The sequence below is a fragment of the Dermacentor variabilis genome, chromosome 3 (assembly GCF_050947875.1).
Source record: "Dermacentor variabilis isolate Ectoservices chromosome 3, ASM5094787v1, whole genome shotgun sequence".
NCBI classification, from domain to species: domain Eukaryota; kingdom Metazoa; phylum Arthropoda; class Arachnida; order Ixodida; family Ixodidae; genus Dermacentor; species Dermacentor variabilis.
Window position 1 is genome coordinate 167,657,381 of NC_134570.1, and position 72,089 is coordinate 167,729,469.

Consider the following 72,089-nt stretch of genomic DNA (forward strand, 5'->3'; position numbering starts at 1 on the left):
CGCTCCGGCCGCTGGAGCCCTTACGATCAGGTACGAGGATTCCATGCTTGTTTTGACCTTGTTCTTTATTGAAACGTATGCTTCTATTTATGTTGTATGCGCGATTCCAAGGATTGTACGCAGGGGTCGCTTCACTTTATTAGGTGCCTGTAGGCTCTGCGTTACGGGGGTATGAGCCATTGCATATTGAAATTAAAATTGACTTATTCCTTATAGAGAACAAGTTATAAAAACAATAATATACAGAAGGAGGTCCCATAGTCAATGACTTTATCGGGAACTCCTGTTATTTATAAATATGCTTTTTATAAAGTAATGAGGAGCACCACATTAATATCATATATAAGGAAACATGAAAGAAAGTAAGTAATGGAGAATACAAAACAAGATATACTTGTTCAGTTAGGAGTGGCATCAATCTAACGAAGAAACTATACAATAGCAAGGAGAAAATGCTGTAAAACTAAAGGAACTAAACGAAATTGACAGTGATGGACAAAAAAATTTCATCCAAACATGAACAATACAAACAACCACACAAAATATGGAGGTATGAGCCATAGATGATATATTTTGTCGACGTTACGTCACAAAGAAATATCGGGATCGTAGCCACAGACAGCTTCGCTGTAAGAAAGAAGCTTATTGCATCTGTGTCTTATTTTTTCCGTAAGCAATATACCTCTTTTACCTAGCGAGTCGTTTTTTTTTAAATGCCATGCGGCCTGTACTGTAAGGTAGCAAACGGCATGCTGGTTCTTACCGTGATATTGCCTTATTGGGAGCAAAATAGTGACTGCGTAGTTTTCAACAAAGAATAGCAAGCTGACAGAAGATGCATGGTTATTCTTTTGGGACAAGTTATGCCCGCAGGGTTTAACGTTTTTGTTAAGAACACTTCTATATGGCTTTCCGACCCGCTGAGGACGCGCACAGCCTCAGGCTAGCTTTGGTCTCCGCATAAGATGAGCCTGTGTTGCGCGCGAGGTGCTTGCAAAAAAGGGGCCCTGAAACAATTTTGAAGATATTGTACAAACGTACCGACTGGTTACAGTAGGTCCTTCTGATCCTTAATCGACGCATCTAAGTGCTCCGCGTAAAGCGTGTAATTTATTATAAGGTTTTAAAAATGTGCATCTCTGCGGATCGCAGAACATCGCTCGGCTGAATTTTAAGCCGCCCCTTCCTATTTGACGTCATTTGCCCCAATGACATTAGTACGGTGAGCTATCCGATTGGCTGCCCAGGGCCCGTGATAAATTATCGTACCAACTATATGGTGAACAAATGTTGTTCGAAATAGTAGGAAGGTTGGTTCATTTGTTTGTACAAGAAGGAACTAACAAAAAGAGGATGCACAAGGACAATTTCTCACTACACTTAAGCAATTCCGGCACACAGAAGCATCGTCTGCTTGTGTTACAACATGCTCCATTTTGCCGAGAGCTCTGCGGCCAGAGTCGGTCTCAGTCTTTTCACGAGAGCCATGATTCGACTTTGTTGCGTTGTGGGCGGCAAACGTGGGGACTGGTAATATGTCAAGCTGCGATATCGTGTCCCTCTGCAAGTCAGCAGACGAGCGGACTGGCTGCAGCGCATTGGACTGCCGCTATCCGATCGGCGCCCAGATTTGCGCGTTTGCGGCCGTCACTTTACACCGCAGGATTACTATCGCAATAGCGTTTCGCGAATTCTGTATTCGGGTAAACGCAAGCGCAAGGGGACAGGGCCTCGCCGCTTGATCGTGCTGTTTCACGGCACGAACAGAAGCGCAAATGTGAATGGTCCGCATGGTGCAGCCACGTTGTGGCACAGAGCTCAACCACATAGGAGCAGTAATGAAATGCATTCTTCTTTGTGGCTGGCGTAATTTGTTTCCCAGGACGTTGTTGTTTAAATGTCTAAAATGTTTTACATTCGGTTAGAACAATATTAGCGCTTTGTCTGGCTGGTTAAGCTCTGCGCCAACAGGTTGCTGAATCGTGCAGACCGATCAGGCCGCTCCCGTACGTACGCTAAGGTTACTTCATCAGCTTGAGTTTATGCCTCGAACCAGCCGTCGAAACGCCCAGCTCGCGTGTGGTTACGGTAATACTAGTCAGGTTCGGCGCTGCGACGGAATGCTCGCAACGCACTCTCCTTGGGTAGCGACTGCCGAGCTGCTGGCGGAGAGTTTGGAGCGGCTTCGCGCGCTCGCTCCTCAAGAACCGCAAGTCGACGACACGAAGTACCGCCATGACGTAGAGCCAGTGAACGCGGAGCTTTGCCACGAACACTCGGCGAACGAGTTCAAGAGAAAATGCACGACTATATGGAGGAGGGCAACTTGTACTCGTCCGTTGCTCTCTTAATATGAGAGGATTTACACAAATTGTGGCGCGAATCATTAACTTTAGTTGCACCCTACGCGTCTACAAAATTTCTGCGAACCGTTTCAGGCGCCCTTTAACAGAAAACTCGCAGCTTGCGTTCTGTGAAACCGATAAGTGAGTCTGATCGCGTGGAACCATCTCTTGACAATGCCATACTCGGGGGCAACTTCTATGACAGTAAAGCAAGAGATAAAGATGCGTAGCATCTGCTCATGTCTTAGTGCACCAACCTGACCGGCAGAATTTGACAGGTATTTCAACCTGGAGATGACAGCCTGCCACCAATTAAACCCATGCTTGGTCCATTTTTGTCCTGTTAGAGCGCTAGCGGAAAGTGCCGGTGACGCTTCTAGATCCTCTACGTTTTTGGGATGCGCTTGTGAGGCATCCATACAGATTTCTAATAATTCACTAAAACCTGTACGTAGAGTAAATGACATAGATAAAGAGCCGTTATCTTGCTCTGATACGCGGCACAGTTCAACATAGTTGCTCGCTACCGCTAGTATGCGAGAAATTCTGCTTCGTTTCGTACTGCTCGTTGAGTTACTACTGACCTCGGCACAAGGAAGCCGCAGCTGTATAGCGTCGACCTGACGCGCAGTTAAAAAGATAAACGCCATTGGGCCAACGTTTGCGCCGCCGTCATGAACTGCCAGTGCGAGCTACACTTGATTCCCGTGCGAGCTCCCTATGCTGCGTGGAGGAAAAAGCATTCGTTGTGAGTTTGCTTCCTGCCCGTGCACCTGCCGTTGCTGTGCAGCGGCCGTGTCCATCGCGCTTTTTCGTACGGCCTGCTTTGAAACTTGTGAGTACTGCCTGCAAGTAATGTGCTGCTCTGCGGCGAACTTATAGAGGTGGCTGAAGTCTGCGTAGTAATTACTGAACCAAGAAGAGAGCTTGTCACGTGCAGACGTAATTGTATTTTGCAGCTTGTCTATATCCGGAAACGAAATGTACATGCAAGAAGACGCACTGTTATGCGTAGGCTACCTAGCAGCCGAGAAACGGGGTGTATAGTTTGTGTTGATCAGATCTTGACGCCCACCTGAATGCAAACCAAATTCTACACTTTTGGTTCGTCTCACGATCTCGTGAACATGAACTTGGATAATCTAGCCCAACTCGCGGCCTTGCTCGGTTTTTGGGGCCCTGTAGCGTAGAACTATTCCAATATGTTTTTATTCCCATCTCCTGTCACGTGACAGGCATGTGAAGAGAATGCAGCCGGAAGAAATTTGACCAATAGCCGAGGGTTAATGGATAAAAGACGTCGAATCAGAAATAACAATTTTTTTGTTCAGTTCAATGATGCATAATAAGTGCGTACGCGTCATATAAGATGTAAGAGCTGTCGAAGTTTTCGTGACGTCGCGTGACAGGCGATGTGGGGGTGGCTAAGTTGAGGTGGTTTAAAAAAGTTTTTGACTAATTGTGGTGGGCTGATTGCCGAAATGGAATAGAAAAGTTTGGAATAGTTTTACATGATAGCGCCCTTTATTTAATTTTGATGTTCAAATCTGGACGGTAGTAATAGCAATACCGTAGCAATCGCCAACTAATTACAAGGCTCTTGATAATGCCGGTACACGCTGATGGTAGAGGTGTTAACCTATAGAATCTATAGAACCTCGAAACTTCCCACATTGTTCATTCACAAAACTATTGAAATGAGCCTTTCTATTATGTACACCATGAGGGCACGGTCTTCGGATGCCTGGTTCTGAAAAAGTGCAACGTTTCGAAGAACACGTTATTGCGAGAACTATTTAGAATGCTTAATTATTCTAAAAACAGCAGCACTCCATTTCACGCCGATGTGTTGACACGCGCTCTATAGCAGTATTCGCTAAAAACAAAAATTTAGCATGCACGTTATCGAGTTAGGTGGCGTTATTTACATTCGACATTCTCAAATAAAGCTAGCAGTATCAAGCAGAAATAGAAACTGCTACATCTCCGCTAATTGATGCTTTGCCTTCAACAGTTGCGGAACGGTCACTAGAGCCCATAAGAAAGTTGCAGTTTCCTCCAATAGGCGAAGCATCTGTTCCGCTAGTGAATTAGTAGACTGCTGTACGAAGTAAGGATTGCAGCTTTATAGGCTGTATAAACTTGTAAGCACTCACTTAACAGCTGAATTAACAGAGATCGTGTCAATGCGCACAGAGAAACACAAACACACCATACTCGATGACCACGGACGGTCGCTGCTGTCAAAGCGCCGCAGCTGGAGCGAGCGAAGTGACCTTCGCGCTGTCTATCGCTTCAACGCAAACTAGCGTCGAGAACCCAGCACACGCAAAGCTACGAGCCGTCGGTGCACCTAGACTGTGTCCCCAAAGCAGATCACTTCCAAAATAACAGCCGCGCGACTACGCGCGGCCCCAGCATTCGCCCAGCAATTACAACGTCCACCCCCCCCCCCCCCCCCTGTCTATCTTCATCCCGGTTCCTTGCGCGCGACGGAAGAAGGCCCCTTCCTCCACGTTTTCCTCCCTTGCGCCGGCGCAATTGAGCCGCGATCGTCGGCTCACCCTCTCGAGCTTTCACTCGCACATACAGCATACGGTGCGCAGCAACTGTGTTGTTTCACTTGAAGTTGGTACGGAAGATCACGGCGACGGCAAGAATACGACTGGAGTGGCCATATGTTTGCTATCGCAATAAAAAAACAGACATACAACTAAAAAAACTTGGAACACCACAGCGAGTGGCCAGTTTTTAATTGAAAAACCTCAAGAGGGATTTTATCATCGTGATCTTGTCGTAGTGTTTCAGATAACACATAGTATTCCGGCATTGAACCCATGATGTGGCCGAATATTTTGGCAGAAGCAAAATAGAGTCAGTAAGGAGAGTGTTTTTAGGCGTATTAGCATGTGAATGCTCGTATAGCTTTTCTTTTTTTACATGTAGAAGCAACTTCATAAAACTGAATGCAATCGTGGTTTAAGGAGGCATCCCCAAAGCAAATTGTGCGATTGATTGGCGGCTAAGACGCAATGATTCACTCATTTTCATGGCAATTACCTGCTTGGCGGGAAAATGTTTTAGGTTCCCTTGGCACAGGTACACTGCGAAGGCTTCTGTGTTAAATGGTGGATTACATATGTATGCTGCCTAGTCATATTTACACAGTAACCGAGAGGTTGCTTGAACACAACGGCCCTATTCAAAGAAATGTTAAGAGTGCTCATGGGCACAAAACGGACCTGCAGTATTATTTTCTGCCATCATTTGCGTTATGTAATTGGTGTCGCCTCATGTATCTCTGCAGCATGATGTCTACGCGCCTGGTTGCTTCCGAATCTCGTGCCCACTCCGCACCTTGCTTAAAAGACCGTTGCTGGATGGTGCCCTTACTGGCAGCTTGCTTGAGTTGTCTGTACGCGCTGCCACAGACAAATGTCGGTGTTTTCTATGTACTGTTCATGGGAAAATTTGGCATCAACCATGAGGCGGCTTCCTGGGCTAAGACTATCTCCTCTGTGACATCGTACCTCATGGGTAAGTCAATTTTAGTGGGTGAGCCTTTTGTGCCCATGAATAACTTTTATGTGATTTCACCGCGCTTGTCTCATTGTTGATCTCTGGTTTGTTTTGACACGACGGAGGCATGAAAATTATCTCTCACATGTGCATGTAGTGACTGCGATAGTCAAAGCAATTATGAGATGCTTAGCCATCTCGGGCAAAAGATTTTGCACCTCTTCACAATTACCGCCCCGAAACCTCTCTGCAAAATCCTAAAATGTTTTCAAGGTTGCATTGCACTGCCTTGCTATGTCTATGATCATACTGCGGTGAAGGTTGAGCCATTCAGGCTCAATATCTTGCCTGTACAACTAATTATTTCCGGAAGTATTTGCAAGAAAAATGTTCATCTCACAATAGTGCCACTGGTCTCAGCAAATACCTTTTCCACAGACGCGTCATACAGAAGCCATTCGTATGCATGTTTCCAAGTTGGCTGGTAATGTAGGCCGTTTCTTGCTTTAAAATTAGGAACTGTATACTCCCAACAATTCGCACGCGTGCCGAGGCAATGATTATAGTGGCAGATGTCGAGCCTGTACCGGCAAGACAAAGTTCGGTAGTTTCAGAAGCGGACGTTGAAGGTCCCATGCCGGGTGGATAGGGTATCCTTTCGTCATCCTCTTTGCAATGTATCTCCTCCTTGATGAGATATGTGTCCGTTGCTTTAGAGCGAAGGCTCTACTACGCATGTCTGGCAACGTCATTCATCGCTTCGCTATGACATTGAGCCGCCGGAGTGCAAGTGCGGCAGTGGTGATGTAACTCCACGTGATCAGCTGCGGAGAGGCGTCGCAACTGCCCTCAATCGGAGCCTAGCCGCCCAGGCACCATGTGACTAGGCGAGAATCAAAGGGCTAAATATAGTCAGACGTAACGTAAGAGTGCGCACACGTTATGTTAAGTGGGTGAGAACAACAGCGTTTATAGATCCCCGGACGGTTAGATGCACTGGCGCCGCCAACGTAACCGTACGCGGCCAACGCGCTTCGACGCAGCCGGCGTCGAGCGGCGCTCGCCCGCGTGCCGATAATGTTTCACTGGAAACGCGCCTTAACCAGCTGCTTTGCCGGCGCTTGATTGCTCAATCTCGCTATGAATGGCGTGCAGGCCGGCACGTCTATACCTTCGCTACAGCGCCAGCGACCGGCTGAATCCAGTTATCCAGTAGATATTCATACGCAGCAAGACGCAAACGAAAAGCTATATACAAGTATATTTGCAAGGGAATACGCCGCACTTGGCTAAGAGGCAACAGCCCGCGCTAGCCTCTAATTGTCGTTGTCTTCTCACTGCTCGCCTCTTCGTCATTGTAAACACTGTTCCGTAGCGCTACCCTCGGCGGCAAAAGCGCCCTCCCGGAGCGAATAAAGGCCGGACTCGCAAGCAGTGTACTCGGCCTTGAGCCTACTGACGTGCACGACATCACTAGATGCCAGAGTAGAGGACGAGGTTGAACTCATAGGAGCAACGTCGAACGTCACAGGCGTCACCTGGCGCATCACGCGGTAGGGCGCTGTGTATCGGGAAAGGAGCTTTTCTGAAAGTCCGACGTGTTGAGAGGGCGACCAAAGGAGCACGAGCGCACCGGGCGAAAATTGTACGCCAGGGTGGCGGGCGTTGTACTGACGCTGCTGAGTGGTTTGCGAGGCCGTCAGCCGAGCATGGGCAAGCTGGCGTGCATGGTCGGCGAGGGCGATGGCATCACGCGCATAGTCGCTTGTTGAGATCGCAGCAGGACGAAGTGCAATGTCAAGAGGCAAGGTTGGTTAGCGACAGTGCAGTAGACAAAATGGAGAAAATCCGGCGGTGTCGTGCCGGGATGAATTATACCGAAATGTGACTAAGGAAGGGCAATGTCCCAGTCGTGGTGGTCCTTGGAAACGTACTTGGACAGCACATCGGTAAGAGTACGGTTTAACCGCTCTGTCAGGCCATTTGTTTGAGGAGGTATGAGGTAGTCAGCTTTGTGTTGAGGGGAGCAGGAACGCACAACGTCGGGGATAACTTTCGAGAGGAAGTTACGACCACGGTCAGTAATCAGCTGTCGCGGGGCGCAGTGAAGTAAGATAATGTCACGCAAGAGAAAGTCCGCGACGTCAGTGGCGCAACTGGTAGGGAGAGCCCGCGTGATAAAGCATCGGATGTCGTAATTAGTTACGATGGCTACCCATTTGTTCCCAGAGGATGTTGTGGGAAAGGGACCGAGGAGTTCTAATCCAACACGAAAGAACGGATCCACAGGGACGGTGATCGGCTGGAGATGACCGGCAGGTAGAACCTGAGGTGTTTTCCGACGCTGGCACAGATCACAGGCAGCAACGTAGCGTCGGAGAGAGCCGGCGAGCCCAGGTCAATAGAAGTGGTCGCGAACGCGATCGTACGTGCGGGTTACCCCAAGAGGTCCTGCAGTGGGTGCGTCATGCACCTCAAAGAGCACAGTCTGTCGTAGATGTTTTGTCACGACAAGAAGATCAGATCCGCCAGGGAGGAAGTTCCTTCGGTACAGAATGCCACCCTCGAGCACATATAGGCGAACGGATGCGTCGGTAGGTGTAGAGCGCAGATCCTCGATGAGTGCTCGCTGCGATAGGTCTCGGTACTGCTCATCGCTGATGTTAGCGAAGGCAGACACAGAGAAAATGCCGTTGGTGGTACTACTGTCGGCGTCGTCAGGCTTGTCTACAGAGTAGCGATTCAGGCAGTCAGCGTCCTTTGTAGATTTGTAGGTGGCAGTATACAAATATTGTTGGAGGCGTAAGGCCCAGCGACCAAGTCTTCCTGTAGGATCTTTCAGTGAGCATAACCAGCACAGCGCGCGATGGTCTGTGACAACGGAAAAGGTTCGGCCATATAAGTATGGACGAAATTTCGCAATCGCCAAAACTAAGGCCAGGCACTCACGCTCAGTGGTGGAATAGTTGCGCTCCGTGGATGAGAGGAGCCTGCTGGCGTAGGCGATAACAGGTTCTTTGCCGCCCTGGCATTGTGCCAGTAATGCGCCAATTCGGTGACCGCTGGCATCAGAACGGACTTCGGTAGGCGCAGAAGGATCGAAATAGGCCGGAACGGGAGGCGTTTGTGAGAAGGTCGATTAGATGCGGGAATGCAGAGGCCTCGTTAACGCCCCACTGGAAAGGGACGTCCTTTTTCCAAAAGCTCGGTTAGTGGTCGTGCTATGGCCGCGCAATTTTTCCAGAAACGGCAGAAGTACGAACAAAGGCCGATGAAGCTGCGCACATCCTTGACAAACTTCGGAACAGGGATGTGAGTAACAGTATGGATCTTGCCTTGGTCCAGTTGCACTCAGTTTGCGTCAACGAGATGACCAAGGATGGTAATCTGGCGACGGCCGAATTGGCACTTCAATGCGTTGAGTTGCAGACCGGCTCGACGAAAGACGTCCAGGACTGCTGACAGGAGCTCGAGGTGCGTAGCGAACGTTGGGGAGAATACTGTAACGTCGTACAAGTAGCACAGGCACGTGGACAATTTGAAACCGTGAAGAAGGGAGTCCATGATGCGTTGAAAATTGGCAGGAGGGTTACATAGACCGAACTGCATCACTTTGACTTGATAAAGACGGTCGGGTTTTAAAAAAGCAGTGTTCTCGCGGTCGAGATCGTTCACGGCAATCTGCCAGTATCTGGAGCGAAAGTCAATAGAGGAGAAGTAGCGAGCACTATGGAGGCAGTCAAGGGCGTCATGAATCCGAGGTAGGGGATACATGTCCTTGTTGGTAACCGGGTTAAGGTGCCGGTAATCAACGCGAAAGCGCCATGAGCCATCCTTCTTTTTACCAGTACAACAGCTGACGCCCATTGACTACATGACGGTTCAATAATGTTCTTGGCAAGCATTTTGCGAACTTCTGCGTGAAGAACTTCACGCTCAACCGGTGACACTCGATACGGGCGGCAATGAATAGGAAGGGCATCGCTGGTATTAATGCGATGTTTAACAGCTGTAGTTTGGGCCAAAGGACGATCAATAAAGAAAAAAATATCGTGGTAGGAAAACGGAACGCGGTAGAGCTCATGACCATACTCGGACGCATTTCGGCTGCAATCATCTGTAATTCGGCAATGGTACAAGTTGCCGACTGCGGTGGTAGAGGTGGATCGGCTGAATTGTCGTCTACTGCAATAGATGCTACTGAGTGATCATCGAATGAGCAAATCAGGGCCAGAGACATCCCGCGTGGTAGCACTTGTGTCGTCAAGCCAAAATTGACCACTGGCAGGCAGACGCAATTCGCCGTAATAGATAAAACTTTATGAGGTACTGCGATCCAGTGTGTAAGGAGGACGTCTTGCATAGGAGCCGCCATGTAGTGACCGTCGGGCACTGGTGGGGATGACACTAAGTCAACGTACGTCAGTGCCGAAGGTGGCAAGCGAACGAAATCGGCGGAACTGAGGCGACTGGGGTGTGGTTCAGCGGGATCCGGAACAGGAAGGTCAAGGCGGAGAGTACTCGCGGAACAATGGATGAGAGCAGAATGTGCAGAGAGGAAGTCTAAGCCGAGGATGATGTGGGGACAGTGGGCGATGATTGTCCATAGCACGATAGTGGAACGGCAGGCGAACGAGACGCGGGCGGCACACATACCAATTACGGGGGCTGTTCCGCCATCGGCGACACGGACAACAGGCGTCGTGGCGGGCGTGATTATTTTCTTCAGGCGGTTATGAAGGTGAGCGCTCATTACCGACAAATACGCCCCAATTTCTATAACAGCAGATACAGAAACACCGTCGACTTGCATGTCAAGAAGGTTCAGATGAGAGGGCAACGTCAGTAGAGGATTGGGCGGCGTAGGGAGCAATGCAGCGTAACCTCCAGGAGCTGTATCGTCTAGTTTTCCGGCTGGGAGCGGCGTCCGAAGGGAATAGGCGAAAAGGAGCGACGGGGCTGGGGAGAGCGCGATTGTCGTCGTTGGAGCGAAGGCAAACGAGAATAAGGGCGGTTCGGCGCGGGAGAATCAGTAAGGGCATTATCGGAGCGTGCGGCATGGGGACGAGAAGGGCCACCTGAGGGGCGAGAGTAGGCCGTATAAGTAGACCAGGTCGGGGAACACCAGTGACTGCGACAGTGCCGAGAAATGTGCCCTATTCGACGGTAGTGAAAACAAATGGGCTTGTCGTCAGCAGTGCGCCATTCAGATGGGTCGCGGAAACGTGGTTGGCAATAAGACGCGGGACGGGGCGGAGTCGAAGAAGCCGGGTGGGTATCAGGGCGATGGGCCGAGCAGGTGGTGTGAAGACCCATGTTTGCAAATTCCTGGCGGACAACTGCCTGGATCAGGCAAACCGTGACTGCAGGTGTGTTGGAGGAGCTGGAGTCGAAGGCAGCCGGATAGGCGGCCTCAATCTCACGCCGGACGACCATGGTAACATTGCCAGTGTTGTTGGGACGAGGAGCGTCGGCGCAGGAATATGTCGCTGGGGTGTTGGGCAGACGGGCAAACTGCTGGTCGATACGTCGGCTTTTAGCGAGTTCTAGGCGGCACTCTCTTATAAGTGCATCTAGCGTCGCCAAGTTGTTGAAAACGAGCAAGTTGAAGGCTTCATCGGCAATGCCTTTGAGGATGTGGAAAACCTTGTCGGACGCAGTCATATGTGCGCCAACTTTGCGGCACAGAGCCAAGACGTCCTGAATGTACGTGACGTAGGGCTCTGTTGACATCTGCACACGGCCGGAAAGCGAATATAACCAACCCTTATATATAGCTTTCATTGATTACGAGAAAGCGTTTGATTCAGTCGAAACCTCAGCAGTCATGGAGGCATTACGGAATCAGGGTGTATGTAAAAATACTGGAAGATATCTATAGCGGCTCCACAGCCACCGTAGTCCTCCATAAAGCAAGCAACAAAAATCCCAATAAAGAAAGGCGTCAGGCAGGGAGATACGATATCTCCAATGCTATTCACAGCGTGTTTACAGGAGGTAATCAGAGACCTGGATTGGGAAGAATTGGGCATAAAAGTTAATGGAGAATACCTTAGTAACTTGCGATTCGCTGATGATATTGCCTTGCTTAGTAACTCAGGGGACCAATTGCAATGCATGCTCACTGACCTGGAGAGGCAAAGCAGAAGAGTGGGTCTAAAAATTAATCTGCAGAAAACTAAAGTAATGCTTAACAGTCTCGGCAGAGAACAGCAATTTACAATAGGCAGCGAGGCACTGGAAGTCGTAAGGGAATACATCTACTTAGGGCAGGTAGTGACGGCGGATCCGGATCTTGAGACGGAAATAATCAGAAGAATAAGAATGGGCTGGGGTGCGTTTGGCAGGCATTCCCAAATCATGAACAGCAGGTTGCCATTATCCCTCAAGAGAAAAGTATACAATAGCTGTGTCTTACCAGTACTCACCTACGGGGCAGAAACCTGGAGGCTTACTGAAAGGGTTCTACTCAAATTGAGGACGACACAACGAGCTATGGAAAGACGAATGATAGGTGTAACGTTAAGGGATAAGAAAAGAGCAGATTGGGTGAGGGAACAAACGCGAGTTAATTACATCCTAGTTGAAATCAAGAAAAAGAAATGGGCATGGGCAGGACATGTAATGAGGAGGGAAGATAACCGATGGTCATTAAGGGTTACGGACTGGATCCCAAGGGAAGGGAAGCGTAGCAGGAGGCGGCAGAAAGTTAGGTGGGCGGATGAGATTAAGAAGTTTGCAGGGACGGCATGGCCAAATTAGTACATGACCGGGGTTGTTGGAGAAGTATGGGAGAGGCCTTTGCCCTGCAGTGGGCGTAACCAGGCTGATGATGATGATGACATGTAAGCAGCTTTTTGACTCGCACACTCACAGACATGTACACGTTCAGCGCGAACAAAGGTGATTGAGCTCTTTTGAAGATAACGAAATGGAAGGTTCACTGACCCATGCGTCGCCGAATGTTGATATGTGTCTAGCTTTGATTATCAAGTGCGTCATCACCTCACACTGCTTCTACTCATAATGACTGCTTCTTTAAATCTAGGTTTGCATTTGCATCTCTGGCAATGGATGGCAAGAAAGCCGTCAGCGGCCAAGTTGTTTACTTTGTTATTGTGTTCTCGTAGCCCGTCATTTATGCATCTGCCTGTTTCATGAATGTAGGATCGTCCACAACCGAGAGGAATGCGGTATACCACACGCGCGATGCAATCAATGAATGTGTTTTTATGTTTTTTTTTTCGAATGCGCCAAGTGCGATTCTTTCTGGCATTGTGCTTCTACACAGGCTGATCAATCTATTAGGCACCAAAAATACAATGTTGATACCGCTCCTTCTAGCAATCTTCTGCAATCTACGGGAGAACCTGTGTATGTAAGGGATGACAACCTTTCTTTTGTTCATGTCAGTGCTTGAATCATGCACCTGCTCCAAAGTACTTTGATGTGCCTGCTTAAGCAGTCCTTTTGCGACTGACACAAGCACGTGGCCCGGGTAACCAGCGCAGCTTAAACGCGAGGCTTGCCGTCCGAAGCATTAGGTGCATTAGGTGTCATTTTTTCAGTCCTTCGCTGAAACACATCTTCGCGATTCCCCTCTTCACAAGCTTTGTATGCGCGGAATTAAATGGTAAAAGTCGCTTACTTGCCTTACTTACGTGCCTAGAACTTGCCTAGTGCGAGTAAGATACCTTTATCATTTATTTCTGCGCATACAAAGCTTGTGAAGAGGGGAATCCCGAACACGTGTTTCAGCAAAGGACTTAAGAAATTATGCCAACAGCTAATGCACGATAGTTTCGGACAGTAAGCCCCGCGTTTAAGCTGCTGGTTACCCGAGCCACGTGCTCGTATGAGTTGCAGAAGGACTGCTTAAAAAGGCACAGCAAAGCACTTTGGAGCAGGTGCATGGTTCAAGCACTGACATGAACAAAAGAAATGTTGCTGTCATCCTCTACATACACGGGCTCTCCCATATATTAAAGCAAATTGCTATAAGGAGCGGCATCAACCTTGTAGTTTCGGTGCCAATACATTGGTCAGCCTGTGTAGAAGCACAAGGCCAGAAAGAATCGCACGTACCGTATGTGAAAAAAAAACAAGAAACGAATTCATTGATTGCATTGCGCGTGTGGTATACCGCATTCCCCTCGGGTGTGGACGATCATACGTTCATCAAACAGGCAGATGCATGAATGACAGGCTACGATAACACAATAACAAAGTAAACAACTTGGTCGCTGACGGCTTTGTTGCCATCTATTGCCAGAGATGCAAATGCAAACCTAGATTTAAAGAAGCAGTCATAATGAGTAGAAGTAGGTGTGAGATTATGACGCACTTGACAATAGAAGCTAGACACAACATTTGGCGACGCATGGGTCAGTGAACCTTCCATTTCGTTATCCTCAAAAGAGCTCAATTACCTCTGTTCGCACACAACGTGTACATGTCTGAATGTGCGAGTCAAAAAGCTGCTTACATGTGCTTCCCAGTAAATTTATTTGTTCTTATTTACCGAAATTTTACACGTGCTGTATGACGTTTCGAGGGTGTATATATAGCGGCGAGAGCGGGAAATAAATGTGTTGTGGAAAGTTATAGCTGTATGCGTCAGATGTGCTTTTCTGTGGTCCTTGGTCAGCTTGCGCCAGAACAACATAAGATTTGTTCGACAGCACTGCCACAGTCACAACTGTTCATTGCAGCTCCTAAAGCTTCAACCACATCGACAAAATAAATTAGGACAGTTCCTTCAGTGTAGTGGCAGATGAGCAGCTGCAAGCTTTTTAGAACTATGCATTATCAGCAGACAGTGCCAGTACTGCCTGTAGCACATATTTCAAGCACTCCAGACAATTACACCGACTACATTGCACACAGAGCATCTGGTGTCCATTTACCTATAGAGGCAAGATAGCCCCTAGAACACGTTTTGTGAAAGGCATGCTGGACACTTTGTCCCCTGAAATGGAAGTGCCATTTGGTACTTCAGTGCTTGTGGTGTCCTTTACATCTAAATAAATTTTGAATACATAGTAGTAGCTTGAAGACGACAAAAAAGTCACCATCCATCAACTGTGTGGCAAATCTGGGTGCCAGCTATTCTTATCAAATATACCTGTTGGCATTGCGACCAATGTGCTCCCAAGATTTATGAGGCATTAGTCATTGCAGCGCTGTAAGCACATGACAATCCTAGGATGATTATGTTCTTGAGGCTTTCTTCCCCACTTTCAATCTTTTGAAACGTGTATACTGCAGTCATGAAAAAAAATGCTACAACTGGCGTGTGGTAAGTTTTGCGTCTTATTTCCTAGCAGCTCACTCAAACGGGCCCCGATGACAAGCTCAAATTCTATTACATCGTCAGACATTCAAATTTCTTAAACACTAACAAAACCAGATAGGTATTAGAGTGAGCATTACTTAAATACATTACATTGGTATAAAAGGTATTGCACCGCTTTGTGCCAGGTAAAAATGTCAGAAACATCAAAAAAGTTCAGATTCTACGGCCAACCATGACATGTAAATAAAAAATTGTTAAGCTCTCTTAAATGGGTTCAGAAGCTTTACAAATGGCAGTCTTTGTGATGGACATGCAGTCCTGTGAGTGGGAAGTGCACGGTTCAAGAAAATCAAATTAAAACTGGCGCACCGATCCTGAAAAAATATAATTAATTATTTAATTGCTAGGTTTTAATAGCACAAGGGCATCTTTGGGCAAAGAGCGCCAAGTCTATATTGCAAAAGATAAACTTAGCGCATCTTTACAAAGCAAATATATAAATATGACTGATGCCTCTCTGCACTACAGTTGCTTTGCTCTAGCATGAAGTCATCTTAATGCATGCACACGTACATACACACGCTAAACCCAAGTGTAACAGCTGCAGAAAATTGGACAGCAACGAAGTCGCAACCTTTAACCCTTTAACCCTTGATCCTGAGCTGTGCTAGTGAGTGGAGGTAGTACCAACATCACGACTCACAAGTCGCACTCTTTCTGCCCAATGTTATGCTGCTCTGACTGTCAAAGATGAGTTACAGTCGGCATTGACGGCAAGCTGCCCTCTAGAGTAGCTTTCGTTTTTGCTATTTCTAACCAGAGACCAATGATGTAATACATTTTTAGAATGATAAACACACCGAAAGAAATGAGTACTTAAAAAATTTGGAAAACTTGGTACATCTTTCCGGAATTAACTTGGGGCTTAACGGGTAAAGCGGCAATCCCGAAACTAGAACAAGTTCTGACATGTTTGCTACCAATGAATGCTGCAAAATATGTTGGAATTCTGTAGTTTTGTCCAACCAATGCAAAATGGATTCTTAATAACTGAAGACATAAATGGAAAGGTACCATGAAGTACATTTCGTGAATCTAATGCAGAATCACTGAACTTCTGTTGCTATATAATCTCCACTCGATTCACCTGCACTTTCTGAACTAGTTCAGGAGGTGCGGCATTTCACTACTCGTTCCACCAGTTCAACATGGCAGCAAGTGCACGTTGTGGTTCGTTTTAGTTAGTGCAGGCTTTGTGCAGGGCGAGTTCGAGTTCACAGCATTCCCTGCACTTGACCGAGAGGTAGTGCATGTTTACGCAGCAGGTGTGCTGCTGCTTCTGCACAAGCGAGGTGCCCAAATCATAGTTTCTTACAGTAATTACTAGAGGGAACTCTTGCGCTAGTGTCTACAGGAGCTGAAACAAGAACGGTTGTACCAGCATGAGAATTATGGGAAGTACATGGATTTGCCTAAAATTCGTCTGTTTCGCTTCAAACGGCTTTGTGACTTTGTAAACTAGTCATTTTCGACGATATACTGCGCAATAATTAAATAAACATCATTCAAATCGTCTGATGACAGGATTCGAACACAGGATCTCTAGAACAGAAGTCTGATATTGAAACCATTAAGCCACGGACGCATGTAACGACAAGTTAGTGCAAGGCCCTGATGAATTTATTGCAGGCATACCAGTGCTTTGAGAAGCTTGGTGCATTTCGATTTGGCCGCTTGGACAAGCTCAATCGTTGAAATTAATAGCAATTATGCGTGTTGGCGGCGTCTTCTGCACTTCGAAGAGTATAGAGTGCGCTAAAATTTACGGCAAGATTTGTATAGCGTATAATATAGCCACAAGAACGTCTGAATTCACAAGCTCGAAGATCAGGCAAATCCATGTACTTCCTATCATTCCCATTGTGGTAGAATGACTGCAGCGCCAGAGTTCTCTCGAGTAATGACTGTAAGAAACTATATGGCAGAAATAACCGAAGTGCCTCGCATTTTTATCTGGAGTAATAAACTAACTTTTCTGTCATCCCATAAATCTTACTGGTCATTTATTCCAAGTTTTAGTGCAGACACATGTCTAGCAGGCAACTGTGGTATTTTGCATAAACGTTGCAAAGCCAATTGTGATGAAAATTCACTCTGGTAAATTGGTTATGATCGAGCAGCATAGACTACTGAAGCAATCTCAGCCATCTCTGGAAGGCTAGTGAATAATTTTCTTATTAGCAGCCGTTAAACAGCTTTCGAGCATATGACACATGCACCTCAGATATGCAGATATTTCCTGAACTCAGCAAGAAGCGATGCTTCATGTTCCACGAGGCTACTTCAATCAAAGCAGCATTGGTGCTCTCTGAAAGCAATGGCAATGCAGATGATCCAAATATTTTTCAGGGGCAACAGCTATGCCTGAAGTCATGTTAGAGTAGTTTTTTTAACACATGATCAGACTATGTTAGAAGCGCTTATTAAAATCCTCCTGTTTATTAGACTAGTCATATCTCTGTACACAAAGGCTGCTAATTAGGTACCATGCTAGATGATCATCTTAACAAAAACTTCACTTAGTAATACACATGCTTTGATAAGATTTCTTTGGACCACATTGAGATGCTGTACCAGGTGAATTCATTACTTTTAAAATCAAGCTCGTGTTCTTCCAAACGAAAAAAAAAGAACTGAGGGTCAAAATTTTTCTTAACCACAGCTGGAAGATGCCGGGGAAGGCACGTGGAAATTTATTTGTGATTTTCTACTGAAATGTAGAAGTAATAATGGGAAATGAAAATGGTATAAGAAACCATCCATGGGGGGAGAACGAAACTACAATCTTTGCATTAGGCATGCGATGCACTAACCACTGCGCTACCAAGGCACAATTCAACCGTCCACAATGGCCCCTCTGATTGTCGATGCTCGAACGCGGCCGTACTACCACAGTGGTTAGTATACCACATGCATAGTGTGAATGTTACGGGACTGTTCCCCGCCCACAGGTGGATGTCTTTTCATCCACTTTCACTTCCCTTGAATTTATCATTTCTATACTTTATATAAAGAACTTAAAACATGTTCCTGTATGCTTTCCTTTGCCTCATTATTTGCTGGCTTCTTCCAGTTCTGTTACTTCCAACACATATACATATTCTCATCTGGTAAGTAAACAGCTTTTGCATGATTCTGGAATGCAATATAAAACATCATTGCAGGGCCGTGTTATGTAGAAGGCCTTACATTGCCCAGGCAACGTGTGTTAATTTCAATCTGAAAAACAATACCCATTGTAGAAAGCACTGCTGCGTACTGCTGTGTGCAACATGGTTTAAAGAAAACTTATTCAGAAATAAAGCCATCAAACAACGAGGAAATACGAAAACTAGATGAACATTTGTGCTGTTGCATTTGAAAAATTTAGCATAGCAACAGAGGAAGACATAATGAAGGAAGTGCGAGGATGGCGTATTTTGTAAAGACGAGGCAACATAATTTAAAAATGCATATGAGCGTACATGTGGAGAAATACTGTTTATGTAGCAGCTAAACTACGAACAGGTCTAGAACAGACTGATACGAGTTGTCGAGCATGTAAATCTCACCGTGTCTTTAAGTCAAAGAAACATGGCTCTTTCTTATGATTCGCTACACATGGCTGGCTCACAAAACTTAGCCACTTCTATATATGCCTTGTAAGTAACAGGTGGTCTGCGTGACCTGCGCAAGCTTTAAATATGTACAAGCGCTACGTAGCTGGACAGAACCAAGGTAACGTCGTTTGCCATCGTTTTGAGCAAGGGAAACCAACTTTTGCATTCTTCATAAATAGCTAATTAGTTATTAACGATTATATAGCTGCTCAAATATTATATTCAAAGCAAAAGTGTCAGTGCGAAAATTGTAGAGCATCCTGAAAAATTCCCGAACCAGCTTTCTACTGCTGAATAGGTGCAATACAATTTTTTTCAAAGCTTGAAAGAAGCCTGTGAATACATGCAAGTTCCGCGCAACTAACCCCTTTTGCACATGAATACCATTTGGCTCCTTCTTTCAGGCTTGAAAAAAGGAACACTTTTTGAGAAGAATATTTTAGAAATTGATTATTTATTAATGACTATGTTTTCAGCAAAATGCATAAATAGTGTGTCTGCTACCTCCACTTTCGGCGACATGAATTGATTCCATTTTTATGTCCAAATCCAGCTATACATGGTGCGTATTATGAGCTGGTTCTGTAATTTAGGCTGGTTTTGACTAATTGATGCTTCGCACTCTAGTAATGGAATCGACAGCGTAAAAAGGAATTGGTACATAAACGGTCGCTGTCAGTACTCCATACTCCTTTAACCTAGTGCAAAATGCTTGTGAGCCAAGAAGTTGGTAGTTCTAAGCGGTATTTCTCATCCTGACCTGGTGTTAAAGCCCAGTTACTATGATGGAATGCTGCTCAGTCATACTGGTCACAGATTCAATCTAGGCCATGGCAGCTGCCCTCCAATGGGGGTGAAATGCAATAACGCTTAAGCACTTAGATTCAGGTGCTCATTAAAGAAGGCCAGTTGCCCAAAACTTCGGGTTTTGACTTTGGCATGTAAAAGCCCAGAATTTAATTTTAAAATCTAAAGGTGCTTTATTGAGAGCAGGACATCATCTTGAGCTTTTACTGCATTGCCATGGCACCAAGAAGCTCCGAGTAAACGAAAACAATTTCTTAGACAATGTCCATATCTCGCAAACATTTACTAACACTTCTCAGCATGCACCTCTGTTGCTGTTATATTTAGTTCCGTATGCCAAGGCGGGTTAGGATGCTAGAACATCTTCTAAACCTGTTCTTTTACCGCTTTAAAGTTGTTGGTTATTTTGCATCTCTGTGTGTGCCGAATGCACTTTTTAGTGCATCAATTTCTTCAGAAAGCGCACTCCTCTTTATTAATTTGTGCATGCAAAAAGGGTTCAGAAGAACTGCTTTCTGAAGATCTGTATAACAAGCAAAAAAATTCTGTGTAGGCTGCACAAAGAGACAGGATTGTTTTGTAAATACGTTATTTAGTTCTTTAAAAAAGGCATATGTCAGTATTCCGTTCCAACATGAAAATTGCCCCTGCCTGCCTCTGCGTTATTTTCCGATGTTGATGGTCCATTCGGGAAAACTCAACTGACAGGCTGCACTTTGGCCATGTCGGGTGTGCTGTCACCAGGCCCAAGGACGATCGATATCCTCACCAAAAGTCCAGTCCAAACGCTATAAAAGAAACATCTCATCATTTTACTATCAGTTTTGTCATCTTGTGTGTTTCATGTTTCACACACGGCCGTCAGTGAAATATTCCGTCACTTGGATGCTGAAAAAAATTCAAGCATTTTCTGGCAGCCAAGCTGACTACACAATAAATGCAGAAAATTAAAGAGTAACTACAGTTGTCACATTAAACTGATCAAGTAGAGCAGAAATGGAAATACATCAGTGATACTGTGTTATTCGCTTTGAATGCAAGAAACGTAAAAGCGGGAACTTGCAGCAACGGCACTCTGAATTTCCCGCGTTTGCTACACCTCGCAAAAAGTTTGGGATCGTCCAATGCTCGGGGATAGTAATCGCTTAAAATTAAGATGGACGAGCGCCGGCGTAACCTAACTGGATACTTAACCGGGCAATATTTACGCAGAAAACAACTCACGTAGCGTAGCTACTGTCAAATACCCGATGACGAATCTGCGGGCGGTGCGGTTTGGGCGAACAATTCAAAAAGGAATGAGAGTGTCACTTTCCCGCCTAATAAGCTAAGATAGGATGTTAGTTTCCTACTAAACTATGCTGGATATTTACGGTCCGAATAAAACGCCGGAAATTTTGTTACATCACATTCCATACGTATGAAAGTGAGCAAATTGCTTTTATTGTATTCTGCCCAGGTGGCATGTAGTAGCTACCACCCTCATACAACAAAAGCATGAAATTGGTACTCGCGGCACCGAAAACAAACACATACAGGGCCAACGTTACGACGCCCCTTGGAGTTGGAACTAAGCATGATTAAGCGAATTAGTTTTCTAGCCTTCATAACGCCATCAACACGACCAAACATCGAGCGAAACAACTGTCTGCTCTCGAAGATTATTACCGCTTCCATTTACATACTTATCGCTGCCACAAGCAAACGTAAATGGGCTGGCTGTCCACAAGCCGCAAGTTAGAGTGACAGCAATATATTACGGTAACCTAAAACAAGTGCGCTAAGTGTCGCAGTTCTGATTTGCCGCTCGAAATTCACAGCATGATGACGGGCACTGTATCTTTCACATGAAATATTGCAGGCTTTGCTCCGGGGCTCAATAGGAGGGCGAAAGGCATTTGCACGTACCTGAAATGCGCATGCCGGAAACACGTCAACGCCTCCGAGAGCGAGGCACACCGCCATGAACCCGTACGGCCACTTCACTTGGACGCGAGGCACTTCTACCAAAATTTGACATACGACATGTCTCACACTGATTCTGCGAAAGCGAGAAAATGACGCAGGTCGCATTGCGACGCCGTGGAGCCGTGCATCCACCGATGAGCTGCGTGCGCGGACTTGCAGAATAACAAAACGTTCGGCGCGAGAAGATGGCGGCTCTCGTTGCAGAGACAAAGCAGCGGTGTAGTGGAACAGCGCGAATGAATGTTGCCAACTCTTGGTTCCGACATTATGCCGGCGATGCTGGCTTTAGTGGCGTGTGTTTCGGCTGTCTAATTTTTATCTGTTTTCCCTGAACAGTATGGTTAAGATCAATTCTTTGTTAACCTTTTTTTTACTGTGTCCCTTGGCATTACTTTTGTCTTTTTATGCGATTAAGCGGTCAATTATGGCCTCCCAGATTCGTGCGCTTCAGCTTCGCATGCAAATCTCGGAGGCCATGGGACAACACATTAGGAAAGGTCGTTCTTGTCGTTGTTAACGTTTCATCAGCGTTTCTTCAACTCAGCTAGATGCGTAGTGTTCCTTTTCCCGGGGGTGGGGAGGGAGCGACCAAGATGGCATAGCTCAGCTGGGGGCGGGGGAGTAGGTTGGTGTTGGTTGTTATCGCGAAATTCGCGAACCCTGCGATCTTTTTTATAACGCAAGCATTTATATACTTAGACAACAAGAAAAACCATCCGTCCGTCAGTCCGTACCGCACAATATCTTTCAAAATAGAATCCGCAGCAGCGATTCACCTTCGTGGTAGCTCTCGCTTCAACGCGACCGAAGCGGCGAGAACACAGCGCTCACGGAGCTCTCAGCGCATGCCGCATTATGCGCTTTTCGCAGATCACTTTCAAGATAGACGTGCGCGAGTCTGTTTTCAAAGCGAACTAAGCGGCGAGAAAACAGCGCGTGGAGTTTTCAGCAGAGGGCACACTCTGTCCGCATTGCAGTTCGCTTTCAAGATACGGTTCGCGCTGCCGTGCTACAAGCAGCCGCCGCCGGAGAACGGTTGATAATCGTTCGACGCGGATGAGTGAAGCGCTAAACAGCGATAATGGCTCAAAATGAACGGAACGTCAACAGCGCACCTGTCCCTGCCATCTGCAGTACTTTGCTTGCGCCATTCAGGTGTCGCCGCCGACTACAGCCGCTGGTGTCGCATCAGCGCTGTCGCTTATACTCGTCGGATCAAGTCTCATAACATTGATAACGACATGGACTGCATGTAGATGAGGAAGTCACAATGCTTACGCATACTTATACAAATCCCAGAGGAGTTTCTGTGTGAATTTTTTTCCTCGGAAAGGTGCAGTCGGCGGTGACCCAGAGCTGACAATGCATGTAAGAGGGCTGCGAAGCTTTTCTTTTTATGAGAGTCTTGCCCAGCTCCCAAAGATCTGCTCAAGCTAAGACTTGCTGATGGCTGTGTGTGTGTGTTTTTTTTGTGGTCGCACTCCTTCGAACCGCCCTGAATCCTATTGTGTAATGACATTACAGCCGTATTCACGTCCAACAGGAAATGCAGCTGGTAATTGGGCTGTCTAAGGTTCGCGGCCCGGCTGCAGCTCCCCTCCCTTCCCCCGTTTCCGTTCACAAGTTAGGAGGAGGGGTCAAGAACAATCTTACACGCCCCTCCCCACAGTGGCGTAGCCAGAAAATTTTTGTGTGAGGGGGCGGGGCGGGTCCCAATTGACCGTGGAGGGGTAAGGAGCTGGGCCATTGCAATAGTAGCAAAAAATTTACTGTTAGTGAGCGTTACAAGTGCCTGGCGTGCCCCCTTGGCTACGCCGCTAGTCGCCCCTCCCTCCGCAATTGACGCAAATCGAGCTTTCAGAACGGGCATGACACTCATGCATCACCTAACATGAATGATATGTCACGAAGCTGGCAAGGATGTCGTGACACCATCATCATCATCATCATCAGCCTATTTTGAAGTCTATCTTAGGACGAAAACTTCTCCAGCGATCTCCAATACCCCCGTATTGTACTAACTGTTTCACGTGTCTTCAAGTTTCCTAATTCAATCACGCCCACCGTATTCTCTGCCGTCCTCGACTGTGCTTCCCTGCCCTTAGCACCCATTCTGCAACTCCAATAGACCAGCAGTTCTCTCCCTTACGCATTGCAATGTCGGGCCGGCACGACTTCTGCCTCTTAATGTCAACAAGTATATCAGCTATCCCCGTTCGGTCTCTAATCCACATCGCTGTCTTCCAGTAAATTATCGTCATGCCTAGTATTTTTCATTCCATCGCTCGTTGCGCGGACCTCATGCGCGGTCTTTCCAAGCTTCTTTCGTAACTTCCAAGTTTTGGCCCCATACGTTAGTAACGGTAGAAAGCAACGATTAGCAGTAAGCTCCATGGTCATGATTTAGTAATGCCTGCCGTAAGTTCTCCAACTAATGTTTTGTTTTTGTTAATTTCCTTGATCAGAGGCCCCTGCGAGTAATTAACCTCAATAAACGTATTTCTGCGCAGGTTCTAGAGGCTGACTGCCGATCATCACATTTCGTTCTCTCGCCAGGCTGTGGAACATTATTTTTCTCTTCTGTGTGACACCTTTCAATCAGACGCTTACACTTTCTTCGCTAAGGTTCTCAAGCGCTTGGTGCAAATAGTCTGCAGCGTTGCTGAGTGTGCCGATGTCATCTACAAACCGTAACTTTGTGAGCTATTTACCGTTAGCCCTCACTCCTAACCATTCCCAGTCTAAGTGGTTGCACACCTTTAAGTATGCAGTGATAGCATTGTAAATATTTTGCCATTGATCATGCGAACCCTTTTGTAGATATCTGGCTATGCAAAGTGGACGCGTTAGTGTCATCCGTTCGATATCAACATTCGTGAGAAACTTCATTTTTGACCGCTGTTCGGAGTCAGTGCGCTGCTGCCTAGATGCCCGATCTAATCATTCCAGCTACCTGATTGAAGCGCAGGCAGCGCGCGTTTCATGTATCGCCAATATCAACGCGTTAACTGCCAATGTTCATTTAGCACATACTGTAAACTTGTTCACTTACTCCCTTAAAATTAGGGTTAAATTAGAAATAGAGCTGTTCCAAGGGTGTTGTCTTATTGAACACCCTTTTACGTTAAAAAAGGGTGTTCCAAGGGTGTTTAAAAGGGTGATAAGATAAAAACACCCGCATCACAGCCAAAATGGTGTGGAAATCTTAATAGTGTAGAGAGAAAGGGAGTAACACAAGCTAGCTCATTCATTGTCAAGTTGCAACTCTCTACGCCTGGTCTCCATAAAGAGCGGAGCCATGAACCGTCTAACCGCGAAAGCGCTATAATATATAATATACATATTATAATATATATATTACATAATATATAATACACATATTATATATACATGATTGCTACGATGAACTTTCATTTCTATTGATAGCTGTTCAACTTAATCTAGTGGCAAGTGTCGCATTGGGAGGTCCCGTGGTCGTAGCAACTCGCAAAATAATAAGATAATGTTATTAGAGGCCACGAGAAGTGCTGAATCATAATTCGCCACTTGGAGAAATAGGGATAGAAGGTTCTTATACTAGGTAGTGACACGCCGTTTGAAAGTACAAGTAGTCCTGGAACACCTGATGGGAGCTTGATAAAACCGAGTATGATCCGGTCGGAATGACGGTAGACAGTTGGGAATCAGTAATATACGTGTTTGTCATACATATTCGAAACAGAGTTCAGGCTATCCTTCAGATTTCAGATAACAACGGTATTAGATAGGAAAACATTTTCGGGCAGCACAGGCAATATCCGTGTTTTAGATATACTGGATTTGATTGCATTCCTTGGAGGATACGTTTTTGCTACAAGAAGAAAAGTAAGAGTACAGTCCATTTTTCTTGACAGAAGAGCGCATTGATGCTCATATATCCGTTTCAACTGGCAGATGAATTAATGATAGGCTTAGGGAGCACTCTAAAAATGTTAAGAAGGCTTCGCCGGATAGCTTCCTCCCAATTCTTTGTTTTAGGGGCGGATGCGTTCCGCGATTGCAAGATGCAGTTTTTATCGAGAGAAGCAAATGTGAATTAACTCGTCTCATCTTTGAAAGGGCCCGCATGGAAAAGTTTGGCAATGCGTTTCTTAGCAAATCGCCCATGTCAATACCAAAGAAGGAGTTGGAATTTCTGCGTATGCGATAAACATTAGTTCTTGCTTAGACTGCAAGTGAGGTGTACTGTTGTTTGTTCTGCTACCCTGTAAGTAGACTCGTACTTAAAAGCGAGAAAAAGTGAGGGTATAAAACTGGCGTCCGTCCCGTAAATAAATTTTTGGAAGTTCGCGCCTGTGTGTGTCTGTTTTTCTTCTACGTACGTCTTCGTGCTTTTAGCAGTACAAGATAAACTGCTAAATGTTAGACCAACAAGTCCAAATATCTACGCTGATAAGCTGAAACGCTTCCACAGCTGCTGTCTTTTGTGGGTCAAGCATGATACTATCCTTGCCTACAAGGGAGCGAAATACCAATGTCTGCCGTTCATATCTTAGTGACATTTCTTAGAATTGAGTACTCGGCCAACAATATAACTTCCAGGCGCCAGTCGTGCTTTTCAAAAGTGCTTCCGAAAATGATAACGTCGTCTAGGTAACGCATGCAAATATTGCATTGAAGGCTTCGAAGAATGGTGCCCAAATATCTTACGAAAGTCGCGGGTGCGTTGCAGAGCCGAAACGGCACGACGTTGAACTCAAAAAGGCCATCTAGGGTTATAAATGCAGCGCTACAATATTAACATATACGTAGCTACGGCAATGTGCAGAACCGTTTATCATGTGTATAATATTTGCCAGCCGGGTGCATTGGGATTTGCCAGTACCCCAATCGCAAATCCCCAAAAGAAAAGTAGGGCCCAGATTGAAGAGCGCCGTTGCACCATCTATCTTTGCAAGAGGGTAAACGTCATTCTTGGCAATAGAATGCAGACGTCAGTAGTCCACGCGAAATCTCCAAGTACCGTCTTCCTTTTTCACAAGTTTAACTGGAGCCGCCCATGTAATGGATGATTCCAGGACTACTCCTTTTTGTAGCGTGTATCAAACTTGCTCTTCGATTATCTTGCGCTCTGACGGTGATACTCGCTATGGCTTTTGTCGGAGAAGCTGTGAGACCCGATGTTAATTCTGAGCACGGTGGCTAGCGTTGACTTGCATTCTTTGAAGGCAAGGTTCGTGCCTGCGGGTACCACTCCGTTTTGACCTGAAGGATCACCAATACATAATTTTGAGCCCCTTTGAGCCACATGCAAAATATAATATCATATAAATATGTTCTCCTTCATGCAACTTAAATGCATAGGCTCTACTGTGGCGTCGAAGGCCTGATGATTGGTAGTAGCACAGCCCACCGGATCAGAGAAAGCTGACAAAGCAGGCACGAGAGTGTCTTGACAGGCATGAAATGCACCGTCCTCGTATGGAGCCTCCTGCCTGAGCTCGTAAGAAATGCCGCCACCTACAAACATCTCCTCTGCTCGGTAATGAACTGTGGCACAATATACCTGTACCATATAAATACCTAACATAACATCATGTGAGGACCGGCGGAAAATTGTCAATTCAGCCGTCTAAACTTGACCACCCAGTGACACTTGCGCAATGCCAACGCCAACAGGCCGTAACGAATACCTGGTCACGCTAAAAATTTTACCAGTTGGTTCCATGGAAATAACACTTTGCGTAATAATAAGCTTATAAAGTCAAGGCTCATCATAGAAAAAAAAAGCACCATTGTCCACTATCGCTAATGTACGCACACCATCAACATGGACTTCCTTTTTTTCCTTGATTATAAACACAGGCGAAGGCCTATCTTTCAGCAGCGAATCTTCCGCGACATCACCCCTTAGCCGTTGTCTCTAGTTTTTCGGCGGTGGTGACCTTTCCCGACGTCGTGGTGAATGATACCGGTGTAATCGAGGAACAGGAGGCGGCGTCCCGCGACGGCCGAAGGCACATCAGCGGTTCGGTAAGCTTCCTCGCCAGAAGATGCTCCTAGAAGATGATTGCGTCATTGAAGGCCATTGGGTGTTGGGCGCTGGGGCTGTAAGTTAATCGTACTGAGGTCTCTGGTGATGATGACAAAAACGTGATATATGACAGAGAACGCTGAAGTTGTCGCATTTAGGAAGCGCACGGCTTCCGGGGTAGTCTTGCGACTGCACTGCGACTGGTGGGCATCCAAAGGAGCGGGCTGTCATGATGAGAATAACAGCGTTTATTGTATAAAAATACAGACAGCCAACATGGTGGCATGCTCTTGTGCGTTAGCTCCCAAGTGGCCGCTGCATTTGGTGCGCCCCCTAGGAGTACATCTGGTCTATGAGTGGTGGCGCTAGTTTCCGTCACAACACCTCTTCCGTTGCAAGTTCGAGCTACGGTGAATACCGTTGCAAGGGTTGGCGCGCTCTGATCGACCGCCGAACCACCGGTGTCTGGGGAATAGTTGGAGCGCCAGAAGGACTGGCACTTGCTTGGTCACTCGGTTCTACCGGCCAAGGTAGCACACTTGTTTGCGCGTCACATCCCAGAGTGGTGGCACGCACTGGCGTCGTTGCTTCTTTGTCGTCCAATAATGGCTGCATGAGCGCTTGGGTCTGCTGCTCATCGCCGCCGCCCCTTCCAGATATAGGCCAGTCCTCTGTGCCTCCGATGCGGCGCCGCAGGTGGTCTGCATGTCGGTTCCACACTGTGCCATCTGCTAGCTGCACCTCAGTTGATGAACTGGTGGCTGCTCCGACGACTGCAGGCACCCACCTGGGTCCGCACCTGAAGTTCCTCGCCCAGACAGTGTCACCAACCTGGGAAGCTGGTTGCCTTCTAGCAGCAAAATCACTGTGCACCTTCTGCTGCAATTGTCGGAATTGCACCTTGCTGCGCAAGTCTAGTTTCAGCAAATCTAGCGCTGTCTTCAGGCGTCGACCCATCAATAGTTCAGCCGGGGAACGACCGGTGAGGGCATGGGGTGTGCTTCTGTATGCTAACAGAATTCGAGCAATTCGACATTCAAAATCCCCAGGCTGCGTCTTCTTGAGCTTGTCCTTTACAGTTTGTACGACCCTTTCATGGTGGGATCAAAATACGACGCACCCCATTGCGAGCCAAGAACGACTTGTAGGTTGCACTTGTGAAGGCCGGTCCATTGTCGCTCACGACGACGTCCGGTAATCCATGGCTAGCAAAGATGGTGCGCAGGCATGCAATGGTTGCCTCTGCCGACGGTGATGCCACTCTGACCACTTCCACCCATTTAGAGTATGCATCCACGAGTACTAAGAAGTACACACCTTGAAACGGCCTACCAAAATCAACATGTAGACGAGACCACGCTCGCTCTGGGAATGGCCATGGCGCCTGCTGCATTGCCCTGGCAGCTTTCCGATGTACCTGGCAGCCCGTGCACCTGCCCACCTTCGTAGCTAGTCCTCATCAATTCCCGGCCACCACACATGACTAAGGGCCACCAACATCATTTTTTCAACTCCAGGATGGCTCTCATGCAAAAGGTCCAACACTGCCGCCCTTAGTGATACTGGAACAACCACCCGGCTCCCTTGCAGCACACAGCCCTCCATCACCGAGAATTCCTCGATTCGGTTTGCAAAAGGCCGCCACTCTTGCCCTGGTGGCAAGTGTTCTCCAGAACACAACGCCACACGCAAGGGAGCTAACACTGAGCCCGATCGGTTGCCGACTCCACCACAGCGGCTGAGAGGACACTTGGGTATACACCTGCCGACATGAACACATCCTGAATCCTGGAATCCTCCGGCGGTGCCCTAGCAAGCGGCAGCCTACTCAAAGCGTCTGTATTTCCCAAGCTCGCTCCTGGCCTGTAGCATAATCGGTAGTTGTAGCCGCTCAGTGTCAGAGCCCACCTCAGCACCCTTGGTGAACTCTGAAGGGGTATGCGGCTCTCATGGCCGAAAAGTCCCAGTAACGGTTTGTGGTCGGTGAAAATTTCAAATGACCTTCCCCACACAAACTGGTGGAACTTTAGCACACCGAACACCACTGCCAGCGCCTCCTTATCTAACTGACTGTAGTTCTTTTCAGCTGATGTTAGTCGTCTTGATGTAAACGCTACAGGCTTCTCCTCTCCGGTCTGCAGCCGATGTACCAGCACAACTCCAATGCCATAAGGCGATGCATCACAACACAGTAATAGGGGTAACTTAGGGTCATAATAAACTAAAACCTCTGCAGATGTCAGTAACTGCTTACTTTGAGCAAATGTTGCTTCCTGTTTGGCCCCCTAGTGCCATGACGTGCCTTTCTTGAGCAAGACGTGCAATGGGTGGAGCACCGCTGACAAGTTAGGCAGCAATCTTCGGTAAAAATTGAGGAGCCCGAGGTAACTCTGCAACTCCCGTGTGTCAGATGGGGCCGGTGCTCGTACGATGGCCTCGACCTTCTCAGGTGCTGGGTGCAGACCATGCTTGTCAATGACATATCCCAGGTACTCCACGCTTCTCGCCTCGAACACGTATTTTTGGAGCTTCAACCTTAACCCTGCGCCACTCAGTCGCCGCAGCACTTCCTCCAGATTGTTATGATGGTCCTCTTCGGAGACCCCAGACACAAGTATATCGTCGAAATACATGACAGTCTGGCGGCAACCGCGAAGGAGACTCTCCATTTCGCGCTGGAAAATTGCAGGTGCCGATGCCACTCCGAATGGCAATCGGTTGTACTGAAATAGTCCCTGCTGTGTGTTGATAGTCACCAATTTCTTAGACTCCTCATCCAACTCCACTTGCTGGTATGCAACCCGAAGGTCCAACTTCGAGAACGCCACGCCTCCCGCCAGCTGTGCCCGGATTTCTTCGACCCATGGCACGGGGTACGTCTCGATATCTGCGGCCCGGTTTACCGTGACTTTGAAGTCTCTGCACAATCTGATTTTCCCGTCCTTCTTCAGAACTGGAACCAACGGTGCTGCCCATTCCGCAGTCAGCACTGGCCTGAGGATACCTTGTCGCTGCAACCGTTGTAGTTCCTGCGCCACCATGTCCTGCAGAGAAAATGGTACTGGTCTCGGCCTGAAAAAACGTGGTGTTGCGTCCTCTGGCACTCTTTCTTGGCCTTCACTCCGGCAAAGTTACCGAGACCTTCTGAAAACACCTCAGGGAATCGGTTTACCAGGTCCTTCACGTCACTGACTAAGTGCACATTCAGCAGACTGTCGAGCGGCATACCAAAAGCTTTTGCCCAGTTCCTCCTCAGCAAGGCCCGCAAGCCGCCCTTGACGACGAACAACGGCAGTCGAGCGTGCTTTCCTCCGAATTTGGCAATCACTGTCGCCTTCCCCACGACCGCTGATTGATGGCCGAAGTAGCCTCTCAGCTTGAGGTCGGAATTTTCCAGCGCCATCTCCGGAAACAGCCTCGTGAACTCCGTTTCACCAATCACCGAGTAGACGGTCCCCCTATCAACTTCCATGCGTAGCGACTGACCTTCCACAAGTACCGTGGCGAAAATAGGGGGCACCTTTGGCTCCAGAGCATTCACAACGTCAGAGTGTGGAACAGCGGCATTCGTCGAACCACCATCTAGCGACCACAAATTGCCAACGTCGTGTCTCTCCGGTTCCGCCGTCGGATGCTGCGTCTACCGGGTCCACGACCATCACCGCATGCCTAGGTTGAGACCTGGCCAGTCCGACTCCCTGCCGTCCATCTTTATGTTCCGTGCCCTGCAGACTTGTTCCCGGTTCTTGTCTACTTGTGCATTTCTTTGCTGCATGGCCCCTCTTCTGACAACAAAAACACAGCAGATTCCTGAACCACCACGACCGGCACCACGACCGCTAGTGGTGCCGTCCGCCGCAACGATAACAATCACCAACAACCTCGCCAGTCCTCGACACTCGGTTAATGGCCACACCATCCGCCTGGCCGGTCATTATTTTGGCGCCAGAAACGGCGGCTTCCATGCTGGTAATGATCTTGACAGCGCGGTCCAGTGTTAGCTCAGACTCTTCTAGCAGGCGCCGTCTCATTGCCTCGTCCCGAATACCATGTACGATTCGGTCCCTCAGTTTGTTTTCTAATTCCCCGCCGAACGCACAAGGGTCCGCCAACTTACGCAGCTCCGCAATGAAGTCCTTGACTGCTTCGCCATCCCTTTGTGTCCGGCAATGAAAATGATACCGCTGTACTATCGCTGACGGCTTCGGTGCGTAATGATTGGTAAGCAACTGCAGACTTTCCGTGAGCGGAACTTCACTTGGTGGTCGAGGTGCCAGTAAAAGTCACAGCAACGAGTACGTCGATCTTCCACACGAACTCAAAAACACCGCACGCTGCTTGCCAACCGCGATGCTGTTGGCGATGAAGTGCTGCTCCAACACTTCCACGTACTCCTCCCATTCGTGTCCTTCCCCTGTAAATGGCTCCAACTTTGCCATTGCGACTGGTCGCCTCTCACCGCCCGGCTCCAAACTTGATTATCCCATCTTCGTCGCCAGTTGTCATGATGAGAATAACAGCGTTTATTGTCTAAAAATACAGACAGCCAACATGTCGGCATGCTCTTGTGCGTTAGCTCCCAAGTGGCCACTGCATTTGGTGCGCCCCCTAGGAGTACATCTGGTCTATGAGTGGTGGCGCTAGTTTCCGTCACAACACGGGCGTAACGAGAAAAATAGTTAAATCGGGTACAGTCAGAACAATAGTTGCTTGTCGATACCGACGCCAGTCGCTACTATGGTAAACTGGCGACGTTGATCGGTGGATGTCGTATATTTAAAGCTGCAGACATCAGGCAGGCGAAGTGCCGTCTCGTTGTCCTTGTACAGCACTTCGCGGGCGATCGGTCTTATGGTCAATGCCAGGTTAAATGAAGAGCTAATGTCGACGCTGGCCCCAGGTGTAGCATTGGCCAATCAGCCAAACTTTGGCGTTATTCGGCGCATCTTCCGTGCCTTGAACGTACGGCAGTGCTTCAAGACGTCAGGCAATGCAGCGACATTGTCCTTGCCAATCAGGAAAATGTACACATCCTTTGCTATGTCCTTTGGCATTTGCCCGACTTTGTCTTCCTCGTAGATTATTGCGTTGGCTTGCTTGCACAATTTCAAGGTCTCCTGGATGTAGCTACTGCAAATCTCACCAAGCAGCTGTGCTCTCTGTGGCAGAGTGCGTTCAGCGCATTTCATTTTTTGCGTCCGAATCATTGAATCAGATTTTACCTCATCAACGAAACGCTTCCATGCTAATAGTTCTTCATGAATATCTAACCATGGCAGGACAGTGCCAGTGAGTGTGACGCCTCCAATGGTTGGCTGGTCAGCAGTCTCCCAGTCTCTGGACTTGCTTACTCATTGGTGATGGCTAAGTCACTCTTCCACACCTTCATCCGCTCTCCCGGCAAAAACCCGAGGCTATTGGTAGCAGCGCCACCTACCAGCTGGCATTGATCCCGGAGTGGCAAGCATCGGATCCTGAGCGTCCCCGCCGTAGGCCATATCAGCAAGTGAACGTAGTAGCCCAGCAAGGCGAATACTACGGCGAAGAATAAGTGGTTCCGGGTCCGTCATTACATTAATTACCCCCTAACATCCACCAAAACTGTTAAATAAACGGGGTTTAGTTAGTGGACTTGAGAGCGAGCCTCCGACGGGGTAATGACGCCCTTGTCTTCCTCATTCCGTCCGAAAACACTCCTTCCACTCATGCGGCTGCATTTACTGTAATAGTATGTACACTCTACCATTAGTGCCGACAACATATTGTGTACCAAACAAAATCTAATACGTGTTATTCCAACGTAAAGTGAAAAATTTTTCAACCTAATATAGAAATACAGGTCTGAGCAATCAAACTACATCAACTAATCATATACACATACAGCAGACAAACGGAAAAACCGTAATGCACGATGACAATTTCTTTAAACCATTTTTACTTAACCGAGAAAAATTCGTCAGGCAGATCATTCAATATTTTTCGCACATAGGGACATCGCGTGCCTCACCATGTATACTTTTTTACAGTTTGCATAATGACCCAAATGAAGTAGAACCCGATGCTAAAAATAAATTGGCATGTGACACCTGACCACAGCCAACTAAAACGCTTTCGAATATATTTCTTATTAAACTGTCAAATCGCGTTTGCCGCGGCAATGAGCAGCACGCGCATGCGGTGATACCGTATCGTGAAATGCGTGAGCATGAGCATGCACTTCATTTACAGATAATGCTGTGAAACATTTTATGTTATAAAGCAGCCGAGCAACACTCCTTATGTTACCACACAGATAAAACAGATCAAGCTGCCAGTACATGCTGCTATTAAAAATAAACCAAGATATCGCACACAGTCTAGACACTGAACAGGGGCACATGTACATGAACTGCAGTGCTGATCATGGGTGCTGTCAGAGATGGTCGTTCGGCCCATTCGTTCGGTTACCGGCGCCCGTGATTGGCCTACTCCGGGCCGACGCCGCCAGCCGCAGGGCGCGGGCACGTTTTTGGTGACGTCAAAATGACGACACGCTCCTGTCAATCATTCTACCACCGTGCATTTCGTCTGCTAGGCGCCGAACCCGACGGGAGCTGGGAAGTTTGGAGCGATCATACGGTTTCGCATGGCGTGCCTGGCGGATTGGATTGGATCCCACCAGCGGCTGCGGCATGTCATGTTTGAATCCAATCCATAGTTTAATTCGAGAAAATGGCGCTTCCGTTGGGAACTTAGATTGTTGCGCTGGCGTTTCCATAGAAAGAAGGAGAGGGGGTGCGGTGCGAAACGCGTTTGAATAAATGGCAGAAAGTGAATTGCGGCGTCGTTTTCGTTTCTCGAAACAATTTGTTTGTTGTACAGCGAAATCGACGCCATCATCGGTGCCAGCGAGCCACTGGAATGTTGTCGCTGCCTCTTGAAAAGTGCGCCACTCTTCCCGTCGTTTCTTTTTCTTTTTTCTTCTCGCTGTGCGCGACACCACCTAGGAACGGCGCCCACGCCCAAATAGTAGTACGTGGGAAACGACGGGAAGAGTGGCGCACTACTATTTGAAAACGTGTACGGGCTTGAGAAGTAAAAATACATTTTTTAGATAAAAATTTAATTCATTTGGAAGAAGAGAAATATTTCATTTTGTAGTATACTGTCTGCAAGAAGGCGACAAATGACGGAAGTAAACTTCCGAGGAGGTCACCGCTTCCTGATTGGCTGCTCTCTCCACCCCGTTGTCACAAATTTTGCATACTGCCACTTTGTGACGTTGCAGCAGCCGAACAAAACGCGTGTCGAACAAAATATCGCCGATCGCGCCCCATTTAAGAATACTGGGATGTTTATTGATGTGGTCTTTAAGGGGTTTCTAAAACGTTAACTGTCTGTTGTCACGTAGCAGTGACGAATAAACGACACAGTAGCAACACTGTGAAAGACGAACCTTTATTGCACGAACCTCTGCCCAAAAAACAGGCTACACTCGAAGAACGGCGACGGTGGTGAACGCAGTCGGCGATCGTCAAAATCTGATCCGCGGGTAAAGCGCCTCGGCTTTTATACATCAGTCGTCGAATGTTCTAGAGTAATCGCTGGGACCCGCGTGCCTTCCACAAAGTTCTACGTTATTCGCGTCAGGCACACATGCAATCAGATTACACTAGGTTCGATCAGAGACAGCGGATGGATCCACTTATAACATTCCAGAAACTTTGGATACACGCAGGCGCGTTTTGGGCTGTGCTATAATCTTGGTTAGGTGGCAAAACGTGGTCGCCTGATGAACAGGTACACGTATCAATACCCCCCTCTTAAAAACATCGACATGATGCTACAAACAAACGAAAGTAATAAAGAAAAAGACCCGTAGCAAAGAAACAACAAAATACGGAAGTTCGCCAGCGTGCATAAAAGGGTTTTAGAGGCACCACGTGGACCACTTCAGATCGTGCGCGCCGCCGCTGTGAATGCGAAATGCTGTCTGGCATGACCTCATAGTACAGTGCGCCAATGCGTCGGATGACGTTGTAGGGTCAGAAATAGCGTCAAAATAGTTTCTCACTGAGTCCTCGCCGTCATATCGGGATCCAAACCCAAACACGGTCGCCGGGCTGGTACTCGACGTAGCGTCATTGGAGGTTGTAGTGTCGGCTGTCGGTTCGCTGCTGGTTCTTGATCCGCAGGCGGGCGAGCTGTTGGGCTTCTTCGGCGTGCTGGAGATAAGTGGCGATGTCAAGATTCTCTTCGTCGATGAGGTGCGGCAGCATGGCCTCGAGAGTAGTCGTCGGGTTCCTGCCGTAAACCAGCTTGATTGGGGTGATCTGTGTTGTTTCTTGCACCACCGTGTTGTAAGCGAAGGTTACGCACGGCAGGACGACATCCCAAGTCTTGTGTTCGACGTCGACGTACATTGGTAGCATGTCGGCGAGGGTCTTATTCAGGCTCTCCTTAAGACCATTCGTCTGTGGGTGGTAGGCAGTTGCGATACTTACATTAACGCAGTTTTGCGCAAAACCAGTGCATTACACTATTTATTGTATTCTGCAGGGCGCCCACAGGTTTCTCGTAATTTAAATGTGTGATTTAAAGTACCTATATTCTGCATACTAACAGATAGTGGCTTTAGTAATTACTATATGAAGATCGTACATCTAGATATTAAGCAATAGGAATGATAAAATTGATCTCTGGGGACACCAGCTGTAAGCCAATGCTTGGTACTTATGCTTTTCTTGTCTACCATAATTACTCTTCAACACGGTAACATTTAATAAAGGGTCATATTCACCCAAATTTGTGAGTGGCCAGTTTCTCTAGAACAATTTGACCACCATCCTTCAACAAATCTGCTGTTACCTGATCCTCCCCGGCTGCCTTCCCCCTTTGCATAGCTCCTAAGGCTTTCTTTACTTCTTCTGGCGTTACCTGTGGGATTTCGAATTCCTCTAGGCTATTTTCTCTTCCACTATCGTCGTGGGTGCCACTGGTACTGTATAAATCTCTATAGAACTCCTCAGCCACTTGAACTATCTCATCCATATTAGTAACGATATTGCCGGCTTTGTCTCTTAACGCACACATCTGATTCTTGCCTATTCCTAGTTTCTTCTTCACTGTTTTTAGGCTTCCTCCGTTCCTGAGAGCCTGTTCGATTCTATCCATATTATAGTTCCTGATGCCCGCTGTCTTACGCTTGTTGATTAACTTAGAAAGTTCTGCCAGTTCTATTCTAGCTGTAGGGTTAGAGGCTTTCATACATTGGCGTTTCTTGATCAGATCTTTCGTCTCCTGCGATAGCTTACTGGTTTCCTGTCTAACGGAGTTACCACCGACTTCTATTGCGCACTCCTTAATGGTTCCCATGAGATAGTCGTTCATTGCTTCAACACTAAGGTCCTCTTTCTGAGTTAAAGCCGAATACCTGTTCTGTAGCTTGATCCGGAATTCCTCTAGTTTCCCTCTTACCGCTAATTCATTGATTGGCTTCTTGTGTACCAGTTTCTTCCGTTCCCTCCTCAAGTCTAGGCTAATTCGAGTTCTTACCATCCTATATTCACTGCAGCGTACCTTGCCGAGTACGTCTACATCTTGTATGATGCCAGGGTTCGCGCAGAGTATGAAGTCGATTTCATTTCTAGTCTCACCATTCGGGCTCCTCCACGTCCACTTTCGACTAACCCGCTTGCGGAAAAAGGTGTTCATTATCCGCATATTATTCTGTTCTGCAAACTCTACTAATAATTCTCCTCTGCTATTCCTAGAGCCTATGCCATATTCCCCCACTGACTTGTCTCCAGCCTGCTTCTTGCCTACCCTGGCATTGAAGTCGCCCATCAGTATAGTGTATTTTGTTTTGACTTTACCCATCGCCGATTCCACGTCTTCATAAAAGCTTTCGACTTCCTGATCATCATGACTGCATGTAGGGGCATAGACTTGTACTACCTTCAATTTGTACCTCTTATTAAGTTTCACAACAAGACCTGCCACCCTCTCGTTAATGCTATAGAATTCCTGTATGTTACCAGCTATTTCCTTATTAATCAGGAATCCGACTCCTAGTTCTCGCCTCTCCGCTAAGCCCCGGTAACACAGTACATGCCCGCTTTTTAGCACTGTATATGCTTCTTTTGTCCTCCTAACCTCACTGAGCCCTATTATATTCCATTTACTACCCTCTAATTCCTCCAATAATACTGCTAGACGCGCCTCACTAGATAGCGTTCTAAAGTTAAACGTTGCCAGGTTCAGATTCCAATGGCGGCCTGTCCGGAGCCAGGTATTCTTAGCACCCTCTGCAGCGTTACAGATCTGACCGCCGCCGTGGTCAGTTGCTTCGCGGCTGCTGGGGACTGAGGGCCGGGGTTTGATTGTTGTATTCATATAGGAGGTTGTGGCCAAGTACTGCACCAGGGTGGCCAATCCTGCTCTGGTGAGAGAGTGCGTTACCGGTTCTGGTCACCGGGATCAGGCCGCACTCCAGGCCTGTTTGTGCAATTTCTCAACACACGGTTTTTTTTCTTTTTTTTTCTTTCTGTATTTCCCAGAGGAGAATTGCGCGGCACCGGGATTTGAATCACGGTCCTCTTGCACTGGAGACGGATACTCTACCGTCCCCGCAGGAGCTAAATTAAAAATTGAATTATGGTGTTTTGCGTGACAAAAACCACTTTCTGATTATGCACGCCGTAGTGGAGGACTCCGAAAATTTCGACCACCTGGGGTTCCTTAACGTGCACCTAATTCTAAGTACACGGGTGTTTTCGCATTTCGCCCCCATCGAAATGCGGCCGCCGTGGCCGGGGTCCGATCCCGCGACCTCGTGCTCAGATGTCTAACACCATGACCACTGAGCAACCACGGCGGGTCCCGCAGGAGTTTTACGCCTCATTTAACCTACAGTGGCGCCCTATTTGATCAGTCAAGGTGGACCAATCTGAGCTCGGTTATACCGCATGGATGGCACTCGGCTAGAGAACCTGGTATTTATGACCTGCACATGTGTGGCCACACATAATTGAGGATATATAATTTTTTTGTTTTTTTTAGGAGGGTTTCCGTACAGTGATAAAAGGAAGGAAAATACCTTAAAAAAAAAAGGAACATAACATGTGATTTGAACTCGTGATCCTTCAATGTTGCCCGGAAAGGTAGCTCAGTCGGTTGGTTCGTCAAGCCAGCGGTTACTTTCAAGCGCCATAGCTCCTGCTCCGAGCCTCATACTTATGTGGAAAGGGGCTGGTGTTGTCCGCGACAGTCGATTGGTTGGAAGGCATAATTTCTTGGAAAAATGGCCGCCAGAGGAGCAGCGTGAACTCTAGCGGCTTTAGAGACTAGGACAACTGCCTTAAAGTATTTAGAATTGAGGGGTAGTTTCGTTAACAAACTATAACACGGCAATCAGCACTCGAATATAATTATAACCCTAATAATAATTGTAAATATTCATCTCATCTATAGTATCTAAAGCGCGCGCTGTTTCTTGCCTCTGCGTGTAGTAGTTAAGAGAGTCAGTTTAAGGGCGGAGAAGAGGGAAGGAAAAGAAAGCAAACTTGCAGCGCCGTGGTTTTAAGGCGCAACCGTGGTAGAGAAACGGAAAGCGCCGTTTCTCTACCTTTACTCAAGTAACGTTTAATACAGAGGTATGTTCTCAAAATTTCGTGCACCTATAAATTTAAAAAAGTATATAGTAACGTTTAGTACAGGTGTACGTAGTCTTTTGGTATTGTAACCTTTCGTATAAGCATAGAGTCTTGCAATTCTTCCTCGCACGTTATTCTGCGCATGCCCACGAATATGGGACGACTGTTCATCTATCCGTCGAAATTCACCGCAATGCTCTATCCTAACTCCCTGAGCAGCACTTTATAAAAATTCTTTATAAAGGTCGGCGGAACTTCAACAACTTTCGAGTAGCAACGTCAGGAAGATACTCTCTTGAATATGTGAGCATTTAAAGCACATATTCGCATCTACGACTAAGCGCCGTGAAGGCACTAGTTATCAGAAAAAATAAATTCCTTTCTGAGTAACCAATGAAAGGTTATTGAACTTTGGCTAAGATTCTCGTACACAATTTTTTGAAAGCGTTGCTCAATGAGTTACGCTTGTGCACTGCAGCGAAGTTCAATGCATGGCCAAAGGAACCATGCAAAATATTCTTTGACATGCGCAGAGGGAGGTGCGGGTCAAGACGTGCAAGACTCTATGCCTATGCGAAAAATCACAAAAAAGTTCATGAAAATGGCAGAGGGGATATGTCCAAGATTCTTGGACATGACTCTGTCTAAAATTAATAAATGTGCAGGTCTTTAAACAATATGACGTATTACTGCGGTGAAAGCTTCATAGCGGCGACAGAAATCAGAATTTGCGCGATAAACAGTACAATTCTATAGGGGCAAGATTTTACCAATTAGATTTTTCATTTTTTAGGGGACATATCACAGCACATTCAAGGCAGCCAGTACTGAAAGCATACCAATTTTCTTTAAATCGTGCCTGGCACGAGTTTGCAGAAATTGGAAGTCAGCATCTGCTATGAAGTGCGTTGTTGTTTCAGTTGTTGTTTCTGCACCCCCAGCTGCCACATTCTGTACATAAATATCTCAACTGGAACAGCAACACATTCTATGGCACGTTTGCATTATGTGTTTATCAGGCTATTCTGCAGCAGAATGCTTCCAGCAACCGTATATCAAGTGCTTAGATGCTATAACTTGAAGCAATTCCAAACTTTTCTATTCCGATTCTGTATCAGCCCTCCGCGATTGGTCAAAAAGCATTTTTGGATCGCCCCCACTTCATCTGTCTGCCACGCGACGTCACGAAAACCGCGATAGCTCCTCATCTGATATGACGTGTACAAGCTGATTATGCATGATTTGACCAAATAAGAAAAAATAGATATTTCTGATTCGACTTGTTTTCGCCATTAGCCCTGGGCTATTGGTAAAAAGTTTTGGCGCTGCACTCACTTCACCTGCGTGTCACTCGACGTCACAAAACGCCAAGAACTCACCGCGTCAAAGTGACGTGTACGCATTAAAGACGCATTAATGTGCCGAACAAAACATAATTTTCTTCTGAATAGCCGCAGCCTTCCCCGTTCCGAAAGGAATAAAACATGGCTGCCGCCGATCTCTCAGGCGCTGGCTACTCACACCTGCCGGAGAGCATGGGTTTATTGGCGCATAATAAAACTTCTTGCGGTGCCGTGTAACGTTTTCGAGCATTTTCGGCACGTTTACGACCTCATTCTTCCAACTATTTATTGCTGTGGATCGGTTTTAGCGTCATTCTTAAACTGCCGTTGCATGCCGCCACGATTTTCGACCAGCCACCGCAAGCTAAGTAAGGGAAAGTGGACCAATTGCAGACGCCGGCACCACCCTTTTCATCTGGCTATTAACTTTCAGTGCAGTGGCTCGACCCTATCGAATCCTTCACCACTTGAGCGTGCTCCTCGCCTCTTGTCAGCCAACTCGATAAGACAAGTCACTCAGTGTAGGCAATGTTATTCGTTCTTCAAGCAAACAAAAGTTACCTCCTATAAACGAGGAGAGCGTTTGATTGGTCTGTGCAGACAACCCTGCGGGTGACCGCCCGGTGCTTGCGTCGGTTTTTACGCAGATTTGACGTCAGGAGATTGTAATAAAAACATATTGGAATAGTTTTACTTTATGAGGTCCCTTATTGACCAGCTGTGCCATTAACGACAACTTATTTACACGATAAACAGTCAAGTAATGGTAATGTTCGTACTAACGATTATTGCGGACATTCTGTTGCGATTGCTATAAACTTGTTCAGCAGAAATCAAGATTTTAACTCAAATTCACTATTTTTAGTATGGACAGATAGTCCGGATCACAGCGTATATATCACTTTTGCCACCTAGCTATTTTTTCAGCGCAGCCCATTTAGACAAGGAAACTTGCGGCAGTTGGTATACAAGGCAAGATGCATCATAAAGGTTGCATCTTCTGAAATAAGCTGGCACCTATACTCAGTAATTTGAGGAATAAATGAGCAATACACAGAGTAATTGTTGAAATACAAGGTGTGTTGCTTTTGTAGAGGTGAATGCACTCTGTAAAGGTTGTACCTGCAACATATTTCTTTGCTGCAGTCCATATTGAAAGAAAGCTTTCTGCAAACAGTACGATGCCATCATCCCATTATAGGGCAATTTCTAATAATTACACATTGCGCAACCACAAAGCACATTTCGGAAGGTGGCACATTTCAGAATCACTGCGCATTTCTGCATGCAACATTGCCCGCATCGAAACGAAATTTATGGAGGTATGAAGCGGTGACACCCACGTTATGAAAATTATGTGTGTATCAGCTGTGAAAAGAGAAGCTGACACATAACATTTAATGATAGTGTCATGATTAATTTATTTGCATATACAAAACAAGGTAACCTAATGTTTTCCCTTCACAAGCAAAAATACATATTACCTTGCTCTGTTTTTTTCTTCACTGCCTTGAAGCAATAATGAAAAGGCCTTCGGGTACAGCGCTGCGTGACAGCACGCATTTCTACAGCAGCACCAGGAATCATGCGAATAGACAGAAATGTTGAACCTTCGTGTGCAATACGTCTTAATACAAATACATATATGTTTTAGACTATCATAAGAAAGACGATCTGCTCCATGTTTAGAGCACAATCATGTCTGCTTGCGGCCAGTATCTCGGTTGCTAATTCTCCGATCTCGTTGCTGGGCAGTGGAGCCTAGAAGGCAGAATAATAATCTTACAATCTTATAGTTACTTTAATATGTATCCCTGTTACACGGGTACTTGCAACGGCCGTTAACGCAAATGGCAGTTGAACGACGTAACGGCCGCGGTAACGGAATGGTCGTGGCTGCGCTCACACGCCACTTTTCATGTTCAGTCAGTTCACTTCCGTGTCGACGATTTATCACGTAACTCTTGAACTTTTTACCTCGCCAACTCGAAAAGAAATTTGTTTCCGGATCCAATCTGATCCATGGTGTTGGAAAATGGCTGCGCTTGTTGTGGTTTCAACGTGGGGAAGCGTACCATTTCACGTTCCATCGCTTTTACTAACCGTAGCACCACTATGCATCTTTTTTTTCTTTCGTACCGTGAGTGACCGTCTGCGCGATTCAGCAAGAGCAGTGTTGAACGTGGTGCGACTTTGCGGCGCGCACCCGAGAACAGCCGTGGAATGGCGCTTAGCCGGCCGCTTTATGAATACGACCGTGATTGTCCAACCGATTTGCTTCTCCTGGTTGCGCACTACGAGGCCCTGTCTGCAAAAAGGGCCGAACTGCGTCAATCAAGAAAAAAGGGGACGCGGCCGAGAGGCAATGTCGCAGCCTCGCTGCACTCGCTGTGGTGATATCTGCCAGGCTAAAGAGTGCGTGGGCGCTTTCCAGACCACCATCTCGGTACGACACCACCGTGCCGACGTGACGTGTTCCACATTTGCCTACATCGTGAGCTCGTGTCCCTCGCTAGCACGGGAGGATACGAACATGCGAGCTTGCATACCCCTGCACTGAAGCGTCGTCCTCTCGCTGTACAGACTGACTGAACAGAGCTGGTTGAACAGCGCTGTCATTCTTGCATAGACGGGCGCATTGTGTTTCTGAGCTAGCAGTTCGGCATGATGATCCTGCCACAAGCTGATAAGTAAATGAGTCAGTGAGGCTGTCCAGGCAAAGCGTATTTGCGCCGGCGGGCTAGCCTGCAGCGGGGACACGTCGCTGCTGGGCGCTGCCACCTTGCCTATTTTACGACAAAACGGACGGAAACGGCGGCGGGAACGGAGGCCGGCGAGCTCCGTTGGTGTCAATCGCCGTTGGATTTCCAATGGCGCTCGCGCTGGCATGTAACTCCGCCTAACGGCCGTGGCGGTCAACTGCCGTTTTCCCCAGTGGCCGTTAAAGTGCCCGTGTAACTGGCGTATAAGCCCCACTGGAAACAGCTATTAACATATAATGAAAGAGGCATAAATAAACCGCATACAGATAAAATTTTACCGTCGAACATATATTCAAATACGCAACGTTTGAGTATGTTCTGTCCAGCAAATTTTGGTAACAATAAAAATTCAAGCATAGATAACAAAATAATATGAATGAACTCAAACTAATTAATGCAAATTAACGACCAATTCAGTTCGTACTCCACTACAGTAGAAAAAAAAACCGCCGCAATAATTTGACAGTCGAACACTAAAACGCAATATCACGTGAGCAATTATTATTGTTAGATTAGGAACAGTTTATAATTAATTTGTAACAATATATATACGCCTTCTGTACGTTATCATTTGCAATAAACTAGTACTTTTTTCTTAACCGGTAGACCCTGACACAACTCTGAGAGTAGTTCTCGGGTCCTCTCTGTATGAGTTTCTTTGCTCAAACTTGCCTACAAGAAACATTTCAATTGATTTGATATCAAAAGCGAGCAGTGCCAGTCGCTGCAAGGCTGGGTGATAAACAGCAAGGTCAGCGCTCGTTGCGCATTTAGTCAAAGTAGTCTGTTTTATTTTCTTCACTTACCTGGTATATCTTGTGCGAGAAAACAGTAACAAATTATGGCTTACGGGCACAGAAAGACATTTTTTGATAACTTTGTTCTAAGAAACCATCATATGTGCGCGAACGACTGTGTTTTACGCCCCCCCACTCTCGAACCATGCCTCGCGCACCCACATACCGTCTTTTCCTCATTGGCCCCACTGTGCGTTAAAAAAAATACTTGTATGGAGGGCAGCATCATAGTACTCTCTACGTAATAATGTAGGTAAGTCGAGCGTGCCTAGATCCAAAATAAAATAATCACCCATTTCAATACCCATTGCACTGCGACGCCAAGTGTTTTCTTAAATTTTATTTTGAAGCTCCATGTGCCATTTTCATTTAAAGGGCTCTTCACTCTTTTTTTTAAGGGTTTGCCATCGGCGCACTGCAGAAGAAGGTTTCTACACACAGCCTCATGCTATCGGGTGCCGTTCTGTGTCCTGTTGCTTTCATCACATCGGCCTTTGTTCCCAACATGCATTGGATGTGCGTCACGTCGGGATTTATTCATGGCGAGTATACATATACATATGTATATTTATATATATAGATGTGTTACGATAGTGACTTTAGAAGCTGGGGTAAATTATTAGGCATGGACACCATACCCTTTGACGGAGCTGAGGCTTACAATAGAATGCCTCACGCGGATGACAAAAGATAATTTGATGAATTAGGTAGAGGTCTCAAAGCGGCACACGAAATGAATTAATAGTAAGGAAGTTTATGGTTACTTTTCCAGATTGTGCCAACCTGATGTGTTAGGATTTGCGTGTGCGAGAGAGTAGACACCATACTTGTGGCCACTGACGCAAGTAACCGGTGGCCAAATCTTAAAGAGGGTACCTGCTACGCAATTAAGCACCGAGAAGATAAAGGCTATGATTGATTAGAACTGCATGTTTGCCTTTTGAGAGTCGTACTTAATTGTGCCAGATAGGTTTCTCCGTTTGTTAACAAAGCCAGCACTATTATTAGAGAAGAAAAGGTTTTTCTTTCTGTAATCGCTCATAGTAATTTTGAATGATTTCGCTTCAGAGCTGATGCATGTCAATAAGCCCAACACTGTTATCAGCAAACTCATCATATTCGCTGACTTACCGCGACAAAGCGTTACTGTGGCGATTGCAGAAAAAATAAAGGAAATATAAGAGAATGACCTGAGGCGTACGTCAAAAATACAATTACGAGGCACACATAGGGGGGGACTTGGCATTAATTTTGACCACCTGGGTTTCTGTAATGTGCTCCTAAATCAAACTATACGAGTAAATGTGGCAGGTTGCTGTGGGCAAATCTTACGGATTGATGGAAAAACTTTGATGAGGTCCATAGGAATGGGCACTAGCACGCAGTGGGCCGCTCCCACGTCGGCACAGAAAACCCTAGCCTCTCCACCACGTCGCGGGCCCGTTAGACTGCCCATAGTAGGGCTTCAAAATTCTGTGCTATGACGAAATGCACAGACGAAAGCAAGCCTGGACACTGACGCTTACTACGACCGTTGTCGTCAGGCCGTCGCTTCATTCTGAGCTTCACCATCAACACAGAGCGCAGAAAGCTTTCATTGCACCCGACGCCACCGGAATTCGAGCCCATGTATCTTCAGCCTTCTGCACTTGCGAGCTGGACGCTCTAACCCCTACGCTACCGCATTATCACTTATTACCTCGGGGAAGGTGTTATTTCAGATGTTATAGTATATTTAACTTTACCTCATTTATCGCTCATGTGAATAACAGTGAAACGGGCGTTAATAAGTACGTTGCAATATGGTAGCTAAAGTAATGATTTAAAAAGTTGAGTGAATCCTTGTTAGTTAGGCAATGATGCATTTTGATCTACACAGTAATATTGTCCGCCTTTTCGAGTAATCCAGGTCACTTAGTAGTTTTGTGCTATATGGCGAAGGTTATCGTAAAAAAAAGACGAGTATAATGCGGCCAACGGACCACAAGAGCGTTTCCCAATTACAAAGCCAAGTCCATCACAAACAATCCCAGCGAAAAGCCACAATGTAAGCTGGTAGGGAGGTTAGCCCCAGTCTACGATGCGCTTGCTGAACCGCTAGCGTTAACTGCAAGTAGTGTGCTGAGCTCATGGAGCCCCTTCATTCAGTAGCTCGCATTGCGCGACAAAATAGTAAGGAAAACACGCACGCTAGAACAACCTTGCAAAATTAGAGTGAAAATTTCAGTTCCACTGGTTTTACGCGTGAGCGTATATACGCATATGCCTCAACTTTGAATACTCGCAGCGAGGGTGTATGAAGCTTGGCGATAAAAGTTGGCACAGCTCAAAGAATGAGGTCTGCGGCGGCTGTCACGGCGGCTGTTGGATTACCTTGATAAGAACAGGCGAGAGGCGCTGCAGGTGTGCTCAATCATCGTCTTCTCCTGCATTCATCATCTTTGGTGTACTGATTAGCTTCAGTAGAATAACATAAACAATTAGATAAACGCTATGAATAATTCGATAAACAATGACGGTAGAAGCGAGACATAGTCCGCCCACGCGAAATACTGGTTCACTTCACGGAACGAGGGTCGCTTGTCTTTATGAGTTGTATTAGCGCTTTTAGAAATGATACAATAAACCACGTATTTTAAAAACTTTGCCCGTATATGACCCTTAGAATGCCTTTCTTGCTGTGCGTATTTAAACTTGCTGTAAAATTCCTTTAAAAAACACCGGCAAAATTTGCGTACGACGCTTGTATTGTGCTTTCTAGTGGTAGAATAAGTAATTCACTTCAAAAACTGCAATTAAACGACACCTATTGTAAATTTGTCCTTATGTCCTAACACAAGTACACTACTTTAGAAAAAGTTAACCTGCTGCTGCATTGGGTTCTCTCAGGGCATGAAAAAATTATGCGTATAACGTTTTCAAGCGCTTGTACAAAGCTTTACAGTACATAAAAGGTATCCGAAGCGCTGCGGGATGGCTATGCCGAACTCTCATACTGGAAGCCTGAATGAGATGTTTTGTTGGCATATGGTAAGGCAGAATGTGTTCTTGGCAGCTTATGCGAAACGTTTAGTTTCTTTCCCATTAAACAAATGTGGTGCCTTCAACATGTGTGATACTACTGTGATATGCTATAGGTAACTCCTCATTACTTGGCACTGATAGAGAATTTAACATACCAAGCCTGATATCAGCTTCGGCCGCATTGTATTTCAAACAAATAAAATTTCATAAAGCAAAACACGAAACGTCATTCACCGCAGCTACCCCCCTTCTCCGACACTTGCGGTTTCTTTTCTTCGAGACCGCGGTGTAGGTGGTGGCGGACATCAGAGACAGGATAAGGCGTGGTAATTACAAGTCTCGTGGTTCACGTTTTAACTAATTCACTTAACATATAGAACGCAACAAATAAATTGAAATTACCGGTTTGTATATGCTATATCAGCGCCTCTATAGAAAAAAAATTGCGATTCCCCGCACCTAATTAACGCAACATATCTTCGTATCCTTGCGAAACCGAAATTCACACTCTGACGGGCGCATAAGGTGACGGCTTCAAAGAGGCATCAGTGGTTCTGAATAGAAGCATAGTTTAATTAACGCTGTACAGCGTCACATAATTGGCTGATAAAATAGGATAATGAAGATTAAATAAAATACTAGAAGTAATGAAACATATTTTTTCCGAGGGAAACAAACCCATCTCCCCTTTTATAAGCTGGATGGCAGAAGGCGAAACCGTCGTTGTTCAGCGTGTTTTCGGAGAATACGTGACGTTCGGGGAACGCTGGAGGCGGAGGAAGGAAGGAATAAAAAAGTGGAGAAGGAAAGGCAGGGAGGTTAACCAGTTTAGCTTTACCGGTTTGCTACCCTACACATGGGAGCGGGATGGAGGGATGAAACATGTGGAACGGAGAGGATAACATCTGCAATAGAGGTAGTTATTTCGATTGCTAAGAGTTTTGTTATGTGGTGGTACGTAATTAATACTAAAATTTAAACAGCTGATTGTCAGACTTATTAGTCATCACAGCGACCACAAAACACAGCTCAATGTTCAATGCCGGCTGAAGGGTATCTGGGTGCCCGCGTTAGGGTACATCTGGGTGCCTGCGGAAACCTCCGCAATTGCGTGCGGGTCTCCAGACAGGTCTGACTCCCACACCATCCTGCCCGAAGGTCCCGAGTTTGCTTCGAAGTATTCAAAACCAAATGGCTCTTTACATCCCATGTTAAGTCGAGCTTCAACTAAATTTTACTCCGTAAAGTTGGTTATAAACGAGTAGCGTATATGCTATCACTAGACTTTTGGCACAGATGCGGGCTAGTAATTGTCCTTTTTTGTTTTTTTAACAGCCAGCGAGTAACACCCAAGAAGACGACGCATGCGCATCGTAGTTATCAGATATGAGGCCAGCCTCAAGCGTACTGTCAATCTTTTGAGCTGGATAATTCTTAATAATCTCAATTCCACATCAGTTCACCAAGTTAGTGCCGTTTTTGCCACTTTGTTTTCTATTCTAGCTTATCCGTAAGGATATGCTAGAAACCTTGCGTTTCAAGCGTAATATTGTGCGCGGCGGTTACTCTTGCCTACGATTTCTGAAACAAGACCGCCTTTGCTACCTGTAATTTTGGTCCAGTTGGCCTTCAAAGAAAGAAAGCACAATTTAAGTGGTAAGGCACAATAATTTTTTGCCTATGCGACAGCGATCCCTTATTGAACTCCAGTAAGTCTTGTCGAGAACGGAATGCGTAGTATTAATTTGTCGTTTCTGCCCGTTGCTTGCCTTCACCCCGTTGCACCTTTCCCACACAAAAATATGCAGAAACTCGACTGCATTTGTTAAAATATGCCGAATTGCACCTGAATAATTCAATTGGCTCGTCCCTCAGATTACATGTTGGCCCATCCCGAAAATTAACTTGACCAACCCCGAAGTTTCGGTCGGCCCAGCTCCAAATTTAAAGCTGGCACAACCCAAAATTTCAGTTGGGCCACCCCTCACTTTCATGTTGGCCCACGCCTGTATTTCTAGTTGGCCCACCTCCAAATTTCCTTTGGGCCGCCTCCGGAAACTCAGTTAAGCCACCCCCAAATTTCAATTGGGGCACCCCTAACATTTATGTTTGCGTACCCCAAAATTCAAGTTGACCCACCCCCGAAAATTCACTTGGCCCACCCCGAAATTTCAGTTGGCCCACTCCTAAACTCAAGTTCGCCCACCCCCAAATTTGAAGTTGGCCGTCCCCGATTTTAATGTTGGCCCAACGCCAAATTTCAGTTGGCAATCCCCAAAATTTCAATTCGGCCACCGCTTATTTTCAAGTTGTCTCACCCCCATATTTCAAGCTGGTCCACCACCAATGTAAATTGGCTCACTCTAAAAAATGCATGGGCACTTTCCTGAGCTACACAGCGATAGGTGGAAGCCTATCTATGACTGCCTCTGTTGCTGTTGTCCGAACTGTTCTCCGAACGAACGCCGCCGTGGCTACTGATGCAATCACAGACATATGCCTGCAAATGTTATGGCCGATGTGCACGCAGCCCCACGCGCCTACTCGCACAGCGCTAATGGCATGTCCCCTCCTTGCTCCCCTTGCTGATGTTCGCCGCTTTCCTGCGTCCACTACGGACTGCGCCCGGACACTCATGAGCAACTAAAGGCGTACGCCTTAAAATTCACTTGGCCCACTTGAATTTAAGTTGGCCTACCCATAAATTAAGTTGGCCCAACCCCAAATTTCAGTTGACCCGCGACCATATTCCATGTTAGCCCACCCCAAAACGTTTTCTGTGTAGGACTATGTATCGCTATGGGTATTTTCTCTGATCAGCTTCATTTCTTCCTTATTCCTTATAAAGCTACCAGCCATCTACATTTAAACTATTATAACAAACGTCGTAACTTCACAAGTTATGCAATTTTGGGCCGATACAAGGCACAACGCATTTCGCGTGATGAAGAGATCTTGGTGGAGTACTCGCCAAAAAATATTTACGCATCAGAAAGAATAGATTGTTGATTTCTTGCAAAAACTGTTTTTTTAATTCCTTTCTCTGCCACAATTGTTGAGGCCTCTGTAATTTCAGGTACCTGTTGGCGTTATAGATGTGTATCATGCTGGAAGGCAGAATCATTCTTTTTTTTATTAACACAGAGACATGCCCGTGCTTTTAACTTCTTTGTCTAAGGAATCAGGTATGATTGTAAAGGCGATCACTTAAAAAATGAGCAACCCAATGTTACATTTCAGGAAGTAAAAATAGAGATTATAATATTTGGAGAGCACACCTGACAAAACGAAATCTTGAGTTTTGGCCATCTGGTGCAGAATATCGAACAATATCCTACGTGACGTTTAGAAAACCACGCAGTGGAGTATCTAGCCACTGTCAGCATGACGCGGAGCGTTAGGTGCGAGCGATGAAACCACTCGGCCACTGCCTCCTTTTTATTTTAAATCGGCCAGGGCTTCCAACGCTTCCTCAAAGATACGGTAGGGTTTATGATGTTACCACGTGAATTTGGACAACTGTGCTTAAAGATCGCTTTGGGAACGGTGTTCCGCCATCGGTACAGAGTTGAGATAGGCATCAATCGGAAGCTCGGTGTCCCGACTGCATACGCTGTGGCGGCTATCACGATAGCAACGATAGTTTTATCACAGCGACCGTTTTGTCGCGAGAATGAAGTACAAATTTTGGTTGTTTATATCGGCTTCTACAGCTGAATCTTTAACCGCTTTATGATCAAAATATTAGCTTTCCATAGCACTATCACTGCGTTGCTCTCGTGTGGATTGCCTTCGATAAGATGTCTGTCACGTGCATTATTCAATAGTCTGCCTGTACATTTAATTCCTCGCAAGAAAATCCGCTCATTCCATTGAAACCGTGCTAGCTTCGCGGCGCAAAAACTTGGGGCACTAGTTCGTACGTGTCCAGAAAACGTGGATATGCTGCTCCAAAAATTGTGGCCGCAAACACATTGCTCGAAGTTACTTAGCAATATTGCATGCCTTTTCTTTTAAAGAAAGGCATCCTGCGCATCTCTCCTTCAAACGAACGAATATACAATAAATTTGAGAGTGTGCCTATGCCCCGGATTTTATTAAGTGCTCTTCAATTCTTCAGTGTTGGCACTCGGGGTAGCGTTTAGGACAAGAATCGCGCAGGAACAGGATTAGTGCGTGAGGGAGCAGGCGCTTAAGAAAAACTTGTTATTGTAAGTTATTTCCACTGGCTCCAGATATGGAAGCCCGCTTCATGTAGGAGCAGTTTCAGTGTCTGAGCTCGCTAGTCTGAGTACACGTCGGACACATATATCAGCAGGCGTCAGGGCACACCACTGTACGAAAGGTGTCTGCTTATAAAACAGTAGCCTTCCGTAGGTGAATATAGACTAGGGAATCTGATGACTGTGTCTCGGCCAATCCCAATCGAAGAATAGTTTGCAAAATGCCACCCATGACATCGCACCTTTCCCCGCACTCCGTCTATACTGTTGCACGATCGCCCCAGCTAACGAAGCAACGACATGGCAATCTAGGAACCTGATGTCGACGCCGTTTCCACACAAATCCTAAATGTTGGCCCCTTTCACCAATTAGTGGGCTCTCCGTGACGCTCAGCTTGCCAGAGTCAGGGTCAGCTAGAGCGGTCTTCGTAGTAGTTACTGCTTTCACGGAGGGCGGCGGCTGTTGCCTCGAAATGAGCTCCTTTGTTTGCGTGTCAAAGTGTATGTCAGGCCCCGTGACTGTCTGGGCGTGCGCTGATGAAAAGACTTCCGCGCGGGAAGCGACCAAGGAATGTTCATCGCTGTTTCCAGACGTAACAACAGACATCGCAATCGTTTAACTAGAGAAATCCTTGTAGCAAGTGCAATCAATAATTTCTCTGACGTCATTGGCATTCTGCAGCGAAAATTGATGGTTCTGGGTGCCCATGATCGGAGTGACGTTGCATGATTGCGTATGACTTTCACAATTTTGTTCCTGTTCTTTTACTATTGTCTCTTTACTCATTCTCTTGTTTTTGCCGAGCAAGAAACTCGTTTAAAGGCACATCTGTGTGCATATTCTTCTTCTGTTTTGGTCCTGTGTGCATTGTTCAAAATTTAATATGACCGAGTGACAAGCGCAAGCTTTGACGTTCGAAATAAAAATGCTCTAGAAGTATTTTTCGCAGCTCGATTATAAAGTTTTCCCCGACATTTCTGTTTCAGGTTGTGGACTGGGATTGATTATGATCTCCACATCCATCTACATTGTGTCGTACTTCGAGAAGTACAGAAGTTTCGCCACAGGAATTCAGTACCTAGGAATTTCACTCTCCGGCATCATCGGTCCATCTGTCCTATCCAAAATAGCCGCCACGTATGGACTAGAAGGCACAATGCTTTTGGCTGGTGGCGTGACATTGAATCTTCTTCCCCTGACACTCTTACTTAGAAATCCAAGGCCCGTTGAGTTGCGTTGTTGCAGACGGTGGAAGAAAAATGGTGACGTGAAAGCTACTGCGGCCGGTGCATGCGTGGAACATGTCGACGAAACACTTTTGCACGGTGCTGCTGATCCTCACAATGGTAGCATAGAGCTTGAAGTCGACGATAACAAGGATGTAATGAGAATCACAACGACTGCAGCTCAAGATTCTCGACATGGGCAACAAGGGCATTGCACGCAGGTTTCGTATGCTCCAGAAGACCGCAAAGACAAATTTGGTGTCATATCGCAAGTGTTGCACGTCCTGCGTATGCCGACGTTCTATGTAATATTAGTGCCTGTCGTCGCTGCGGATATCACGCTTCCTATGCTTGCCTTCACGATTGTGGACTACGCCATAGACAAAGGAGTGCCACTGGACTTCGCCGCAACCCTTGTGAGCTGTCAGTGTGCAGGCGGCTTTTGTGGACGCCTGGTGATACCCCTAATATCAGACCGGACGCCGCGCGGACGGTGTGTGATCGGCTCCTGCAGTTTCGTGTTAATCTCATTGTGTTTCCTACTGATGCCACATGTCGCCAACTTTGCTGCCGTAGCCGCAGTCGTTTTCTTTGCTGGCGCCCAGCAAGGTTATCTGGCAACTATCAAAACAGTGCTTGTCGCCGACTACCTGGGTGTTCAGAATGTGGCCGTGTGTTGGGGTATCATGGGCTTGCTGTCAATGCCCCTGACATTTTGCGAGCCCTATATTATAGGTGAGTCCTCGGCCTTTCGTTAGATTTTTAAGAAGTGGTGTGCACAAAAAAGTTATACTTGAAATGGTCCGTCGGCGTTCTCATTGTTGTGCAGCTCACTGTAGAAATGAGTAAGGTGATTTTATATATTGTTCTTCCACAATAACGCTTTATTGGAAGCATGCAGTAATTCTAAAGGGTGTTTATAAAGTAGAAGTCGTAGCCGTTTTACATGACTTGCCTGTAGAAATCCTGTAGAAAGCAATGAATATGCACAGAATGTGATCGACGCCACCTTTTTCGCAACTATTCTAATATTGTGAATATCCTAAAACGCATACCCTGATAGGATCAGGCAAGCGTGAAAATTGGCCAATATAAGACTGACATTATGCATACTGTTGGCATAAATTTCTTTCCGTGTATACAGTCATGTCCTTGCGGCTCTAAAAAATTCAATCATTTTTATGAATGTACAAGCGCAAAATCTAGCAAGAAATACGTGTAGTTTTGTATTATAAGCTGTTCGGCCGTCCGCACATTTTACGTCATCCTCTGCTGCACTAATACAATGCGATGACGACAAGTTTTACACGGTTTAGAGAGCAAATTACATTACAAAATTACCATGTGGTGCGCGGACCGCAAGAAGACGGGCCATGGAGCGCTACTACCAAGTGATTTTGTTGCTGTAGTTAATCACCAATATCCAGAAGAATTCATAACAAGAAAAACCGAAAAGAAAGAAACGCGCGAATACCAAATAGGTCGCCTTCCTTCATATATTGCACATGGCCATCATTTGTTTGATAAATAAAGTTACAACGGTATCACTGATGTACATATTTTTGCGTTTTCTGGGTAAAGTATGCTGCCGAAAGTTATTTGGCAATGCCATTCCTGCTTTTTGCTACTTTTTTTATTCCTTAGGATACGAAATATTCCTGACATGCGCTAATGTTTAACTTTGGACAAACAGGTCACTGCACAAACAAAAGAAGGGCCATATATTCAAGATGGATAAATAATCCTGTTAAACTCCATATACCATCACAATGTGGATCTTGCAAATGGGATCAAAGCTAGGGAAGCGAAATATTAAACTATAGACCAAAAGCAGGAATATCATTGGAAGAGAATTCTAAAAAGGGTACTTGATCAAGGAAAAGTGAGAAAGGTGCATTAGGGATAATACTGCAGTTTTATTGTGGAAAGAAACGACGTCTATATACAACGCAATGTGAAGGAAGGCGTCCTATGTGGTTACCCTGCTTTGTTCTTGTTGCTTTCTCTGGTTATCAATTCGTGTATATACAAGTCATGAACAAGCAGCAATCACACAAGCTAGCAGCGCACCGTCGTTTTTCGTCTTCTTCGTAATGTGCAATTCGCGCACATGTTTCTTTGGGACCCTAACCAGCTAGCCCAACGTCGCGTCGTTTTGGTATCACTTTAGTATTTAACATTCAACAAAGAGACCATGAGTGCACTGCGCATAAATATTTTTAAAGAATCATGGGGTTTTACATTCCAAAACCACTTTCTGATTATGAGGCACGCCGTAGTGGAGCACTCCGGAAATTTCGACCACCTTGGGTTCTTTAGCGTGCGCCTAAATCGAAGTACCTCGGTGTTTTCACATTTCACCCCCATGGAAATGGAACCACCGTGGCCGGGGAATATTGTTTTTTAAGCGTTAATTGTTAATATTTCTTTCATGCTCTCATGATTTACCTCGGAAGTCGTACATTTATGCAGAAGAGGTTCTTGATTTATGGGAATTGGCAGTTCTAACATGAACCTGCAACAGCTCACATAGGACAAGGTAGTAGCGAAAATAAGAGTCTTTGTCCTGTCTTTTCGATAACGCCCTCTCCTAAGTGTTTTAGTGTAAGATTAGTAGAGTACGTGGAAAAAATGGAGAACATTATAAGTTGTTAATCGACCACGCGGAAGTTTGATCTTTGAAAGACGCCCACATCGTTACACTTAACTTTTGCTGCAGGTTATATGACGGCAGCACCGCAATCCCTGTGCTAATATTTCATTGCTATGAATAGGATGTCGTGAGCAACTTGCTCGGCATGAACAGGCGCATTTAAATCTTTCTATTGATTTAGCAGAGCTTACAAGCCACTTTTTCTCGCTACCTTCGTTGCAGGTGCGTTCCGTGACAGGCAGGGCTCGTACGACAATCTGTACAGGCTGTGTGGGACAGTGGATTTCGTGGCCGCGTTTCTGCTTGGTGTGCAGATAATTCTCGACTAAAAAAAAACGAAGAAATAAGCAACCACCTGAATAAGGCGCCCATCACAGATGGTTCGTTAAATATATTACACAGAAGGTGTCCTTGCCTGCTTATGGCGCTCAACTATGTCTTCCCGGCAGTTGTTGAATGACACAACGTTTGATGCACGGTTTCCACAAATGAATTGCAAGCTGTCTGATTATTTCTTAAGCATTATGTGGGAATGTTGCGAATTCATAGAAGTCGCAATGGGAGAGTGAGAAAAATATGTATTGTTTTAGATTGAAATCACATCAACTTCATTCAAGGTATAGGTGTGCATATTTAAATTGATAGGCTCTTAAAATAATTTTCTGTCAATGGACGAAAATTAATTCGACGTCAAAGAAGCGCAAGGATGAGTTTGTTGCAACAGAATCATGCGGGCGCATGACGTGGCCAAGAGGATGCGCGCTTGTGCTCCAAAGCTAAGGTGTGGCACAATCGGGTCACATGTAAGCAACACGTGGTAGAGGGCCTGGTGTGTGCGTGTGTGTGGCAGGGGGAAGGTCCACGTATTTTACAGCAGTCTTGACCAGCCAGTGACGTCGGAAGCTACTACAGTCTTCTGGAAGCAACTGACCCATAGTTTCTATAGCGAGATATCTGGATAGCGCAACAGAAGAAGGGCATAACAAGAAATGAAGACGAAAACAAGCGCTATCAACAACGACAGTTTACTTCCGGGATCGTTCGCACTTACACACCCAAACAACCGCGTGCACCGCGATGTGAACCATGAGGATACACTTACATGACGGCTTGAAAACAATATAAAACCGGGAACATCAGGAAAATAAAAGAAATCCTAAATGACATATTGCAAATGTGGTCAGCCTTGATGCCGTGCTCAAATAATCTCTCTCGTGTACAATGACTTGACAGTTTGCTGATGCATTGGTCAGCGGCCAAGAAGGTTTTCTCCACTTCTATTATTAATCTTACACACTCGCGCTTATCTCTATATATAATAGTGGTATCTTCTACATGAGGGCGACAAGGACACGTTTTGCAATAGAAAGCAAAAAAATTTCGCCTGATACACTGTGACACTTATTTCTGTGCTCTCTTATGCGCTCATTGGTGCATCATCTAGTTTGGCTTATCTAGCATTTACAACATCACAACGGAATGCAATAGACCACCGCTACCGCACATCCGACAAACGAATCTTTGTGACTCTTATCACACGTCCTCAAGGTTTTGCACAATGTACTTAGCTAATTTGGATCTGAAAAAACAACCCGTACGTTAGCGCAACTTCCTATTCTTTGTCGCGTAATGTGATACCCGGTTTTCACGTGATCACGGCTGGTATCTCTAAAAATTTCAGGGGGGCAACTTCTCAAACGTTACTTTTTTACGAACCTTTCCGCCATCGACAACACATGGTCAGGATAACCAGCCTCCTTAAGACGCGCAGACTGCTTCTGGAGACTCGTTTTAATTAGGTGTGGGCATAAGTTTCTAAGGGCGAAACAGATGTTAGTTATGCCCCTCTTCACCATCTTCGAAAGCGCTGAATGAAATTGGAAGTTTGTTAGCTCGTGGGCTATAATCACCGAAAACCTTACTATAAGTAAAGATGAACTGAACGTCAAGAAACCGAAGCTCATTGTTGACAGGCACTTCAAAAGACATTTCAAGAGGTTTCAGACACTAGCGAAATGTCAAGAAAGCAAAGCCTGTTGTCGACAGGCACTTCTAAAGTCATTCCAAGAGGTCTCAAACACTCGCGAAAAATCGTAAACTCAAGAAACCGAAGCTTATTACCGAGAGGCAATTCAAAAGTGTTTTTAAGATGTCTCAAACGCGCGCGAAAAATTGTGACGGCATTGGCACTTTTTTTTTCTTCGGAACACTGACAAAGGCCATCTAGAAACATTAAAAAATCTTTGGCAAATTAAAAGCACCCTGAAAGCTTCGCAGTCCTGTGAGGCGTAGATGCATGCGCCTATATAGACGTGCTAAGTAGAGGTTGCTAAGAACGGGAGCTAGAAACTATCCTATACAAATGCCTTCCTTCGGCACATGCTGCCTATTGTTCCACTGTACAAAAGTTGACGACAGGTAAAAGCGCAAAAATTCTAAAACTCCTTCTACTGAGACACCTGCTTCCTGTAAAGAACATGAGGCGCCCTATTTGACATTACAATCCTCGACACATTGAATAAGCTCATTGTGTGGGATAGAATAATGTAACTCTTTAGCATCAGCAGAGAAGGCCTCGAAGCCTTTCTCCGCGTGACACCTAACAAAATCAAGGAATTCGTGAGAATTTTTCACGAGAAGCCGGCATCAATCTCCAGAACGTACAGCTATGAAACGAAATTCAATGCAGCTTGCTTCTGCCATATGCCCCTTTCAGCAGTTATAACCCGAAAAGAAACATTTTCCGTGTGCGTATTAGCACTAAAACTACATCAAGGACTTTCGTCATGGTTGATATCGCTTTGCACGTGGTTGTTTGGGTGTATAAGTACAACTGATCCCAGAAGTAAGTTTTCGTTGTTGATAGTTAGCGCTTGTCTTCGTCTTCGTTTCTTCTTGTGTCCTTGTTTCGTCGCTTAATCCAGATACCTTTTAATAAGGACTACCCAACAAGCACCTGTCGCCACCCTCGTCTATAGCGAGGTCCGTCGCGCTCTGGATCAGCTTAGCTACCAGTAGCAGGCGAGCAAGGGCGCCATCCAGGACTTAAAAAATGTTAGGTACCTCTTTGGACACATACATTTCGTAGGCTACCAGGAATGGGGATCTATAGGATGGCTCCTCGAGGAGCGTTGTGTTTCTCTGATACACGGAGAATCATGGCATAGCCTCAGAGCGTCTGGCTGGGATAGCCCCTGATCCAGCACGTGGAGATTATTGTCGCTGCCGTCTCCACCCTTCCCCGCAGCAACAGTGTCCCAACCACCATACACTAGCAGCTGTCACATAAGTGCCAAGCATGCAACATCACTCCGACCACGTCCATGTGAGTTCGGCAATACATCTAATGTGAAAGCGTCAAAGTGCTCGGAGGCCCTCCGACAAAGCTATTGTGAAGGCAATACACGAAGACCGTGCGAACTCGTTCGACGTTCGAGTGCCTCACTGAGTTCTTTTGTTAATCCCGTTGCACAGGAAACGCTGGGGAACATGGTAAACAGGCGTAACTTGCTCGCAATCTTTGACGAAAATAAAATACTACATTCGATGAAACGACCAACACTCACAAATAAGATACAATATTAAAAAGCTTAGTCATGCCACCAAAAAACTGCTTCTGCTGCTTCTGATTTTTAATGACAACAGCTATTAAATGAGGCGGTAACAAATAGTCACTTATTCGTCGTGAACTAAGGAGGTTTTCAACACCCACAGCAGCGTAAATTTTTGCCTAACTCTGTACTATTTTCTTTTTCATTCATACCTCCATCTGATAATGATGACGGTGGTAATTTATTGACATCCCACTTGAAATGAGACGGTAACTATCAACCACCTTGCCTGCTTGAGCTACGTATGTATGCTATACGTGCTTTTCATTCTAATATTTTAAGCATAAAGCGCTTTCAGCTCTCGTTGTCGGCGACATTCAAGTGACCTTCAGCCAAAGGCAAGATGTGTTATCCGGGCCGGTTGCAAGAATAAAACGAGGTCACCCGGGCAACCAGTCATACGTTAACGAAATGCGTTTTCTGGCACCCAACCCTTTGTACAGGATCGCATTACATACGCTTGTTGCTTCCCAAACAAGTTACAAAAAAATTACTTCTGAGTTCTTGCAAAGGTTTGCTCACAATACCATTGAAGCTGTAACTTCTAGTACGCTGAAGTTTTATTTCTCATGTTGAACAGCGACGTTTAAATGACAGGTACAGGGGACGCTACAGTTCATTGTCATCTTCTGGCGCTGAGACAGGCTGCGCTGTGCAGTTTAGAAGGCCAGTGGTGCATGATTTCCGTGGCGCGAATTTACGTCGCCCCGTGATATGGCGTCATGCTGCGTGGGGCCTTCTTCAGGCCATTTCCTTCTTCTAGTTGGGCAGTGTGCTCTGTCACGCTGGCGTGTTTCGCTGCCTTCTTCAGCCGCCTTTTCCCCCGTCTAGCTGAACAGCGTCCCTATGGACCACTGCTCAGTATGGTGTGGTGCGGAGCGGTGTGCTGCGGAGTGGTGTGATGGCGTGTGCTGTTGCCAACACGCGCTACACTCATTTTTGGATTGTAGCTAGTATAATCTCCAACCAATGTGCTTTACCGGCTGTCTTTTTATGCTGTCATCTAAACTCGATTACGGGAAAGCCATCAATTGTTTCGTATACCTCTCTTTAATCTTTTTTTCTCTTCCTCAAAACTTTTCTATCTGCCTTGCACCGCCACCTATGCCAACAACGGATCCGGTCGTATGAAGGCCAGTGGCCCTGCTTGCTTTTTACCAACGTTTTAAATGTCTGTCCGGTTGATGCATCCGTCTGCTTTAAATACAAGCGCTTCTGGAAGGGAAAGTTGCCTACAGGTCTCACTCGGTCAATTCCTTCGCATTCCATAAGATGTGCTGAGCAGTCTCCAGATTTTTGCTGCAGCATAGACATGCCTCATCTAGTTGCGAATATTTGCTCCAGTGCGTTTTTGTCCTTAAGAAAGCAGCTCAAGCCAGAACTGCAAGACATTTCACTACGTGTTATCGTACAGATTTCCTTTGTAGTTTCTTTCTTCTAATTCTTATAAATCCCCATGGTCTTTTTCCTTTCTTTTCTTTACATCCAATTCACTGTCTCTACTCTCACTCTGTTCCTGACCACTCCTGGTTGTCTGTTTATACTATTAATCACCCTGTGCTATGTTGACAACTTACTTGACCTGTTCCTTCATAACTTGTTCGCGCTTTTCAGGCGCAGATAATTGTGAACTTTAGCCACCCATTTATTTTGATCCGTGCTCCTGAGTCTTTCTTCAAAACTAACGTTGCTCTGCCCTTCTCTCACTTCAAGCGCAGCCCAACCTATCTCAGCTTGCACGGCCTCGTTAGTTGTTTTTCGGTGGGCTCCCTAAGCCAGCCGGCATACCGATCGTTGGTGAACTTCTAGCCGCGACAAGATATTGGATTTAAACACATATTGGCATTTGCAAACGTTAGCACTGGCACCATTACTTCTTTCCAGAGTACGCGCACCAGCTGATAAATATTATGACCCCAAAGTGATGTATATTTCAACATTCCTGGATTCCGCTTCCAATTTATTTTAGGATTATCTTAGTGGATGCTTGAGTAAGTCCTTTCTTCTTTTATTTATACGCTGAAGTACTTATATTCCTTGACTGTTGGTATGACTTCCTATTGAATTGACATCGCGTATGTACTCGTCTCTTCATTAAAGATCAGAATTCTCAATTTCCCTGTGCTCAACGTATGGTCTAGATACTTGTTGCTGCGTTGCCACACATAGTGTCTATAAATCCCTTGAACTGTCCGCTAATAGCACTACTTCGTCCGGATGCATCAGTCCAGGAAGCTTTTGTTGCACCATTTGTCCATTACGCAAGCATGATAAATCAAACCCAAATTCGCAGTTGCTCCCTTGCCTTTTTGATGCCTTTAACATCATGATTGAGCAACAAATCAGATAGAGAACATCCTTGCTTCAGTCCTTCGTGAATTTCCACCACTTCGTCGCATTTTCCAGCTTCCCATACAATGTGTACTCTGTTATCTGTATTTATATCCCTCAGTAGCTCCCCGAAATCATTATCTATGCCTTCGCGCTTGAGAATATCCCATAACAATTCTCTGTCTTCGTTGTCTTCGGCGTCTTTAATATCTAGAATTTCTATCCATAATGGTCTATTTTGAGCTATGGAACCCTGTATACACTGAGTTATTACAAACATATTGTCCTCTATACGTCTGCCTGGTCTGAATCCATTCTGTACGTCACCTAGTACATTAAATTTTCCACCTACTTCAACAGCTCTACATTTAGCGCTTACATTGCCATCCTATATATCACCGACGTTACCGTACCTGGCCTCTACGAGCTCGTCGTATTCTTATCACTATAGCCGTTGCAGATGATGTTCATATTGCTTTCACGCTATCTAACCACAATTTTCTTCGTTTTAATCACATGCTCAATGGCATTATTCAGCGGGGCCTTGCTCTTTGCAGAGAGGTCATCGATCAGCTGTATTGGGATTTCATCAGCTTCGGCGGTGATGTTATTAGGGACATTTTCTGCTGCTTTCTTTAGTAAACGCTTTCTATGATAAATTGCGATCTCTCAGGTTTCTCTGTTGTTGCTGAATGTGCTTGGGTCGGTCTTAACTAGGCCTTCATTAGTACCGAAGTTATCCCTAATAACGTCTCTGATTTACAGCAGTGGATTACATCTTCTGAGATGTCCCCGTCTTCCTCCCTTATAGCCCGCTGCGAATCTTTAGTTTGAGCTCCATGTGCTCTTACACGCTACCCGAATCTTTTTGGTGCGCCTTTGTCTCTTTTGCGAATGTTATGTACCGAACGTTCACTTGTGCATTTACCTTCCTCTTGCACGAGCTCACTCGTGGCCTTTTTCCAGGTATTTCTACCATCTAAGGAGCACCTGTTCGTGGAAACCCATCTTTTTAGCTTCTCGGGAATTCCCAGATGCCAACTTGCGCTCATTCATAGAGCGCTTTATTACCTTGTTCCACCACTTTCGCAGTATACTCTTTCAATCCAATTTTTTTTTGCGTTTCTGTCTTATCTCGTGCTGCATAGTGTCTACCAGTTCCTTATAATCACAGACTGTAATAGGAAAGGGCTCCATTTGTTCCCTGTCTTTCCCAATTTCTGTTATTTTTTTTCATTCATTGTGAAAAGATCTGATGCTATTGGCTTGTGGATTGCATTAGCCTCTCCCAAATTTTAAGGTCTATCGCTTGCGATCGCTACTCAGGCTATCTTTTCCATGTTCTACTATCATTTGAGCTAGTCCTTAGTAAACGGTTTCTGAGACTAAGGTGTGATCGATACATGATCACCTATTTAAGCATTGCCACGTTGCGTGTCCATGACACTTATTCTCCCTCTTAACTACTATTGGGTTCTGTTCATTAGACAGATCCAGCAATAGAAGCCGTTGTAATCCGTATATCTGTCTAAATTTCTTGAACTTGTTATTATCGGTACTAATGCAATCAATTAAATCTTTATTTTACCTCTACTATCACTATCTGTTCATAGGTCCAGCCCCGTTCACTGTCCTCGCATCGAAGATTTCACCAAGGATTTGCGAAATGGTAGCCTTCAGCTTCATTGCTCATTACTTCACCTATTTTCTACCACCTTCTTCTGCTTCTGTTCGATTTCGAGTTTATTTCCTACCTTTACAACACGCTTAGACAGTATACGTTTCTCCTGCTCCAGACAGTCTAGTCACGACCCTAGAATAAATAACCTACGGATAAAAACGGCCCCGTTTGCTTCGCGCACTCACTCAAACTGCGTTTCTTCGAACGGGTAGGTAACACTCGCATTCATAACAACGCACGAGTGGCTTCTTCGCAGTACCAGTCATCACCTCGTACGAACAAGGCGTATAGCAAAACTAACCCGACTTGTAGAAAAAGAAACTGCAAAATGTAGTAGAATAATTTTGCGCCGCCTTGCGGTAAAAGTGAAGTAGCAAATGAAGAGGTTATCATATATGTAAGCATTCAACGTGACATCGGTGTTTAGGAACACATAAACAAGGAGAAGTTGTGCGGCACCCACAGAGATGATGGCCTAATAATAGAAAAACCTTGTATTTGGTTGCCATTTTTCTTGACTTCTCCCTGCATTCAACAGGAGAGGGACTGGCGTCGTATTCAGAAGAATACATACCCCAACATGCAACACCTACACATAATACACCCCACGAGGTTCATTGACGAGTGCACGTGGTGCACAGACACACACACACACACTAAAACACATCACATGGGAGTGACCCAGGAGGCCTCCGCATATAGACAGCCCAATAACACAGAATCATCCACTAATGAGGAATAGGCAGTGGAAGGCATGTCATGCAGTCGAGAGTCGGGAGAGCCAATTGGCTCTTCTGGACCAGGCCCAGCGAGCCGCTCAGGCCATTGGGGTCCTAGAACAGGGAGGGGCCCGAACCATCCTGCCTTATTTTATTTATCTTCAATAAAGTTCTTACTCACCCAGACCTTGCATTCTCTGTCCACGTTTTCGATGTGCATATATTGGATATATTTGCACACTTTAGCAGCGCATTAGTTTTCATCCATCTTCCTGCATTAAATTATTGAAGACTAATTTTGCTATTTGTTTCGTTCACTTCGAAGAAGACGCAAAGCATGAAACTCGGAACTGCCACATTTGGGATTGAACGTACGCCCCCAATGTCATTCGGCAACGGACCACTGAAATTCTACAGCCGAGAAGATCTTAAGCAGGGAACATAATTTTGCTAATGTTAGCTCTGCCACCATTACGCTTTCCTTAATTCATGGTGCCTTATAATAAATATTGGATCCTCAAAGTGTTGCGTCTTCTACAGCGTGTGCTGTTCTAGGTCATTCCGATAGCCATTTGAAGTGGCGATGTTACCCGCCGCAGCCACCGCCGCCGGTATCCGTCGCAGCTATCACCAGGAATGAGAAAAAGAATATCCAGCTCCCACCAGGATCGAATCGAGGTCTCTGCGCAGCGGTCACCTGCTTTACCATTGAGCCACGGCAGCGCGTGCCAGCTGCTGCAGAAGTATGCCCTATACAGGCCTCCCAAAGCGCGAGGAGTCATGTGATGTCAGGTGCGCGTCACGTAGCATCGATTCGTGCACACATTGCAGTTGAATGTTATTGAACAAGATATCGCGATATGTAGCACTTTCATCATATGTGCCACCTATAAATAGATGTAACATGTGCGCCGCGTTGTCTCGATGCATGTGCTGCCTCTTCGGTACTAGTTGTGGCGCCTCCTCCCAAGGAACGAATCGCAGCCGGAGATGCGACTCGTACAGCTACGTGCGCCTTGAACCAGGCAACGTCGGGCTCAGCAGACTGCTGTGCAGAAAGCAGCAGCAGCCGGAGGTCGCCATTGACGCTGGGCGGACAGCTGAGTTCGTACTCGGGAAAACGACGCAGACTTTGCCGCAAAGACAATGTGTGTGTGTGTGTGCGTGTGTGTGTGTGTGTGTGTGCGTGCGTGTGTGTGTGTGTGTGTGTGTGTGTGTGTGTGTGTGTGTGTGTGTGTGTGTGTGTGTGTGTGTGTGTGTGTGTGTGTGTGTGTGTGTGTGTGTGTGTGTGTGTGTGTGTTTGTGTGTGTGTGTGTGTGTGTGTGTGTGTGTGTGTGTGTGTGCTGCCGAAAATATGGCACGACAGTTTCGCCGTCATAACCGTCAAGTGCTTACTGCCGAAAATGTGGCCCAGCAGCTTCGCATTGACGACCTTCACGTACGTGCACACGAATATGAGGCCCAGGTGCTTCGCCACACAGACTCTCCTGTGTGAGCAGTCGCAAATAAGGTCCGAGAGCTTCACCAAGCAGTCATTCAACTGCGAGTAGCCACAAATGTGGCCCGGTAGCTTCGTCGCTCACAAGCTGTTGTGCGAGCAGCCGGAAATGAGGCATAGGAGCTTCGCCGTGCAGCCTTTCACGAGGGAGGAGCGGAAAATAATGCCCAGCAGCTTCGCCGCGCAGAACTCCACGCGCGAGTAGCCGAAAAAGCGGACGGGAGCTTGGCGGTCACAAAAGTAGAAGCATCTCGGAAGTGTGCTGAAGGAGTTCGCCTTTTTTTCGAGAACAAATACGTGCTTGCATTCAAAACACATGATGCATAGAAGGCATGTTCAATGTGAGAACCATTGCTGCCCAGGACATGATTTCGCGTTACTGAATTCCCGAATAACGCAACAAGGTCATCAAGATGGTCGGGAAAATGTTGCTGATGGAAATGGGTAACTTGCAAGCAGATGTCACCATTTGCATTGGAAGCCCGTACATGATGATCACCAGTATAGACGCAATGGACGGGTTGATAAATGTTGCGGTTGGGAACCTCGCCCACGTTGAAGTGGATGATTCGGGACTCGCCAAAAGACTGTGGCTCAGTTTCTACTGTGGTGCCATGGGAAGACTAGCAAGGCTCAAGGTGGTGCCATTGTGCCGTGTTGCTCCAGCTAAAGCTGTGAAAGTGCTCCGTGTGCCGCACAGGCCTGTGACATCAATGTAATAGCTGCAGTCCCTGTCTCCTTAAATCTCAGGTTGCCTGGATGGATATATCAGTGTTTCCTTAGTTTATGGGAGCACTGATATATTTTGTTAACTATGGTATGGCTAGAACAGAAGAATAAGCGAAACTCCCTCAGACTCACTCGAACTCAGTATCACAAGAATTCCACTCATCTGGTCCTACACAGACTCAGGCTGACCGAAATTGAGCCCGGCTGAGTAAACTCATACGGGCTCAGCCGTACTCATGATCACTAAAATTCTGCTCAAATGTGGTCACTCGCACTCATATGTAACCCAAAAACTCACCTAAAATGTACTCAAGTGGGATTACTCGGACTCACTCACCAGAATCGGAGCCAGGCAGGACCACAAGCAAGCTCTCACGCACTTAGGCTTTCCCATGAATTGAAGACATTACACAATAAAACACCTTCATTGGTGTCATATAGCGCACAATGACCAATTACAAGCACTGAAAAATTAATAAAATCAGGTATAAGATGGTTAAAGAGAGAAGCAAGTTTCTTATTTCTAGTCCATGGCAATGTTTAATCAGAAATAAAGAAGCAAGACGGACGATCTTGGCAGCACTGACAATGATTCGCTGAAACTATAACAAAGGCTAAGTAAATTTTTACAAACTAAAAATTTTGATTTGTTTGATGTGCGTGCGTGCGTACGGCGCGTGCGCGGTAGTTCCTTCGCCGCTCAAGATAAGAAATGGTCCTTTCTGTCTCACAATGTGTGATGTGAAGGCCTGCCTTGTAAAAACGAAAACCCCATGGCTGAAATTGCGCATAAATAAAGCTTATGCTTTGCGTAATGACCCTTTTCAGCTACGATTCACGATAGCATCGCAGAAAGTCCAGCGCGCCCGTTTTGATATTTAGCTGGTTCTACATCGCGCTAGGGACTGAGAATTTCATCAGACCCTTTAGCTCCACGGAATCAACACTAATTGCGTCAATGATCCGATGTTTCACAAGTGGAGATGCAGTTTCACCAATGACACTGCTCTGATATCCATGCTTGCTGCCCGCAGAGGCTCTTGATTCAGCAGGTGGTTGGTGTTTGCGAAACGTTGGATCCGAGCACATGGGGAGCACCCTCCCGCGTTTAACTGTCCGTCGCTTAGCCGAATCGTGGAAAAAGCGAATGCTCATGCTGAACCAACGATGAGGCTTTAGATCCATGAAACCTCTCGGCAGAAGCAACACACCACTTTGGCCTCCGCTTCACGCAGACGACACCTTCAGACTGACCCATCCAATCGAAATCCGTGGTTGTCTTTTCCAATCCTTTCTACGAGCTTCGCCTTGCTCTCTCTTCCAATCTTTCCTGCACATAGCCTTCACAAACTTAACCTGCGAATGTTAATTTTCTTTAATATTGTCGCCTTGGCTATATTATATTCGGTTATAGTAGTAACCTACAGCTGGCGTCTGCAGGGCTTGCTCTTGGAGGCCTTACAGCATCCCTGCATTTGGCTCCAGGGTGGGTGGCTGGCGTTACGGCCGAAATATAGGATGCTTTTATGGCTAGTGTTTTTCTACCACTCCCACATCGCTCCCAGAAAAGCGCCCACAGCGAGGAGTTGTTTAAATTTTTCTACGTCCCTCATGTGTAACTTTAACCAGTATCATGCATTAAATACTGAAGTACCAGGGAAGGTAGTGAGAACAATCTAACCTTTGCTCGTTGATACATGCGTGAATGATAATTTAGGTCCAGGTTGTAAACATACGAAGTTAGTTAGTGTTTACGTTCTCTTGGAAATGCACAAGAAATAGTAAAAAGGTACAGAACATGTCCTCTTTGGGGAATATTTAAATTATCATGATTGCGCACCGGATTATAGACACCAACAGCGGAGTAAGTGTTTGCATTTTTCTGTGTCTTCATGTTAATATTTCGCCCCAACAGTAATGCCCCACACGGGCGCTGTAGGCATTGTACATAAATAAATACACAAATAAATAAATATAAACTGGTGATTAGGCAGACACAAGAAAATTAGGGAGCTACCCTTTCGTCAGCAAAACGCTCCAACATATTGTAAAGAAAATGACCGCAATTTTCATGCGCGCATTCAAAAGCCCCGGTTTGGCTCTAAAGGCGAAGCATTGATTGCGATATCAAATTATTGGACAGCTATGCGAAGTAAGAATAGTCGTTTTACCGGCCGTACAAACTTCTAAATATAGCATACTAATCAAATTAACATGCACGGTGCCATGCATGGACAAGAAAACATGAAACATCTTACCCGATGAGCGCGGAAACTCGCTATCACAACGCCCGACTAAGGAATCGCGGCAGAAGCACGAGCGAACTGACCTTCGCGGTGCCTCTCGCTTCAACTCCAACTAAGCCGCAAAAACACATCGCACGGTGGAGACACCATGCCCCTCGCCGATGGCTGTCACGATACAGCGGCTCGGCCGGGGTCACTCGGTCGTCCAGGCCGCCCGGAGTAGAACACGCGCGACCCCCCTTTCCTACCCCCCCCCCAGAACATTGCGCGGATCGGAACATGGCGCACCTCCACGCTTTCGTCCCTTGCGTGCCTGGGATTCGCGGCTCACGCTCGCACAGTTTCAGTCGCACAACAACGTACTACGCGCGGCGACGATGTTATGGCCCTTGAATGTATGTGCAGATTATGTGCAGATTATGTGAAATTATATGCAGAACTTATGTGTAGAAATACGACTGGAGTGTCCATATAATTGCTATCGCAATAAAACGCAAAGAACGGACAATGGCTAGCCATGCACATTTCTTGATCCTAACAGGCACTCATATTTGACGCGGCGATACTAAATTAGCGTCAGCAACGTGTTGCTCCGACGAGTTATTTAAGGCGAAGGCTGCGGAGGTGCAGTTCACTATTAAGGGGCCGAGATACAGAGCTTCATTGGTCATCATCCTTCACAGAAAGGAAGGACTCTTATTTTTGTACATTATTTTCTAAGCGAGATCAGAATGCCTTGGAAAGCGTAGGTATAAAGCGAGACACACCAACGAAGAAGCATGTACTTGCTGTGGTAAAAGCTAAGAATGCAATATCTACCCGCCTTTCGGTTGAGTCTCCGCTGGCCTCCCTGAAGCACTTGATTTGAGGGATAGCACTGGGAAGCTAAACACGCGCGCAACAGAAATTAGTAAAGGGCGGTCAGTGGCTGGGTGGCAGAAAACTAGGGTGAACACACACAACGAAGGCCCAGAAACACGAAGTTATCAATTAAAGTGAGAAAGCTTGAGTATGGTATTTCTTTTTCTGTAAAAGAAGGGTAAGTAAGGCATTCGGGAGAATTTCGAAAAGAGCGTAGTGGCGCAACCAACCGCCACGTTTCAAAGGGGGTGCTCATACCGTTGATACATCCATACATGCATTGCTATGCATCTTTTGGTGCGAAAACGACGGTTCCGCCCAGCCGTATTTGACCACAGCTTTTTGGATGCCCATTTTGCCTATTCCCCTTGTCGGCTCTGCCGCGACGCGCTTTTATCCGCAACCGAGATGCCCGCATTGCATGGTCTTTTATAATTCGCTAACGGGGTTCAAAAATGATCATGCGGGCCATGTGAGTTGAACTCATATCTCAGTGGTGAATCCAAAATTGACAGCGAGGCAGCGATCATCATCAGCCATTTTACTTTGTGAAGGTTGTTCACCAGCAAAGCTGTTAGCACATGACACAAAGGTGAAACACAATTTGCACATAGGCACGGATTCATTTACCGTGATTTTTATCTTCATTCACGTGGACGACGGGACCGCACCCTCGAAGAGCCGGAAGAAACTAGACACGCGTGACGTTTAAATCTGACCGCCACCACAGGACAGCGGAAGGAAAGGAGACACGCAAGCGTTTGGAACGCCGACAAAAAGAGGGCGATGCGAACGTGGACATGCCCGACGCGGGTCAAAGTGTTATTATCAGCTGAATGTTTGATTCGGTTTTTACTTGGATCCAAGATACTAAACATGTTTTTTCAAGTTCGCGAAGTGCTTGAGGCCTGCTTCATATCCGCCACGGTTGGGGCTAGTATTGCACGTTCTTCGGGACAGGCCCATGGTTTTTCGTCTAAGGACACCGATCCGTTAGAAACTGCCAACATTCAGCTTAGCTGCAACGCCAACAAGGCGCAGTGAATGAAGCTGAGCACATGCAAGGCCTGCCTGCCCAGCCGCTTGACCCAGACAAGCAACCAATTGTCGCTGCGCCGAAAAAACAAGCATGCAAGAAACTGATGGTTACATATCTATGTAGAACCATCAGCCTTGTCCCCAAGCATGCGAATTAGATGTAGAAGGCTGTATCGACTGCCACGCGTTCCGCTTTTCGTTTTTCAGTTCCACACGATACGGCGCCTCATGGATACAGCAACAGCAACAAGTTTCAACAAACCTCAGATACAGATAGCGAAGGAGAATTAGCTCAGATAATGTAGAACTTTTCCAAAAGGTGTTGAGAGTTGATTATCGCCTTAAACGAATAAGCAAGCGTACTGTCAACAATATCCGCATGAAAAGTTTCATATCTGACGTTCTTGGTTCGGAACGGGTGCCGATGGAAATAGAAAGCGCAAATGAAGGCTGGCCCAGCAGTTGAAACATTAGGACAGCAAAGAACGTGTGTCCACGTACCTCGTTTCATTTTGAGGCTATATATATATATATATATATATATATATATATATATATATATATATATATATATATATATATATATATATATATATATATATATATATATATATATATATATATATATATATATATATATATATATATATATATATATTGTGGGCATTGTATTACCCCTTTACCTTCTGCATCAGGGCCAGCGTCATCTTTTTCAGCGTGCGAGCTGCGAAATAAACCGTTGAGGCTTAACAGCTGTCTCGCAAGTGAGTGGTGGAGACTGCTGTCGAAATCTTGGTCATCTACGCCTTCGAGTTTCCCTGGAGCTTCGTTCAAGCCGCCGCTTGCTCCGCCTTTCCGCCAGCATGCCCCAAGAAGACCCTCCAGGAGCATCGGCGTCACCGTCTCTGCCCCACCGGCCGTTCCTTCATGGACCGTCAGCACACGGCAGCGCGATCCCATCATGATCGCTGGCCTTCGTAGTGACGACGTTGATGACTGGCTGGACAATTATTACCGCGTGAGCGAGTCTAACCGACGGGATGACATGCACAAGCTTCGCAACGTAGCATTCTACCTCACTGACGTTGCCAAGACTTGGTTTTTCAACCACGAGAGCACCTTGCCTGACTGGGCGGCATTCAAACACCAGCTTCAGCATATATATATATATATATATATATATATATATATATATATATATATATATATATATATATATATATATTTACATACATATGTATAGATATATTTATTTATTTATTTATTTCAACATACTGTCAACCCTATGGGGCTTATTACAGGAGTGGGTAAACAATTTTGACGCGTGTGTACATTTGCAATCCTGGCTTAAGAAAATACAGGATAGGTGGAAATACATGCAGCTGCGGAAATAATATCAATAATTAAAAGAGAGGACGGCCTTCTCGGCAAGCTCAACAAATTTGGACAACGCTGTTCGCGCGGTAACACACGGGTTCAGTTCATTCCATTCTTGCACAGCTTGTGGGAAGCAGGAAAAGAAAAACGCGTTATTATTGCAAGAGAACTCTTCTAGTGTATGTGGGCGCATCTGTCAAGTCTGGCGGGTGGATTTAAGGTTTATAAAGTCCGAGTAGTCTAGATTAAATGAGTTTGGGCGTAACATATACAAAAACATCAAACGCTGTAGTTTCGCTCGGCTTGCCAGAGTGTGAAGGCCAGCGCATTGTGATAGCTCAGTTGGTTAGTCCGTACGCTTATAGCGGTTATAAAGAAAACGGACGGCTTTCCTTTTAATCGTTTCGAGTGTGTGGATGTTACTTTTCGTGCGAGGAAACCAGACTATATTCGCATATTCTAAGATCGGCCGAATAAGTGTGACATAGGCAAGGTATTTAGTTTCAAATGTCAAATGTAGATTGACACAAGACTCTCTTGAGAAAGAACAGTTTCTGCATTGCTTTCCTGCTTACCCGTTGGATATGCGCAGTCCATACCAAGCCAGAAGAAATGATGAGCCCTAAGTAACGATGCTCGGAAACACTTGGGATGATGTCATTATTAATGGAATAAGGATAGTGTAATTTTCGTTTTTTCTTTGTAACCATCATTGAAACAGTTTTTTCTG

At 46.0% G+C, this 72,089-nt stretch overlaps 1 protein-coding gene across 1 annotated transcript; it reads left to right on the plus strand.

Moving 5' to 3' along the window:
• The first annotated feature begins 3,048 nt into the window (after positions 1 to 3,048).
• LOC142576505 (monocarboxylate transporter 14-like) lies at positions 3,049 to 58,037 on the plus strand. The gene is made up of 5 exons (XM_075686660.1): positions 3,049 to 3,180; positions 5,653 to 5,882; positions 44,540 to 44,683; positions 52,376 to 53,350; positions 55,491 to 58,037. The coding sequence occupies exons 2-5, from the start codon at positions 5,654 to 5,656 to the stop codon at positions 55,595 to 55,597; spliced, it is 1,455 nt and encodes a 484-aa protein (XP_075542775.1). The 5' UTR covers positions 3,049 to 3,180; position 5,653; the 3' UTR covers positions 55,598 to 58,037.
• The last annotated feature ends 14,052 nt before the right edge of the window (positions 58,038 to 72,089 follow it).

Bases quoted from the DNA above. Each gene is read 5' to 3' on its own strand.
- LOC142576505 (XM_075686660.1), top strand. From the start codon at position 5,654: ATGATGTCTACGCGCCTGGTTGCTTCCGAATCTCGTGCCCACTCCGCA. The intron at 44,684-52,375 runs GCGAGTATACAT...TTTCTGTTTCAG, and splicing joins CACGTCGGGATTTATTCATG to GTTGTGGACTGGGATTGATT. The intron at 53,351-55,490 runs GTGAGTCCTCGG...CCTTCGTTGCAG, and splicing joins TTGCGAGCCCTATATTATAG to GTGCGTTCCGTGACAGGCAG.